Source organism: Octopus sinensis, linkage group LG2 (assembly GCF_006345805.1).
Source record: "Octopus sinensis linkage group LG2, ASM634580v1, whole genome shotgun sequence".
NCBI lineage: Eukaryota > Metazoa > Mollusca > Cephalopoda > Octopoda > Octopodidae > Octopus > Octopus sinensis.
This window is the reverse complement of record NC_042998.1, coordinates 123,623,803-123,695,891: the sequence shown is the minus strand read 5'-3', so window position 1 is coordinate 123,695,891 and position 72,089 is coordinate 123,623,803.

Sequence of the window (72,089 nt, the reverse complement as noted above, 5' to 3'; positions counted from 1 at the left end):
TATTTCTTGATTTATATTTTGTTTCTCTGTTTCAGTTATTTTACTTATTACTCGCTTTTACGTACGTCCACATTGTATTGTATATTCCTGTACCGCCCTTGCTCCTCTTGTAAACCTTTAGTCGTTAATAAAAAATCATTGCTAGTTGTAGTATTAGCATTATTATTCAAAATACTTGCAATTTTCGATGGGAAAGGTTTAGCTGATATCATCGACACCAGTACTATACTGGTACATTATTTTATCGACCTCGAAAAGTTGAAATGCAAGGTTGAGCTTAAGATATAAAGAACCAGACATATTTTTTATTCTATTTGATATTACCATTGTTATCGTAATTCTCATTATTATTACAACGAAATATGTAAATATTAAATGGAATCTTCTTGCAAAATATTTTTTTAAAATCAATGCACTAGGCAAAAAAATAAAATTCTTGTAATTTCGGTTATGCATTCATGTTTAATAAATACAGTGTAAGAATGATGCATTATTGTGTGCTAAAACTATTATTGTGATTTCATGGAAAGTACATGTGTGTAACCTTATCCTCACAGTAGTGGTCTATTATCCTTCAGCTAATTAAAAATGGGATGATTGACGCATAACTTAACGGCTATAAGGTGTTAAATTCTACAATTAGATCGACGTAATTCATTTAATTTTCACCTCGCTTCCGCAAACTATTCGGTATTGTTATATCGATAAGTTACACGCTGTTATCATCATTCTTTCTGGGAATATTTTCAAGTTAATCGTGTGCTAATAATCATCTGATCGCCATGATACTATATAATATTTTCGTATTTTCTTTTTTTATTTATGTTCTAAGTCATGCGAAGTTTTAATACAAAAGAGTGTTTGTTCGAAATATTAACCAAGTAAATGCGTCTTCAGGTTTTAATTGGTTCGAAAACATAACTCTTTTCTTAGATGAATCTTATTGCTGAGAGTATAATGACTTAGCTATGTTTTTCTGACCACCATGAAATTTATATAAAAGGTGTTCTTGGGACCTAAAAAAGTAGTTGGTGGCATGACAGTTTCCTTGTAATGTTTCCTGAAACTCAGGAATCACCTCTCTTTGATGTATAGGTTTGTGGCAAACTTATTGTGTAATATGTAATGCTTCTATATACGTATCAGGTATTAGTTGATTGTATTTACTTTTTAACGCGCCATTAAACTAGCAAAGAGCTATGCTTTGAAACTGACGCAAATAAATTTCTTTTGCCATTGCGATGAGTTCTTAAAATTGTCTTGAATTTGACAAAATAGTCATCATTTTGTTCTGATACCTTTCGCATTTGTGATCAAGTATATATTGAATTATTTGAGTGTATTCTCTCTTCATAGAGTACAAACTCATATTTTCTTTTTAACGTCTTATGTTTAACTATTTACATTTCTTTATTGCAAACAACATTTTAATATTTTGCTAAATTGTTTGACAATGCTAAAGATATATTCTTAAACTTTGATGGTTTACAGCATATAGTTTTAAACCATCCCTGAAAAGGATTTGGCAGCTGATCATAGTCTCGCTCTCGTCTTAGTATTCCATATCGACATTTTTAACCAGCAGAAAGGTAATAAATAAGCATAGAAATAAATAAAGAGAAAAGGTTTTGATATGTTAAACTATATAGTTTTGTGTGACTGGAGATTACAGTTGTAACGGTGTTACTGACGTTTTTTCACTTTTGTTTTAAAGATTTTCATCGCGGTTTCTTTCAATTGACATACTTCGTACGTATTGACGAGATTATTAACAGGATCCGCCAGTAACTTATTACACATCTAATAGCTCATCGTGTGTTCTTGCAAAATATTTTAAACAAACAATTTCTGATGCCTTTTGTAACTTCTGAGCTACATCATGATTGTTCAAATGCTGTGTTTGTTGTTATGAAAAATAATACGCCCCGCCCCAAATACTTGAACTTGTTTATCTATTGACTATAATTTCCCACGTGAGGATATGCTTATTCTCAAGAACAATACATTATAAACCTAAATAATGAACATAGTGTTGCATAATATAAGATAATTATTAACATTAAAGACAAAAAAGTGCATTACTGACTAAGGAACCGAGATTTTGTCTCTGATATTATCAAATACCTTAATAGAAAAAAAGCAATTTGGTTATACATTGTAGTTAAGGGCTGGATCATATGCTTCTGAGTTAATGTAATTGGAAAATAGAAATGGGAAGATGTACCGAAATCACCGTTTGTATCGTTTTTGGATCTTTGATAAATATTGGAAAATTAAGAGAGTTAACTGTAAAGATACAAATTATTTGAACATGATTCTATATTTAGAAATTAAGGTATGAGAAATTCATATTTTCAAATCAGTACTATAAGTGGGAGTGCATATATAAAATTTAAAGTAAAGATATATAACCTTTTCAAAAAATGTTATAATTTTTTTTTTTTTCAAATTGATGCACTAGCGAGTATTTATTCATATATATTACTACTATAAATCATAGAACATTAATATATTATTATCGTCGATTAAAAAATAAAGAATACCAATATGCTAGGGAAACTAACTCTAACGAGCCGGTTTACATTTTCTAAGTTTAGAAAGGATGATTGCAACCCTTATATTTTTTGGGAAACAGGAAATTGAACGACGAGGTAATTTGCCAATAGTAGTATGTAGAGCGCAGAAAATTGGACTACAAAATGGGAATAATTATGTATATAATAATACTATGTTATTGATTTAGGAGGTCTATTATAGAGGTTCATTTACAATTATTTTGAGGTGCATGACGAACAGAAGACTATAACAATTTGACAGGTGTTATGCTATCAACGAGATTCTAGAAGTATTCATTATTGTCGTTTTCGTTATGGCTATTATTATCTTTAAATATATATACGCACATCCATACATACATACATACATATATATATATATATTATATATATATATATATATATATATATATATAGTGAGAGAGAGAGAGAGAGAGAGTGTGTGTGTGTGTGTGTGTGTATGTGTCTGTGCGTGTGTGTAATATTTACGCACACAGCTGTGTTGTGTGTGTGTGTATAAAGGAAGATAAATGGATAGGAGTATATTACTATCATCAGATAAGAATAATGATTCTTCACTACTGCCTATGTGTAAGAAATTCAGAACGAAAAGTGGAACTCAGCTAGTAGGAAATTTATTCTTTTTTTCTTTAAGTTAGATCTCAATTCTTAAAGTATTATATTTAAACACATACAGACACACACAAGCATACATACATATATACACACACACACACACAATAACACACATATACATATATTTATACACATACTAACATAGAGAACTCACAGGAATAGTCCCACGCGAAATTGTGATAAGGCTATGGTTCACGACAAAAACTGTGGAGCCTGTGGATAGGTGTGCCTCTCAGTTGGAGGATTAAAAAAGGCACATCAAAAGAGTTTATACTGCGGCACCTATTCCTTCTGCATGCCAGGACGGGTATGCATTAAGTAATAGAATGTGCAAATCTTTGGCCGGGTTCAGGAGGCATGTAAGTGCCTCACATTGCACCAACAATGACTCCTTTCAGTGATTCTTTCTAACAATGGCTTTGCTAAGATATATATATATATATATATATATATATATACACACATTCATACATATATTCATACTTAACATATACATATATGCATATACACACGCGCACTTAATACATATAGATGTGTATATATATATATATTATATATATATATATATATATATATATATATATATATTATATATATATATACAGGTATCTTGATGTCTGTGTCTGTCTGTATGTATGTATGTACGTGTATACGCATACACACACACTAGACAATCGTTGTGTTACTGGACAATACTGCCGAATTATCATAAAATCTAAATGCTCTAACGTCTCCAAAATCGTCGTGCCATAGCTCATGGCATTTTGTGAAGATACTTTGTTACAACTACAATCTGTATAAATATATTTACTAATTATGACAAGTTATACTTTTAACATATACGTAAATAATAATAATAACAACAACAACAATAATAATAATAATAATAATAATAATAATAATAATAATAATAATAATAATAATAATAATAATAATAATATAATAATATAATAATAATAATAATAATGAAAATATTCTATACGGTGCTCAGGTGCACCACAACTTGTCAAAAGTGCGTATAAAACATATGCAGTAATGTACAAATGTCTGGGAAGTGAACAGTGTATGAGTCACGTGTGTATGAAGGGGAGAAAATCAGGTGTAGTGTTGGCGAATCTCAGGAAGCATGGCAGTTTTGAAGGATATAGTGCTCCGACAACTAACAACTGAAGCCGGCTGCTTGTTTCATGCTTCAGCAACTCTTAGCGTGAAAAAATGTTTCCGAAAGTCATGGGAGCTGTGCTGTTTTCTGACTTTGTAAACATGTCCATGGGTTTTAGACATGTGGAGTTTGAAAATGTGCTCAAAGTTATTGCTAGTAAGATGGTTAATAATTTTATGGGTCTCTACCAAGTCAGCCGCCAGACGTCGGAGTTTCAATGTATCCATGCCTAGGGTAGTAAGGCGTTCAGAATATAGCAAATACTTGATGGAGGGTATTCTCTTAATTCTTGTTAGTGAGATGGTTAATAATTTTATAAGTTGTTACCTTGAATATAATGTTAAAATAAGTAAACTCCACACATCTATAACATATTTATTTATCTCTCCCTCTTCTCCAAACACACACACACACACACACATACACACACACACACACACACACACACCACACACACACACACACACATACACACACACACATATATATAATATATATATATATGCGCTATAAATTATTTCAACATAAAAAAAACTACTTTTGATTAATTGTTACTGAAATTGTAATTTTACAAAGCCATAGACAATGAGTTATAATTTTAAAAAAATATAATTTCAAGATAGAGATATTATTTCCAACTTCGACAAAAATTTCAGATTTCCTTGTATATACCTTACTGTTTATTACTACATTTAATTTTAATTCATACTTGCAAATATTCACGTAGACCTACTTCACATGTTTTCTCTCTCTGTCTCACACACATACTTGCGCACATATATTATACTTTTGTATGAAATCTATCAATCTATCTACCTATCTATCTATTTATCTATCTATCTATTTATCTATCTATCTATCTATCTATCTATCTATCTATCTATCTATCTATACATATATATATATATATATATATATATATATATATATATATATGTATGTGTGTGTGTGTGTGTGTGTTTGTGCATATGTATGCATGAATGTATGCACGTATTCGTATTTATGTGTATATTTCTATCTCTATTTTTCTATCTATCTCAATATATTATATATTCATCTGAATCTAATTTTATATATACAAAACATAAATCCACACACGCAGACACTCATACACACATAGATATAGGCACATGAACATGCATATAAACGAGTGTCCATAGACACAGGTACATTCGTACATGCGGCAACACACATATCTACTTTTGCTTTCCTATAACATTTTCTTCGCAGGTGTGTACGTGTGTGTGTTCGTGTTTGTGTGTGTGTTGTATGTGTTGTGTGTGCATTACTTCGATTCTTTCTTTATTTCCTTTCTTTCACAGGCACTTATTTTCTTCCCTCGCAAATCTTTAGTTTTCTTTTGTCTGTGAATCAATTTATGGGCTTCTGTTTGATTTTCTCTACTTTTCATTTTCTGCTCTTTCTTAATCTTCAAGCCTCTTTCACACCTTTTCTACTTTTTCTCTGCTTCTAACTTTATACGTCTTTTTCCATCTCTTCGGTTACTCACTTTTCTCTGCGTATTTCTGTATTTCATTCTGCTTACGGATAGCTGTATTTATTATATTGCGCAAAAGACATCATACGCATACAGTTTTATCGTTTTTGTTTCTTTCCTATATTCAACATAATAATTTTATTTCTATTAAATGATGTGGTAAGATACCCAACAGCATAAAATAGAACCATATTCGCACCAGCCTTTATTATATCTCCTCTTCCTACCCACATTTTCTTGCTTCTTCATTCTTTACATAAGCCATTAACGAAGGAAAACGTATAAAGAACTGTACTCATACGTGTAATATTGCAACTTTCACTTTAATGATCCGAGGTAATTAAGAACTGTGAATTCCGATGATTATAAGTTTATACATAAGAATATGCCGATATATACATGCATACATTATATATATATTTATATATATATATATATATGACATATCTCTATGTATGTATATATATACATACATATATATATGTGTGTGTCTGTGTGTGTACATATGTATTCCTTAAATTTTTCTTTCATCTTTAATAACGTGAAAAGCAGATAGAAACATACATGAAAAACTGAAATATTTTCAATATTAATATCTATGTTTCTTATTCTTTTCTTAAACAACTAATATTATTTATACATTAAATTGATCAGAGAGTCGTCGATGTTTTTTTTTCTTAACAAATGTTTTGCACAATGTTGGAACTAGTTTCCTAAATACATTAAATCACGCTGGAAAAAAATATTTGGAAATTATAGGCTGGCCTTTTTCTTTTGCTATTTCGTATATTTATATATCATTTACTTCCAACGGTATTAATAGCAATTATTTCAATCAATATGTGAATTTCCTGCCAAGAACCGTTCTTAAATCTTTGCCAAAGTAACAAATACTATTCTATAATGATAATTATTAACGGTGAATATGTTTCGTTCGTGTACCAAATCGCATATGTCTGTTTAGATTACAACATTTTAAATGATAATAAATATATTGCCTGCCATATATTCTATCATACCACAAAAGAAGTAAGGTATTTCATTATTGTTATGATTTTTTTGCTTTATTTACTCTTGAAATAGCCAAGAGTTAGAAATTGTTGATTTGAACAACTTAATAATTTTGCCAACATTTTTTGCGTTGCTATATCTGAATGTTCAACCATTTATTAACTTCGGTACTTTACAATTTGAGCTACCGAATAAACGCTATTAATTCAAGTTCTCTGTGGAACATAAAGCCAATTCAATAAAACAAAGAAATATTTCTTACCTACACTTTGAGAAAGTGTCTATGCAAATATAAACCAATAATGACAGGAAGCTCTGAAACGGTAAGTCAACCCTATACGTTCGAGTGTGGTTGAATTTCCATAGTACGGTCCGAAATGAGTGTAAGTCATTAAATTCCTCGAAAACAGTGTGTCATCTCATTTGACATTAATATCTCAAGAGATCATGCATATATTAGACAGATATCTGACAATAATTGGTGCAGCCTAATTTTGTGTCGATTTGTCTACTGGGTAATAAATTATAAAATATTACAGCAATGTCTGATGATATTGGAAAACGAATAATATAATTTTGTAATATTGTTTACATTCCAATTTCACAGTTTCTGTCATTTACTAATACATAAAGTTTGAAATATTCAAAGCTATTATGTAGTTGATGATATCAACCTGATATAGAGTGACTTGTTTTTCATAAACTTATCCCCTAAAAATAATGCTGGGGGTTCAGTTGACGAAATATAAATTGCTAATGAGATACCGTTTAGAAAATATCACGAGGGAACTTTAAATAAAATTATGAAAATCAGGTTTGACAAGAATTCTTAGATAATCTAATAGTAAATACCCATGCTTTTGCCTCCAAATATAACAATATCATTAAGATTGCGAGTAAAGTTAATAGTCGATGAAACCATTTTTCCTTGCAAGGGATACGATATTACGTGTCATCAAAAAGGAAATTTTATATCTTGAAACGGCTGCAACTAAATTTTCTCCCTTTCACTAAAACATGCCAAACATGACTATAAGGAACTTTAGTGTTAACAATTTTTCTTTTATCTTCTAAATTACACTTATATTTAGAAAAGACGTACATATTTCTAATAATTTACTTTCGGTTCATACCTTATACAGAAATTAACTTACAATAGCAGGTTCGCTGCTCTGGTTTCATTCGCATTGTTTTAATGCTCATAATTAAAATATAACAAAACAATGTTAAGCAACACCCTCAAAATTTCAAATGGGAGTTTTAGCCATATCCCCTTCATCTACAAGTATGTTCATATATTCCAAGTAGTTGCTTTCGATTATATAAACTGAGCTTTGTCGGTGATACAACGTTATCTCTAATGCTAGATGTAAATCTGTATTAAAATACTTATAATAGTTTTCACAAGAATGGGCATTGTTGCTACATCACAGACACTTCAATTTGTTATTCCTTTATTTGTATTTTCATAACATCTTTTGTTTCGTTTCATCTGGTAAGATTCAATTCTCTCAAAATGTTCAACTAATATATTTCATTTCTTCTCACTATTCCGTTATATGTTCATACATACACACTTACAAACGTGTAAAGGCATCTAGTCGAAAATATCTAAGAACTCCCTCAATATATATATATATATATATATGCACATTTACTTACATACACATATGTGTATATATACATATATGCACATATACTTACACACACACGTATATATATATATATATATATATATATATATATATATATATATATATATAGCATGTGTTTTGTTGCAAATCAACAATTGCTACATTCTAATAATTTCGCCATTGATTGTTAAATGGAGAAAATAATAAAACAAATGTCTAAATTGGTTTCCTCTTCAAAACAATACTCATACGTGGTTGACGTGGTTACATTTAATATAGTGTTTCTAATGTGCTTACAATAGCTTATGGCCTCAGGTACAAATATTTACTGATTTGCTTTATGCTACAATGTCTTGCGATAATTGTTGCTGTTCCCAGTCGTTAGAGCCACGTTCTTTCACTTTGTTGTGTTTTATGTTGATATTTGTTGCCTTTAACGCACTTTCCGATAAATAATTGTAGTGAAAATTTCATTGACTTAAACTTTAGATTATCTGCGTTTGATTTCGTTTGTTTGTTTAAATTTATGACATAAATTTTAAACTATATTCAAACACAGATCCTGCACTAGTCTCAGACTTCAAACGTTGAAAATTACGTTATATAGTATAATAGACCTACGTTTCACACAACTATAAAATAAGATTAGCAAACTGTATTGTACACAGTGGTTGTGTATCGGAGCAGATGACGATGTTGCAAATACATCATTAAACACATACAATATGAAGTTCAGAAGAAAGTGCAGACAGGTGTGCATTAGTTATAGCGAAATATTCAATTTATCACTATATATATGTTGCCTTCCTGACTTTGATGTTTTAAGTATAATGAGTAATTTTTTTTAATATTCAGTGATTCTATCCAATACTAACCATTCTGTTTCCGATTTTGAAGGTATACTTCCCATCTTCCGCAAATTTAACCAAGTAACTGCAGATTTAAGCCCTACTCTTGAACATGCTTTGATGTTATATTGGCGGTCGATAACCTGTATCGTTTTTGTTCAAATCTAAACATAAAACAAAAAGAAAGTGCTGCCTATATTTATTTCTATGTCATTATGACTGTTGCCAGGCTTTAGGAAATATGTCTAGTATTAAATATTTAATGAATAGACTATTAGTTCTTGAAAGTTCTTATAGGCAGATATAATTTACTTAGATTCAATCCAGTTATAATGAGGAATCTCTACACAATATATAACCTGTGATAATAGTAATGCAGTATATATATGGAAGTTACTTTCTGTGGATTATATCAGCACATTTCAAAAGGGAGGTTGCATATTTTCCTTTTATGTACATCATTATATACATTACATTAAGGAATACATATGCTCTAGTATGATAATTTGAGATCAACCCACGCTTGTAATTACCTATTACGCGCGTGTGTGAATATGTGTGTATGTGTACTTGAATGTCCGTGTATAAATACAGACATAGATACATACATACATACACACATACATACATAGATACAAACAAACATACAAACATACATACAAACATACGTACATACATACATACATACATACATACATACATACATACATACTTACGTACATACTAGATGGCCCCGTCCACATCAGACGTGAAGGCCTAGAGGACCGTTTACATTTTTTTAACGCTTTCTTCTACATTTATGCCAACTCCTCCAGCCTAAATCAACAACTGCTTTATTTCTTCCATTATAAATAAACACCTTTTACTTACCAACGTAGCGTTATTCAGACTGGAATTTCGCTCATACGATCATGGTTGAAATTCAAAACAACACCATCAACGAAAACAGCACTACAAACCCAGTAAGATAGCTGAGGAAACGTAAGTACAACTCCCATTTAACTTGGACTCTTAGCTAAGATCTTGTTCAATACTATGCAAAAGTCCGTGAAGACCCACTTTTTGGATATATGAAGCGGTTAAAAAAATACTGGGACGAATCTCACCCCAACTCAAGCACTTTTGTTCCGAAACACCTTCGGTAACAAGTATCTTTTTAAAAAAGAACATAGCTTGCTCTTGTGATGTAAATCGATCTTCTCAAAATGCTGAGAAATACCCCAAACCTAGCAGAAGACAGATCAGAAATAATGTAAATAAGCCACTGCCGCCATCACTAAATTCTCGTGTCTCTCCAAATGTAGTTGAGACAAGAGAGACAACTATGGAATATATTCAACTTAGAAACATCTCGAAACCACAGTTCGTAGAAAACGTTTCTAGTTTTTCGAAATTGCCGTTAAGTAACAGACCATTCTTAAAAAGATGAAGAAAAAATTCTAACAGCTCTATGGTGACTTCACACCAAACTCTTGGGGGAAGGTTAATTATTCTAAAGCACGAACCCAGGGTGCTGAGCTAAAATCTTCGCTACCGCAGGCGAATTTTGGAACGAGCCTGTGTAAATCATAAGTTTGCTTATAATCCACAGACATTATGCAGAGAGATGAGAAATGATAATATTACCATTAAGAAACCCACTCCTCTCAAGATCTTGAGTCATTCTGCTTGAAAGATGGGAGCAAAAAAGAGGGATCTCAACTGCAATGCATCGTGGTTAAAAGCATTAAGGAGAGAATATTCTATCAATAGCAACAGTAAAATATATGTAACTGACCTGGAAACTTTCACCATACCTGTAGGTAAACTGTATAATGGGAAGGTTCCAGGAAAGGACCTAATATTTGGGCACAGATATAAGAGGCTGACACTTTAATGGAAATATAAATATGTATATTCTGAAACAATATGGTAAGTCAGATTGACCTACCAAATTGGTTTGCTATAACACAGACAATTATTGTGGCCAAGACTGAAATAACCGAGTTGGCTGAAAACTCTAGGTCCATTGCTTGCTAAATATTATGTACAAACTGCACTCAGGCTGCCTCAACCAATTCCTCCAGGATCATTGAGAGATCAACAACATATTGACTGATGAGCAGGACTACAGAAAGAAGGGAAGATGTACCGAACACTCTTGGTTACTGAATATCTCCATTTGGCAAAAGTGCCTGCTTTCTTAATTACAGCCATTGAGAGAGAGAGAGAGGCTCAGAATAACCAGGACAACAATTCTTACACTTAGAACTGAGAGCAGAATGATCGTCTCCAGTTTAAACGAGTATATAATTCTATTCATTTTGATATTAAATTCTTTTACATTCCTGCTACAAAAATCAAATGTCTAATGCTAGATTCTGCAACTGCTACAAATATTAATGTAGCCCATAATATCTTTGTGGATGACTCCAAAATTGAAGCGGAAAATGTTAACAATGCCAAAAAACAAAACGAAGGAAAAACGTAACAGCTGGAATTAATAACATCTTTAGCTGATACAGGAGCAGAATTTGGTCAAAGGAAATATTCATATTTAATTGTTGAATAGAGGAAATCAGCGCCCCTGATACAAAACCCGTGCACCAATAGTCTCGATTTCTCCCCTGTCCCACACAGACAATGCTAAAATTACTTGAGCATTTATGTAAACGTTTCATACGAAGATACTGTGAAAAAAGATAGAGTCAACCGAGAATATTATGGCCGACTTAGAAAAATATGGCAGTCGGATCCCACAATGCATTTGTAGTATCAGTGCTGATTCCGACATTTGGGATACTCGACTGGACCGTAGAAGAATTTCATTCCATAGACGTTAAGACCCGCAAGATAGTGACTTCAGCTGCAAATCTCCACATGAATAGTGATATCGACAGCCTCTACCTAAGAAGTGATAAAGGAGGCAGAGGTTTGTGATCAGTGTAGACAAACTTTGAACGTCGTGTTGTCTCTCTCAGGCAGCACTTTCCTAATAACAGCCTCAAAAATAAATACATTAACTTAATGCTGAAACGCGAAGACCACAATGTCCTGCGTGTTGGCATTGAGCTCCTACGGAAACACAGCCACGCAGTACGCATACATAGCTGCGTCTGTGTATGTGAGAGGGCTTGAATGTGGTGTTATAGGCAGGTATGTAAAGGGTAGGAGTAGAACAATATCAAATTGCATCAAATACTATACAGATTAATACATGTAATAAAAGTAGTGAAGTTTCTTCCCGAGTCATAGGCACATAAGGCCGGTTTCAATGGCATATGAATTCCCCCACCTGGACAGGATATCTATTCATCGTTAGATTACTAATTTTTAGTAGCTTAGTGGACTGGAGCAATGTGAAATTAAGTTATTTTTTTCTCAAGAATACAATTAGATCTAAGAACACATCCGATCCAGGAATCGAAACCAAAACCTTGCGATCGAATCCAACACCCTGAATACTAAGCCAGGCGACGTCACCTCAAGTAAATATATTCTATCCCAATACACATCCATGCAAAGCTACTCACGCGTGCACGTGCACGCACATAGGTATACACAGGTACAGATATGGTAGAAGTGGAATGACGACAGGTTTTCAAGGAAGTCCATGCAAATAAATACATAGAGCTATAAACAATTCCAATACACTCGCATTCACACACACATACGCACACGTAAACAAGCACGCACGGAAAGCAAGAACACACAACCAAACATACATATCTACACACATACACACAATGCATACACAGGTACACACTCACACAGACATGTACAGGTAAACGCCCACACAAGCGCTCGCGCACGTACTTACGAACACATACACACACAACAACGCCCCATACGCAAGAACACACGTAGACGCTTACCTATTAAAAAAACCGCCACATTGCACGCACGCGCAGATACGTACGCACATACGCATGCTCACATGAGTAAACACACGTTCACCACAGAACCATTTCAACCATACGAACACGTACACGAGACCATACATTCGCGTACACCCACCTACGCACACATACACATCACCCATGCGGATGCCCGCAAACACACGCATCGCCCATGCGGATGCCCGCAAACACACATACTATATTATCCCCCCTCTCTCCCCTCCCAACGTACAGAACTCCACACGGAACCCATAAATCTTTCCAGGATGACGAGTAAATTCCAACACATCTGAGACCGAACTGACCTTGAACAAAAGAGCTAAGCCTTGAAGAGATGACGGGTGGCTAGTGCACACTCACCTACAAGCTCACAAACACACATACATGCTGCCAGGCGGATGTACACATACAAACACACAGACGTGCTTCCGCACGCACACATACATACACTCACGCATACAAATTATTCGTTTTGCTCTCACCCTTACCTCTAGTTCCAAGCAAACACACATCTACATACCCAAATACATAAGCATACGTGTACACAAGCATAAGGACAATTCGTTGACAGATCTGAAGAGAGAGAGAGAGAGTAAGAGAGATAGAAAGAGAGAGAGAGAGAGAGAGAGAGAGAGAGAGAGAGATAACAATCACTAACAACGTCGCGAACAGCAATGAAAGAAATTTGACTAACAAATAATTTATTAATTATTTAACCAGCACATTAAACAAACGACCGGTTATTTAGTTGGTTAGATTTGTTACCAACCGATTAACAAAAGAGAAATGATATTGATCTGGTGCGTAAGTTATTATTATTGATGTAATGACACCTCTTATGATGCAACAAGGTATCTTTCAATACATGAATTCACTTCAAGAATCTTGCAAATCAAATACAAAAACGATTTTTATACGTACATACATACATACATACATAAATACATACATACACACATACATACATACATACATACATACATACATACATACATACATACATATAAACATACATACATACATGCATGCATACATACATAAATACATACATACATACATATAAACATACATACATACATGCATGCATACATACATACATACATGCATGCATACATACATAAATACATACATACATACATATAAACATACATACATGCATACATGCACACATACATGCATACATGCATACATGCATACATGCATACATACATACATACATGCATACATACATACATACATACATACATACATACATACATACATATACATACATACATAGATGGTGGCTGCCCCTCGCTATCAAGTATGGCCATTGCCTGAAGCTTAATCAATGTTGTTATCGTGCAATGCCTGTGCAAAAAGAAATTTTTTTAAAGTGAGGAAAGGCTGTGCACCGAGTCAATCCCACTCACTAAGCAACAGCAGCCATAATCCTAAAAGAAGAACAAGTCAACATCATCGGTAACCACTGAGCTGCTGGTTTTATATTGGAGTTATCCCAGTTACCTGAGTTACCTTCTCCTAGAAGGATGCCCGAACAAAGGCTAGGAGTCCTTCACTCCCAATGGTTTAACCGCGCGATCGGGTATTAAGTCCGATTATTTCTATGTCCTTGCGCATGATACAGCCTTAAGACATTTATTGGATGGCCGTTGACACTCAAGAGTTCCTCCGCCCTTTGACGAGTTTTGTTTTTCATCCCGCAGGGTGTCCAATAAACACCCTCCTCACCAAGCAAGCTTGGTGGGGTTGACGGTTTAGTCGCCGACGACCCGACCATGCAACAGGTTGTACTGGGTTACATGTCACCAATAGCACTCGAAAGTGACCTGACATACATACATACATACATACATACATACATACATACATACATACATACATACATACATACATACATACATACATACATACATACATACATACATACAATAAACATTCGAAGTGACAAGTCGCGTATTTGGCATGTGGATACTATTTATCAGATGATGCAGCACGGAATTTTGTCAGTGAATAGGTCGCGGTCTCAAAGCGACGAAAATATTTTGACAAATTAAATTTAAATGTTGAAGTGAATCTAACGGTATTTGTATGTTTCTTGAATGGCTTATAAACACCTTCCACACTGCAATTGTGTTCGTTCCAGCACACGATCCCAGATCAGGTCACTTGCTATGCAAGTACTACTCCGTAATATATATATATATATCAAAACAACCCTCTTCGGACATGAATGACCATGGGTCTTCGCCTAGAAAGTTCCCTTCCGAGGCACGATGCCGGACATGGTTGTTTATGGAAGACCAGCAGTCGCCCATGCACACCAATATCCCCTCTCCATGCCACCAATGTTGTCCTACTCATTTCTACAGATGAGTGAATAGGAGCAACGTGAAATAAAGAGTCTTGCTCAAAAACACAATATACAGTCCGATCCGAGAATCGAACTCCCTACCTCATGATTGTGAACCCGACGCTCTAATCAATCATCCATGCGCGTTCTCTATGAATTTGTGTGTATATATATATGCAGTTATATATAGCATAGTTTTATACATGAGTGTGTGTGTGTGCGCGCTTGTGTGTGTGTCTGTGCACGTGTGTATGTTTGTAAGTATATGACCTGATCGATATTCAGGCGTTATTCATACAAATTTATCGATTATGTACGCATACATACATAATTGGTGAAATCTTTTATATGCACAGATACTTACCTAATCGTTAAGTTTCCAACTGAAAGTTATTAAATTTTGATCTTTTGCAGGACTATTTATGGTAAATTCTTCCCAAACGAAATCTAAACATTGCATACATAAATTCTATATCAATATGCATACCGCTATAACATGTCACTTCGCATATATCAAATTTATGTATTTGCTGACTCGTTGACTCGTTTATTGAAATTTAGATAACGTATTATTTGACTACATGCAGTTGAAGTTGTACAGTTAAGAATATTCCGTGATTTCCATCAAGTTAAATTTCCTATTGTTGCGGTACACAAAGACTTCTTCAAAATTGTCTTTCATGTACATCTTTGATGTACTGAAAATTTTCATGCATGTTTTGCAAATTTGTATTTATACATCACAATCTATCCATGCTTATATCATGCTTGTCATGAACGTTGATACAAGTCGGAAGCAGCCAGAATACTAAGCATTGATCTCGATGGCAGCAAATCTAGTACCTTCCCCACCCCAAACTTATGTTGATGAGCCATTTCTAGCTTGTCTTCTCAAAATCATGGATGTTCTTTTTCCTGTACGTTCTGTATTTTTTTTTTACTGCTTTAAGTATGTTTTCCAGGGAGATTAGTTTGGAGGGTTTGGCGATCACACGAGCCTTAGTAATGATATGAATACGGCTAATTCGCCGTTTTACATCGACTTAAAAAATATACTTAACATAAGAGTAACAAACTACTGATATTTTTCTATGTATCAAGCAAACAAACAGGTGTGGCCTGATATATATGTGTGTGAAAGCACTTGAATGAATGTAATGTGTGTATGTATGCGCATGGGAGCGCACGCTCGATTTGTGTACGTGTGTATGGGCGTGTATAGGCGAGCGAGGCTATCTGATGTATGTGTGTGCATATGAGGTTATCAGATGTTTATATGTGGGTGTATAAAATGCTATCATGTGCGTATATACTGTGTGCGTTTAGCATATGTGTAAGTGTGTGTTTCTATTTCCAATTTATGAGTGTTTGTGTAAGAGGCCATCAAGCATATGTGTATGTGCGCTTTCGGTTGGTGCGTTTGTGTGTGTGTCTGTGTCTGTGTGTTTGTGTGTGTGTGTACGTGTATTTGGCTATTGGACAATATACCGTGTTGGTGCGTGTATATGGACGCACATACAACGATCCGGAAAATTTTCATGTGGAACCATTCAAAATGTATATTGATCAATCTAGGCATTGCATCAAAGCCCTTCCAGGTGATCGAATTTGGAACAATTTGGTTGTCATACACACTTTTTAATCACAAAATCAAGACCATACGATTATATCCCGTGATAAATTCCTTTCCTTATACCTGTTTTATCTCTTATCCCATTATAGTTGTCCAGTTAGCTGTTATATTATATTCATTATTCAATATAAAATTTCCTAACTAGAAGCACTCAGTGGAAAAATGTATTACTTATTTACATCGCCTATTGGCATTTCATCGCAATAGTGCTTATATTATTATAATAGTATTATCCCATTCCTATCATTTGAGAAAAAAGGGCAATGTGATATACTGAGTTTTGGATACAGATATATTGTTCTGTTCCTTAATCTTATTACTACATTCGTATGAACTTATATGACTACCAAGGAGGTGAGCTGGCAGAAACGTTAGCACGCTGGGCGAAATGCTTAGTGGTATTTCGTCTGTATTTACGTTCTGCGTTCAAATTCCGCCGAGGTCGACTTAGCCTTTCATCATTTCAGGGTCGATAAATTAAGTACAATTTGCGAACTGGGGTCTATCTAATCGATTGCCCCAAACCCACCCACTCACCCACCCACACACTCTCTCAAAATGTCGGGCCTTGTACCTAGAGCAGAAAAGATTTTATGACTACCATACATTTTCAGTACAGAAACTTATTTCATTGTTCACATGATTATATATGCACTTAAAGGAGATTGTTGTTATACATTAGTGTAGAATCCACAGAATTATTGCTTCAATTTGCAACACTCCTCAGTTACAAATTTAATCAGTTTCTAAAAAGAAAAAGAAAGAAGGGTTTTGTAATTTGTTGCGCCAGTTTATATCGTGCAAATGACAAATGGCACACGTCAAACCAGGTGAATTAGTAACAACGTTATGGTCAGATTACACGCTATAGAAAATACAGCTCATTTACTAGTGCCTTTATAGAAGTTATAAAATTTACGAAATCAGAATATTCCGTCCTGTAATTTGGCATCGTGTTGCGAAAAAACCATAACTAGGACAGAAGGCAAAAACTGGTAAAAGGAAGAAGTATAAATGAAATAGAATCGTAGTTTTCTAAAACTTGAAACAGGAAATGTCGAGCGAGGTTTGTGCAGCAATGAATGCAATGAAAAAAAATAGTATGGAGAAATGTTGGTAGGGTTTCGCACACGCACTGTAAAATTGCAGAAAAATGAGGAATACGTAAAATTATACACCTCACTCTATAGCTTCTTCTTCTTCTTCTTCTTCTCTTCTTCTTCTTCTTCTTCTTCTTCTTCTTCTTCTTCTTCTTCTCCCTCTTCTTCTCCTTCTTCTTCTTTTTCTTCTTCTTCTTCTCCTTCTCCCTCTTCTTCTTCTTCTTCTTCTCCTTCTTCTTTTTCTTTCTCTTCTTCTTCTTCTTCTCCTCCTCCTCCACCTTCTTCTTCTCCTCCTTCTTCTTCTCCTCCTCTTCTTCTCCTCCTCCTCCTCCACCTTCTTCTTCTCCTCCTTCTTCTTCTCCTCCTCCTCTTCTCCTCTTCTTCTTCTTCTCTTCTTCTTCTCCTCCTTCTTCTTCTCCTCCTCCTCCTTCTTATTCTTATTCGTCTCACCTCCTCTCTCTCTCTCGCTCTCCGCTCTCTCTCTCTCTCTCTCTGTATATATATATCAACTGCGAATTTTCCGTGTATTGTGTATTTGTCGAATTTCTTTTTGTTACGTTTTCGTCTAGTTTTCTGTCTGTTGTGATTTTACTGTTTTTTCTGTTTGCTGTGTTTTCGTTTAAATTTTCCACACAGTTGCGTTCTTTCTGTTCAACCCTATATATATATAAGAAGTGTAGCTTGTTCGCAATTTTAAAAACGAAAGGCAGAGATACTTTCGTTACTAAAGTGACTGAAGGCACTAGTCAACACCAGTATTGCAAGACAACAAACACCTTATCTTAATGACTGACAAGGGAGGGAAGCTCACTTAACGCCTAGACATACCCAGATCACAGCGATTTCGCATTTATATTAATTATCGTTCGTGACTCTCATCTAGCGCCTTGGGTTAAATGCACCTCACTTTGTCAGTTTATAAGATTATCATAGAAAACACACGTTGATTTCATAAACGGGCAAAATTAAAATTATAAATAACTAGCAGTATCGCCCGGCGTTGCTCGGGTTTGTAAGGGAAATAACTATATAAGCATTTTTAGAGAGTTACTTCCCTTATAGATGCCAATTCGGGCTTTCTTAGCCATTTCTGTTTTGGTGTCTTCAAGCCATGAAGTCGTTGTTCTAAAAAAAACGCTGGTCTCCTTGACAACGCTTTACGACGTTGATTTCCTTACACTCCCTTCCCCACAGCTTCACGAGGGAGGGAAGAAGGGAGAGAAGCAAACAGGTGCAGATGTGAGCGTGGACGCCAACTCCGCCGCCATCGACACACGAAAAATTATGCATTAAAATGGAATAAAAAATGATGTTAAATTATTTTTAAAATCGTAAACTCATCGTAGATGCGCGCTAATACCCAAACGGGCTCGATATGAATCACGACTATAAGATACCCGAATTTGATTAAACTGCACCGCAAAATGTGGGAGTAGTTAGGAATCAGTTTTATATATATAGATAAGTGTTGCTTGTTCACAATTTTACGACCGAAATGATGAAATATACACGTCACTAAAGTGACTGGCGGCGCTAGTCAGCACCAGTATTGCTATAAATAAGAGTTAAAGCAATGCATAGCCACAAGAAGCACCTTCTATTACTTACATATATACATACATACAGTGAAAACCTGAATAAAATGTAAGCATAATAGACCTGACCTAATAAATTGAAATAGAGAAGAGTAACTGTGTGCAGCTGTCGGAAGCATCTGCCCAGGGGACGTTAACATAAAGCTAAAGAGCACCATGAAAGAAAATACCTATGCTGAAATATTGAAGAATCTACTGCTATTTAGCAAATTATCACATATATATGTATATATTGTAACGTATCCATTATATCTAAAATCACAAAACAAAACAAAAGACCCTAATATATCAAATATATGATTTTACGATTTAGTATACGAATACAGGTGACACATTTTGTTACATAAAGGATGAACAAATATCATGTCAGCAAATGTGTTGCTACAAAAATTGCTTTCTTTTCAGTCAGAATACAATTTCGTTAATATTTCTTGACATCGTTTCGAAACATCGACGTTCTCGATGAAACATTCCATATCATCACCGTTCGAAATACATGTAAAAATGGAATATTCTAAGTGTAGAATGATATATATCAACAAGTCAGTTTACTCTTACTCTTTCCCACGAAATGCGCGTTTGGCACTTTACCGGTAACTATGCAGCTCACTCACTGGTGCTGATACAACAGCTTTCACCAGCTATGCAGCTCACTTACCAGCCCTGTTTCCTTTACTAGCCGACTCGTTGTGCAAATCAGACTCACAGTACCCGTTACAATCAGATACAATTATGCAATTTCCTTATCGGCCATGACACAACGGTAGGCTTCTAGCTATAAGGTTTCTACATTTACGACATGCTACATTAACCAATGCACTATAAATTCATGCACAACTTACAGCTACCAGCATTATTACAGCTTTCATAGAAATTGCAAGTACGAGCCATTTTCCACATTACCTATTGATAGACCCAAATCTTTCTTTGCACAGAGCATCAATAGAATCATTATTTTTTTTTTTAATGTCGATCATCTAGTCTTTATACAAGACTAACTGAAGGGAGTACGTTTGGGATATTCTAAGATGTAATTCCTTTTTGCCAGGACTCGTAAAAAGAATGTTTATTTTGCCTCATGAAATGTGTAACTGTAATTTACATACATCCTACATAACATTTTTTATGCATGTGTTATAAAAATGATACTTGTAAAGAAAAAAATTCTTATATACTCATTTTCGATGGGCGTATTTTTGTATCTGGATTATGTTCCCAATCACAAAATATTTTACCAAAAGTTTCTTATTTTTATACCCACATTTTATATATATCCACATTCTTTAGTGTAGCGTAATTATCATAGATAGTATTGCTAAAAAAGAAAAAAAAACAAGATATTTCAGTGATTACTTTAACATAATACATAAGCATCAACAGTTGTTAGACACTAGAACGGAAGTACAAGATATATAAAACATTCGCTGGTAGGTCATAAACCATACAGCAAATATGTAATCTAATACACTGCATAATTGGTGATCAGACTAAGTAACACACACACGCGCGCGCGCGCGCAGATATATACATTTAATATAAACATGTACATAAAAACACTCACACTTACGCTTTATACACACACACATAATTTAATATAGCACCTGTCCTATAAAACCAGACACTTCCTGTAAATAATAATAGATTATATTGTCTGAAGGTGAAGGATTATAAACGCCGTCACTAAAAGAATGTGGAGTTCAAAGATAATGAATTTTGACAGCATTACGCATATTCGGAATTTTCCATATTCCAAAAAGAAAGCCGTGAATAGTTTTTAAAATGTGAAAAAGCAAATTGTTAATGTTGGGTTATTCAGAAAATCTATGAGAAGTTTTTTTTTTTATATTTCCTATTATTGTTACTCTCCATCATAGGTCAATATTCTTCGTTCTTTGACTCTTTTGTGTTGTTTGTGTATGTTTGTGTACTTTTGTGTGTGTATGCGTGTGTGTGTATCTGTGTGTGTGTGTGTGTGTGTGCGTGCGTAATTCTGATTATTTTATATGTCATAACTAGTAGTATTCACTTCGATGATATGTAGAGAAAGTAGTCGCTCCATTATTCATATTGGGTGTGCTTATTTCTAACCTAAGATCAAGTAACCGATATTGCATACACACATGCATATGCATGTTTATATACATACGTATGTTGATATTTGAAAATCATATGCACTAAACAAAGACTTACCGGCATATGTACAATGGTAGGGGTTGTAATTCCAGTTAGACACAGACAATTTAGCATCCTATCACTCATGCCCAGTAAATCAGACCCGGCAGAGGCCTATTTTAGAACCGGATACAAAGCTTCTTCCCACTAATTTTCAGAATCCAAGTTTCCAAAAGCAATAGAAAATAAAACCTGAGCCTTTCGGTCATTGAAATCAGCAGTTGCAGGCAGGTTGCTAGTTTAGGGTCTGTAGAAAGGTACGCTTTTTGTTATCACATTTCATGTGGGAGATAACGTCATCTGCCAAAGAAGCGCTAAGATTGGAAGATTGGATTTGTGGTATTTGTTTGTAGCTTGAAAGTGGGCCTTTACGGAAGATAGAAAATTTCGAAAAATATTTCTTAGCACGAATATATATATATATATTATATATATATATATATATATATATATATATATATATATATATATATATATATATATGTATGTATATATACATACATATATGAAAAGGAAGGTTTCAGTATAGTAGCAGCCTCGTCTCGAAAATTTCTTTTTTGAATGATAATTTGAAAATTCCCCAGCTTACGTTTATTGCTATATACACTTGCGGTTAATTGGAGTTGTTGTGGGTATATACAATTTCCTCCTAATTTCCTACCCTGTTTGAGATTTGTAATATGTAAGTTTAGGATGATAGAGATATTTAAACTTACTATATATATTTCAGGACCTTGCACAATTTATCCATGGTGTGGCTAGTCATGGTGTGTGAGGCTGTGAAGTCTTCCTTTTTTCTATTTAACATGAAGATTTGCACGAGATTCGTCTCCTGCATGAGTGAAGTATAAACACTTGCACACGTTCAACCATCATTGGGATGACCTCATGTGACTGATATCCTTATATCATTATACAAAACATCGAACATTAGATCACCATCTTTTTTTTTACCAAATATCTGAAGTGACTTAGCAAGTTTCTTGAAGTTGAAACCTTTTACAACGAAGTATTTCTGTATCGAATTAGTTGAATTTACACACGTCTCTGCTTTACAAGGTATGGAACAACATGATTACAATAGCTATATGTTCTATTAATCAAACCACTTATTAATTTTAATTGTAAAATGAAAATCATCAGGACAAATCTTACTTCCCCCACCCATGTCTATTCCTGAGGAGTTTAATTTCCTGTATTTGAAGTTGGAGCGGTAAGTAGATAATGAAACGTAAGGATGTTTGGCGATTGCTACGGATGGTGCATTCATCCACAAGAGCTTTTATTCACAACACAGCGATAGTTCTTTCACTTCTATATTTATAGTATTGTCACTTACGATAACATTTGCTAAATACCTAAAATGTGATATGATATCGAGTTCCTATATTTTCTATGCAGTAATTTGTACTTGTGAGGAATGGTTAAAAGGTGTTACCTAATCGTTGAATGTTTAACAGAAAAAGTTGGAATGCAATCAAACTTTTATATTAAGTTAATGAGATCGGTAAAAAATTCGGAGAGAAATTTACCGCAATAAATCTATTTCGTTTATTGAATCATCATGTATCAGTATGCGTTTCGGTAGTCTTAGCCACGATGCATTTCCAAATTATCAGCATAATTACACATTCTAGCTTCTATTTGTTTGTTCTTCAGCGAATACTTCTTCATCAACGGTGGATTCGCGATCTGACAATTGGATTCAACAGATTTAGAGCGGATATATTTAGGTTTGTGTAGCTGCTCTTAACACTCCAAATATCCTTTAATGAACTTTTCAGGTTATAATATATATGATATTACACACAAACACACACACACATACACACACACACATACATAATTATATATATATATATATATATTATATATATATATATATACACATATATATATATATATTCATATATACACATATATATATATATACATATAGTGTATTGTTCCTTGATGGGATGGTAAGATCATCATAAAAGGTTCTCCATCTGATGAGAGATAAATATTATTTAATAAACGCAACGTCTGTTTTTATGAGCTACTATTAGATTCATGTGCCGAGAGCAGGCCAAACTATGTTTTATAACACGCCTGATGTCCCAGCGCAATTAACAGATGCTGCTTACATGGCATTACGAACTAATAATGGAATGAGGGAAAAGGCGAGAAAAGACGAGAATGTAGCATATATAAAAAGTGGAAGGCTGAAAAACCGAAAAACCGAAAAACCGAAAACCGAAAACGAAAAGTTAATCAGAGAAGCAGAAGGGGAATAAGAGTTACTTCCCTTAGACTGCAAATTATAAGGCTGAAAAGGTAATGTCTTTAAATCTAAAGATAATTTAATCCGCTGGGTAAAGTATTTCGCAAATTTTCAACAGGAACTTAGGCACATGCCTATAACTGCGGAAAATTTCGGATCTAGAGTTGAACGGTGAGTTAGTGATCTCAAATATGAAAAGGATCCGAGTTATTTGAGGTACCTATAGCTTACATTGTGTTGATCCGTGAAGATATGGTGTGGAATTTTCGACTATTTTCCACTTTAACGTATTCATTGTGGGGTTCGATTTCAAACACTATTTGTTGCTAGCCAACTCAGTAATTTTGCTTTTGTGCCTATGTCGGAAGGAAAATATTCTTTTATTCCCTTACTCGCTTCATTCATTTGACTGCGGCCATGTGCGAGCACCTCCTTGGATTTATTTCTATTTTAAGTGGAGTAATTAATCTGTCGGCACGTTTTGCCGAACTGCTAATTTATGGGGACGTAAACACACCAACACCGGTTGTCAGGCGTTGATGGGGGGATAAAAAAAGATACACATAGATATATACATATATACACACACACGCATACACACACAGACATATATTAATATGCAAGTATATATATATGTATGTATATATGTATCTCTCTCACTCTCTCTCCCTCTCTCTCTCTATATATATATATATGTGTGTGTGTATGTGTGTGTGTATGTGTGTATATATAAACGACGGGCGCCTTTCAGTTTCCCCTCTACCAAATCCACTCACAAGGATTTGGTCAGGCCGAGGCTATAATAGTAGACACTTGCCCAATGTGCCAGGCAGTAAGACTGAACCCAAACTTGCGCCTATGTGTATGTGTGTGTGTATATATATATACATATAAATGTGTATATATTTGTTTATATTTGTATATAATTTTGCAGCCTAGGTCTCATCAGGTACACTTATGCATAAAATTGTATCTCACTAAATATCCTGTATATATAGGCATTATACATACATATATACGCATGTATGCATATATATATATATATATATATATATATATATATATATACATATACATATGTGTGTATGTATGTGTGTATGTATGTATGTATACCTGTGTCTGTAAAAATATTGATTTTTCTGGAAGTATGCTGATACATACACACAAAGAAGAGTGTGCATACTTTAAATTTCAATATAGTTTTCTTCAGCCGATTATTATAAATTTCCTGTCTGTACACACACATACACACACACACCACACACACACACACACACACACACACACACACACACACACACACATTCACATTATGTGTAATAAATAAATGCCAAACGTATTAATTAGTTTGCTACGTAACTGTTTTTTTTTCACAAAATCTCAAGGCAGCAAAGTTAACTGAAATAACGCCTGTGACACCGGGTGGGAGAGAGAGAGAGAGAGAGAGAGAGAGAGTGAGAGAGGAGCATAGAATGAATGTGAAATGACAATACATAAATAATCATCTCACTACTTTAGCAATATGGATATTTCACTCTAACATTATTAAGTACAGATTTCTTCATGTCATTCTTCAATTATACATTATGAATTTCTAATGCATGGCTACAAAAAAAAAAAAAACAGAATGATGTTCATGCATTTGGTGAAGATTTTGTTGAGTAGTCCTTAATGAGCCTAATGGTAGTGATCGGTATTCCAGTCATGACAGGTTGCTAAGATTAGTTTTTCCAATTTGCGGTGTGGGATTTGACCGCGATATCATATTTTTACGTATAGACCGGAGCAGGAAACAACGCTTGAGTAGCAAATTTATTCAAGATATATTAAACAAATCTACGTTTATATTGAATAAAAACGTGGTTGCACAATCTCATCGTATATATGATCGTTTCTTTATGGCAGTGACCATGATAAGTCATAATTATGAAATCTCTTTTCATGTCCATAAGTTCAAGATTGCTCCAAAATAGAATGGAAGCCTTATTTTTGGAACTTTCCAACAGAAATCATAAGCAAAACATCGTAAAAGACAAAGAGTTTAAGCATAAAAATGGGAAAAAGTGGTGTATTTTATTGTCAGTATGTTGACATTTTATGCGTAAATGTTGCATATAAACTGATAAGCATTAAACTTACGTAACTTGGCAACACACATACGCACACACACACACACACACACACACACACACACAAGCACACACACGCACACACAAGTACACACACATTCACACAGAATTAACGGCTGCAAAGGGTGAAAAATATACATTGTACATAGATGCAGACACATATATAAAGGATAAATACAGACAGGTCTATACACACACACACACACACACACATATATATATATATACATATATATATATATATATATATATATATATATTATATATAATATATATATATATATATATGTATATATATTTATGGATGTATATGGATCTTGTATCTTTCCTGAAAGTGAGAACGTAAAATGATGTATGAACCATAGTAATGTATAGGATATGTCATAAAATATCATACAGTAGAGAAAGATAAGGGTGGGTAAACCTAGTTACCAGTTACCAACACGTGAATTCGCCATGTTAGAATTTCAGTTTATTGTTGCTACTTAAACTATCATTGTCGCTACAAACTACTGGTCATGGGACAATGAATGGTTTTCAGAAAGCGAGTTAAGTCATAATGTTCATTATTAAAGCTATGCGCATCTTTAGATGCTGGAATTCTAACATATACAAAATAAGAACTAAAGAAGAGTGAAAACTAGAAAGAATAACAAAAGGCATTGTGAATGGATACGTAAGCAATAAGGAATAAGGAATAAAAGCACGGAGAAAAGAGAAAAATGTGTTAGAGAAGTAAATTGAAGTGGTGAAAATAAAATATTTCAACATAAAAGAAAGGAAATAACTATAAAAAGAAAGTTAAAAAATCGAGGTTGCTAGCAACTTGAAACAGCATCATGGTTTCGATAAACTCTTGTAAGATACGTTATATTTCTTAGGTAAGGGAATTTTGGCTATTTCTTTAAAAACATAATAGCTTCTCTCCGTGTCCCTAGACGTAATCCACAAATCCCTAAATGGCACTACCAAAGGAACTCCCTCTTTATACCCACGCTCTCTCTTTCTCTCTCTCTTTCTCTCTCTCTCTCTCTCTCTCTCTCTCTGTAGATGTAATAAATAATATATCGGAGCAGGTGGGGGTTGTGTGGTAGAAAGCTTGCTTCCCACCACATGTTTCCGGTTTCAGTTCCACTACACAGCACAATCGGCAAGTGCCTTCTACCATAGTCTCGAGTCGACTAAAGTTTTCTGAGTGAATATGGCAGACGGAAACTGAAAGAAGTCCATCGTATAAGACAAGACAATACCTACTGCGAAAAAATCGACAACTATAGTCAATCCAAAAAATGCAAAGCCCTTATCTATCAGTTCCAATAAGATTTACCTGAGGAGAGGTTTAACTTAACTAGATTTGACTACAAAACCAGTAACCTTATGGGCTCCCCGAATTCCAAAGAACGGAAGCCATAAAGGGAGTCTGAAGCACATTGATTTGTTTAGTCATAAATATTCCACATCCGAGAAATTTCAAAATGAGGCCAATTGTGGACGGTCCATCCTGTGAGACACAGACTCAGTAACTTTATTGACGTCCTCCTAAAACCTGCTTTCCTGCATATACCAATTTCGCAAGCGATGGCCTGGACATTTTTACACCATCTCTGGAGCAAAACCAGCAAGAAATCCCTTCTGGTCTCACTCGATGTAATAAACCTCTACACCTCGATGCCTCACGAATACGGAACAGAAGCTGTACAATACTGACGGAAGAAATTCCCAAATGACATTCCTGACCGATTTGGAAGAGGATTCACCATTGAGGGATCACAATTCATCCTACAGAACAACTTCTTCAAATTCAACGAGAACACCAACAGACAAATATCGGGGACTGCGATAGGAACGAGGTTAGCCCCTACTTTCGCTAACCTTGCCATAGCATACTTGGAAGTCCAAATATATGAACACGCTAGACTAAAATTTGGCGACAACTTCCAAAAATACTTATTTGCCAACTTGAAATGCTACCTGAACGATTGTTTCATTCTGTGGTCACATAAGCTTGAGCAACTCTTAGAATTTAAAACCTTAATCAACAACATTAACCACCGAATCCATTTCACAATGGAATACAGTGACAAACAGCTACCCTTTCTGGACACGTTAATCTTAAAAAGAGACATTAGCATTGAAGCCGTCATCTGTTTGGAACCAACAGACTCGAAACAATATCGAGTATTATTTTCCTGCTACCCAAAGCATACTAACATCAATAAACCTTTCAATTTGGCAAGAAGAATTTGCACGATTGCATCAAATCCCGAAACTCGATATAGACGACACCAAGAACTTAAAAATATATTTCTAAAAAGAAAGTACCTTGTTAATTTAATCAAAGATGGAATAAAACATACAAAAACGCTGAAAACACCATGACACACTTAAAAACCTTGTCTCACGTATCAACACACAATCCAAAGAACATGGAAGCAAACAACATTATTCATCAGAATATACTGCTGAACGACCTGCGAGGGAAAAAAGCACTTGAAGAACATGGAATTGTTAAAAGTAAAAGACAACACAAATCCCTAAAAAGTTTACTTACCAGCGCCAAATTACCCACCAAAAATACAAACCCACTAGTCAAAAAGTGCGACCGCTCCAAAAGCGGTATTTGCATCAATCTTTTGGAAGTTTCAAGTCAAGTCAAATATTGATCATAAAAAGTCACTTCACCCGTGCATCGTAAAATGGTGGGTGTGGTGGGGGCTGTATCGGTCTAGCTAGCTTGACCTTGAGAGACAGACCCACGGTATATAGGCAGCAGATCTGGGAACCCACCACCAGGAAAATTCCCGCAAACAAACACTTAGCTCATAAATCCGAAATACCAAATTTGCCGTCTCTATCAAAGTACCGGAAACACTTCAACCTAATTCCAACTGAATAGTGAAAAGGATGCACATTAAAAAATAGAAACCTCAACTAAATATCCTATAATAACACGCTAGAAAGAGAAAACCCAATTTTTCCGCGAAAAACGACCAGATACAACAAATATAATTCGAAAGCTTTAAATAACAGCCTCCCCCAGGGATTCGAAAACCCAACTCCAAATTATTATACAATAACAGCATGCACTTCAAAGACTAGTTGCTGACGTCACATATGACAAAAACAATGAATTTTTCCTCTTGTCAGACCAGACCCAAAGAAAAAAGCAAACAGTGACTTCTTAAAGGAACCAACCAGCCAGAACGTTAGACGACCATCAAGCAAAAACAATTTACCGAATCCCTACAAGGAAGTCAACCAAGAAGAACGCTGAATGTTACCGAAACAAAAATATTTTGTCGAAAACGGGAAATATTTTTGATCAAAATAAAGTGAGATCACAAAATCTACAACCAATCAGAACTTGTTCCTTGACCGTGGTCATCACCAGAAAGCCAACCGACCAAAACATTAAACTTTTCCAAAACAAAAATATTTTAACCAAAGTATCCACGAGAAAAGAATAAGACGTCAACAAAATCATAACCAATCAAATATTAAATTCTTTTTCGCAAAAACATATATATACTAAAAGGTTGAACACAATGTATTTCAACAAGCCCTGAAAGGTGAAGAAACCAGTGCACTGAGACTGAAATTGAAAAGAACTACACGCACCACGAAAGAAAGTGTAAAATAACCATTTTTTCTTTCTCGCCACCTTTTTCTTTTTCTTCTCTACTTATTTTATAAGAACACAATATGACTGAACTTTTAATAATGTACATTTGTTCTGATGTTCACTGAACATCAACATTGATATTGATATCGATCCTTGCGAAACGCATTGAAAATTCTGTGAATATTCGAACCTTTGATGGTTTAAACATGTAATTTTTAACTCTCCTGAACCCTTGATATATATATATCGCCACCTATATCCATAACAACTGGAAAAGATACCTCGATGACTGTTTCATCATCTGGGACAAAGGCATAGAGAAACTTGAGGAATTTAAAATTCTATTAAATGGAATAAATGACAATATACAATTCACGATGGACCACAACGAAAAAGAATTACCATTTTTAGACATCCTCATTAAGAAAACCGGCAACAAAATAGAGACAGATATCTACTATAAACCGACAGACTCTAAACAGTACCTACCCTTTGATTCATGCCACCCACGACACACTAGAATGAATGTCCCTTTTTGTTTAGCTAGAAGGATTTGCACCATAATATCAGACACAAACACCCGACACACACGTCTCCAGGAACTTAGAACCACACTCACAAATAGAAACTATCCACAGCCCCTAATAGACAGTGCAATCCAACGGGTACTTAAATTAAGTATAGAAGACCTGAGACAAACAAAACCAAAAAAGAAAGAACAATTAAAAACCCTTCCCTACATCTCTACACACAACCCACTCAACAATGAGGCCTTCAACACCATACTACAAAGCACAGCCCTACTAAGGGAGACCCAAAGATGAACCGGATCCTCGAAACACACACCATCATTAAAAGTAAACGGCAACCAAAATCCTTGAAAAGGATTTTAACCCAAGCTACACTGCACTCAACATCAACCACAAAACCAGCAGTTAGAAAATGTGGAAGGCCCAACTGCGGAATCTGTGTCATCTTGAAAGAAGGATCAGAATTTATACTGGAACAAGGCCACCAGTTCACCATTAGAACAAACTTCACCTGCGCATCAGAAAACTTAATTTACGTCATAACATGCGCAGGCTGCAATAGGCAGTATATAGGCCATACAAAAAATAGCTTACGTAACAGGATGGCGGTGCATAAATCACAAATTAGAAACCCTGATTACCGCAAAATACCGGTCAGCGGACACATAGATAGATGTGCTGGAAATGTAAATCCGAAATTTACAACTAACCCGCTCTATAAATTCAGTGACAACGCCAAAACAAAGAACTATATTTCATAAAAAAATTTAGACCAAGTTTAAACACCCTGGGCCAGGAATACTAAAACAAAAGATAAGTCCTCCGAAAGAGAGAAGCGGGGTTCCACCACGGCCGCTGCTTCAAACAGACACTCACTCTGACGGAAATATGCCTTAGTAAAAAAGGGAAAAAAATTCTTTCGTGCAAATCTGACCCTGATACATACGATACGTACGAATCAGACCCGATTCTGATTGGTCAACAAGTTGATGACGTCTAGCTCTGCTAGAATGGGCAGGATACAAACAGGGGACAGTCATTAGTCAGAATATTGATGACGTCCTTTTCTGCTTGAATAGTCACCTAACAAGTACAGACAGGGGGCAGATCTAATGTAGCTATAAGTCGTGATTGGGCAGAATCTGGATGACGTCCCGCTCTGCTTGACTAACGAAGCGACTGGTCAAAACAGGAGACAAACAAGAGGCAGATATAATGCAGCGATTGGTCAAAATAATGATGACGTCCTGTTCTACTTGACTAACGAAGCGACTGGTCAAAACAGGAAACAAACAAGAGGGAGTTATAATGCAGCGATTGGTCAAAATAATGATGACGTCCCGTTCTACTTGATTAAAGCCACCTAACGAAACGATTGGTCAAAACATTGATGACGTCACGCTACGCTAGATTGACCACCTAACAGGCATTTTAAAACCGAGCATTTCACAAAAACTCACTAGAACCACCCAGCGAACTTCCACCATGGGTCATCACAATTGCTTAAGGTAAAAATGAATTCCTCGCTCTTTCGGAAACATCAATCTTCTGTATTGACCGCTTTCCACCACTTTGATCTGTTTTTTGTATTGACTACGTATCGCCACCGTGGGCTACTGCATCGAACACTTTGAACATATACTTCAAACTATATATCAAGTATACATGAACTATATATCAACTATACATGAACTCTAAGATGTCTGACTCAGTTGTGTATTATAAATGAATTTCTTGTGTTTGACGGCATGAGCTGTCTTTTTTTATATATAACTTTTTTTGATAAGGTTCATTTCAGGAACTGAAACATGTTATAATGTATATATAAAAATTAAAAATTGTATAATACAGCAGCATTTTCGAACTTCATTTTTTACAAATATATATATATATATATATATATACATTTGTACCATTGATAGCTAAAAAATTGTCGAAACTAGTTTGATATGTGAATAAATCTATTTAAAAGCGACTACATGTTTTTCAGTTCAGGCGTATTTTCAAATCCCAAAATAGTCTTAAGTGTGTGTGTATGTGTGCGTGCGTGTGTATTTGTGTGTGTGTGTGTGGTGTGTGTGTGCGTGCGTGCGTGCTCGTGTGTGCTTTCTTTGTGTTTGTCCCTGACCATCGGTTGACAGCTGGTGCTAATATGTTTACGTCCCGGTAACGTAGCGGTTCGGAAAAAGAGACCGATAGGGCAAGAAGCAGGCTTTAAAAATAGTCTTGGGCTTGATTTGTTCGACTAAAACTCTTCAAAGTGGTGCTCCCCCATGGCTGCAGTCAAATGTCTGAAATAAATAAAAGATAAAATATATATATTTACCGAATGTGATTCTTGTGTTTTTTCCTTTGCTGTTCTTTTATTTCAACCACACTTAGCAGGTGAACTTCCTCAGAGACTAATAGGTTTGCCCCATTGGGGGCGACCTACAAGCAATAGATCTGATGGCCAGATCAACTTGCTTCAATGAACAACCCGCTGACGTTAGTACGGAATTCAATGGAAAACGACACCGACTTACCAGAAGTGTACGATAAAGCTTTCCCGCCTCTCAATCATGGAGAAAGAGAGGGGGCAAGAAAACCCCAGTTGATACAAAAAAAAAAAACTACGCGTAGTTAGAATTCTACCATCATCCAAACCAATGATTTACAACCGAAAACTACAAGAAATGAAAGACGTGGCTTTGCTTTTGCAACCGAAATCAACCAAGAGACTATAAACCTGGACATGGAGAACTTGTTACAGAGATGTGGCACGAGCATAAACCTAACGCCTCCCACCGAGATAATGCAACAGACAATATGGAAAACTATAATTTTTAAAACTCTGTCACTCAAAACAAAAAATAATAGAACATATGCCAAAAGAAAGTATTGAAAAAGGGCTACAGTACATATGGGGTAAAACAACTTATGTAGTAGGGGTGGATACGGTGCTGTGGAAGTAACGTTCGCTTCTGAAGAAGAAGCAAAGGAACACTCCACAGTGCCTTTGAAGACAAACGAGTTGGTGCTGCTATCCACGTACATGAAAATATCTTCTAATTGTCCGGATCTTTTGTTGCCGCCTGTTACATTCTTGTTCCATTTTTTGTTTTCTTTTCTATATATACTTATAGTGGCGTACGTACACTTTTGGTGTCCTGTATGTAATATATATATATATATATATATATCTAAATTCTGTACGTCTCTCCTACTCTTTCTTTTAGTCCCCTTCACACTTTCTTCATTCTTTCCACTTCTTTTTCTCACTTCACTCTGTCTCTTTCCTTTCTTTTCCTCTTTTTCTCGTCCCCCAATTCTTCAATCCCACTGCCCCTACATCTCTCCTCTCCTTCAGTGTTTCACCAAGCCTGACCTTTCTTTCTTGGCTCAACTACCATCCATGCAACATCTATATTACTTCCCATGCCTGTCATCTCTTATGTCACTGCTGTAAGGCTTCACTTCCACACACGCCAGCTGAATTTAATTTGTCCTTAGTCGAAAGATAACTGTTGTTAATGTGATGTATTTTGTATTGGGAATTGATTACCATTTCTCCGTTTTTTTCCGTTGTTGTCGTATATATTCGCTTGCTTTCACCCGAGGAATCTAGTGCCCTTAGCTTAGATTTTCTTGGGGCCGGCCAGATTGGAGCAGTCTCGAGTGTAACCGGCCGAATCTGCTACGATGATCTTCAACGTGACTGAGGATAGGAATATCCGAATGACCCGTCCTTGTTTTTTCTTGTCCTTTTTTGTATCATCTAACTGTCCGGATGTTTCGTTGTCGTCTGTCAAGTCCTTGTTCCACTTTTAGGTTTCTTATATATATACACACACACACACACACACACACACACACATATATATATATATATATATATATATATATATATATATATGCATATATGAAAGAGGAATGAATGTAAAAGTACATTTAGCAAGATATATCGTAAACAATTTAAAATTATTTACGAAGATACCAGTAGCTTTATAGCAGTTTCACAGCTATTTCTAGGCATGCAATGGTTATTATAACCCGCTTTTTTTTTCTGCATACCTGTGGTTTAATAGTTTAAAACTAATACATATGTTTTAGTTTACACACCCCTCTTCATCTATTGTTTTTTTTTGTAAATTCTCACTATATATATATATATATATATAGATGAATTTTCTTGTTACAGATTATTCAAACGTTTAACCGATACCTGGGTAGCAAAAATCACAGCAGAAAAAAACACGGTTGGAGATAAGACCATTTGGTGTTGCAACCGTGCGTTGGTGCGGATAATTGAAGTTTAATATAATTAGTGAATGGAAGGAATGGAGTTGAACGAAGATTGTACAGAATTCCTTTTATTACATTCTACACATGTTTCAAAGGCCACAATTTTCCAAATTCTGATTAAATAAGGATACCATATTGCAGCTTTCTCTTCAGGAAAAAGCAGGAATTACGTTGACAGAACAAAACAAAACAGAGGCGCAGCAAAGCAATTCGAACGAGGACGCTCCTTAAGAGCCCATGGTTAAACTGTTTATCAATGTACGTTGAAATCGGGGGGTTGGTGGGGACCGACAAAAGGTCCGTTGGAATAATTACAGGTCAGGCCGCGGTCAAATCTAGTAGGTGAGGAATTAATGAGAACAAGGGGTGTGGAGAATTTGGAAAATTGTGGCCTTTGAAACATGTGTAGAATGTAATAAAAGGAATTCTGTACAATCTTCGTTCAACTCCATTCCTTCCATTCACTAATTATATATATATATATATATATATATATATATATATATATATATATATATATATATATATATACAATATATACACAGACATACTCTCATGTTGCTACGTCACAATAGTTGTAGCACCTGCTGCTACAACTAGATCTACTCAAATATTTTATTACCCAAATTTGATTGAGAGAATCTCATGAAACACTTTATTGCTTATTGTGTTCTTTTGCATATGTCTCTGTTCTTCGACTAATTATAATATGCCCCAGAGCAATATGTGTAATATCTGTAGCTATGGTATGCGATATAAGTGCTTGTTTTTGTGTGTGAAAATAATTGTTCTGATTGTAGTTTAGTGGAATTTTGCTGCAAATTGTATTTATTAACACAAACCTTTGTCCCAATCAAATAGACATTCTATAGAGGTAATTAGATTTGGAGTCCTGTATTTGTAAGCATAAATTGCGACACATTGTTAATCCTTTCTTACTTTGCTTAAGAATATAGAATGCTATATGAAACAGAGATAGCTGTTGTTTCTAGCAGGATGACCAACTAATGAAACCCTAAATTCATTATCAGCTTCATATCAATAGTGTTTCGTTTAGTTTCTAATCAAGAATCATAAAAGTTTCACTTTAAACAATTATCTTAGATTTTAGAACTTGCAAATTTAAATGAAATATACTTTATTACGCTTCAAATCCGCTCCCATTTTAGGCACGTACAATTACTCTACCAACACCGCATTTAATTTTACATTCAAATGCACACACTAGACTTGTTCTTTCATCACTCTCTTATGTCTAAATACTCTGAAATTATCTAATTGAGTGAAACTGTAGACGATAAACATTAAACAAAAGAGTGTAGATGATCACATGTCTCAGCATTAAAATATAGCCACAGTGATCCAGTATATTTGAAGTTGCGTGAATAATCAATGTTTTATACATATTTTTGTAATGTAACAAAATCTTATGGGGCTGGGCAAAAGTTAGCTAGAATTTAAGAAATAGGGAGGGGCAGAAGTAAAGCACCAGGAAATAAAATACTGGTATAATAAAGACGAATGGAGAAGAAATCGAGATGAGGTTAAACTTAATAAAACGGAAATTTTAAGATCAGCAAGACAGGTTGAAGTGTTATAGAACTGAAAAATTTGACAAAAGAAGTAGTAAATGTGGAAATAATTATTTATTAAGAGATTAAGGAGAATACGGTAAGTAAGATAGAGAAATGATGAAATAATATAAAAGAAATAATAGCGCAAGTTAAGAAAATAAAGAAATAGGAAAATACCAAACTGTAACATTAAAATCATGTAGAAATTTGTTTCATCACATTTCGTTGAGGATATCACACTCGTTATTTAAACGTCTTGTAAAGTTTCAATTTCATATTTGAGTAATAATAGTTTATCCCAAAGCCACAACTCCACTATTTCCCGAAGCCACACAATTTCCACTGTCTGAAGCTTCTCAAATAACTACCATAATATATAAAACTGACCTAACTTAAAGCAAAATGTTTTACATGAAACTTTTTAAGACCATAAATATAGTGCAGATGCCAGTAATATCAAATTTTGCTTTTATAGACGTAGCCAACGAAAGCACCTCTACGCGGTGGCTCGTCCAGTTAGAAGTAGCAGTTACTCCACCCTTAAATCAAACTGTACCATCTTCTAATCTACATGAGAAGGTCACAGCTACATAGTCTTTGAACATATGTTTGTACAATCCGAGCTAACTTATTTAAAATAAGAGAAATATTCAATATAAAATTCTTTTTAAACCTTCCCACCATCTCTGCGCTATAAATTTTGATGTTGACAAAATGCGGAATACGTGTATAAAGATTTAAAAGGGAACTACATAGAGACTGAAACAATGAGAAAGAGTGAGCTATATCTTACTCTTTCATAGAAATTGAGGTTCTGAAAGAAGTGCTGCGAAAGTTGTATGAGAAAATATGTACAAAGTAAATATAAGCAAAATATCGTGCCTACATTTTTCGTCAAGATAAGTAGAAGGGAATTTGCCTATCACATAGTTTATTGCATCAGCAACAGGTAAATATGGTTCGACTCGCTAGGGAATGATTGCTCCTTGCACACATAAATATATTAATGTGTGCAAGTTGCCAGTTTCAATTTATTCATTTCTTCACGAAAGCTAACTATATCCATTTTGAAGATATGCGTGTACGTTTTATTTGTTAATGCAGTTATTGTCTTTGAATATTATCTCATATATTCAACTTTATCAGATGATGACACACTATTGAGTGTTACAATTCAGCAATAAATAAACACTTCAGATTACAGTAGATCAGAAGATCTCAAACCAACACGTAATACAATACAAATTTGAATAATATTCCCCTCGTTTTATTCGAGTATTACACTCACTTAAAATCAAATACACCGAATAAACAATAATAGGAAACCCTTCCTTATAGATAGTCCTTTGATAAAGAATGACTTGGTAGAAATAACTTGGAAATTATCTCTGCTTATAAAGGTTTGCTAAGGTCTAGCCAATTTGTTAGAGTTTCACAGTTTGGCTATTTACACCTAACTTACCCCAATTTGACAATGGACTTCATCCTGACCTTACACTGCAGCATGCAAAACTGATAGTTTACCTGTTAAAATTTATAATGCAGTGTAGGTAACACTGCCCAATAATAATATTATTTCATAATATATTCATAATATAGGCACAATTTTTAAGAAAACCTTAATTTCTTAACATGGAACATATTTATCAACAGCAAGATAAACATGTAACTAGTTTGATACGTGCCAACGTACCTAATTCTCGGACCTTGAGTCACTCTGTTAATTCTGCTAAATATTAATAAAAATATACACTCATATCTTGAGTTCTATTTCTCCCGTTTGCACCAACATACCTATTCTTCGCTCCAAGGCCTTAATGAGTTTTATCAACACACTCAAATGTCAGCATGGAGAATTATCATCTGCCTTACTCAAGGAAAAATACCTCCAAAGAAAATATATCTGAAAAAGCTGATTGAGAAAACGGAACATGTTTGTTTATCATCAGCTATATAAACATGCAGACCTTCAACCTATAACAAAATTGATTAGTGCCAACGCACCAAACTCTCGGAACTTGTGTCATTCTGTTGTTTCCGCTAAATGTATATAAAATATATATAGATACACATATAGTCCGTAATTCATTTATCTGATAACGGAGCACACTCTGAGACATGAGAACAGTAATATATTTATGGAAGTTTGATTGCTATGGTAGTTCAGAGTGTCACTATTAGTTACACACCTATAAAATGCTTAGCTATATGGGTCTCAGTCTGACCAGTCTCCAACATAGTTAAGCCTTTTATATGTGCGAAACCAATGGTTACTCTCTGACGTGCTGTAACAATCAACCATCTATCAATGTATATATATGTATATATATATATATATCATATGCAAATAAGTATGCATTCATACATACACATGCGCACGCATACACACGCGCACATACGTGCGTGCACACACACACATATCAATGAATTATCTGCTATTTCAATATATTTTGAAGTATTATAGGAATTTTATGACCAAGTTTATGCTGAAGAAAAATAATCTCGTGAGCTTCACATAATTTCAGTTTTAATGTATTAACGAAAAGTCTAAATTTCTCATTGAAGTTTGTAATTTTATCATTTCTCGATGAATCAACGGAAATTTACACACATACACACACAGGCACACAAACACATACACATACACACACAGACACACACACATGTACAGACACATGTATTAATCTCAGGTTACTCTTCTTTGCAGATTGCATCTCAAGAGAGATGAAAGGCACAAAAGTAAAGTGACTACATTTTGCATTGTTCTTAAATTTACAAGACAATCTCTACATCATAAGTCTGGAAATGTTGCAAAGTAGAATTCAGTTGGACAATTGTTCATGAAACTTGTAGTTGCATGAAACAGTGATTTTGAAAGCCATCAGGGTGAACGAAAACTGACCGTATTACTATAATGGAATTATATTCATACAATATCCTGTTGTCTTATTCATTTCATTCAATTTGGATGTTGAATTTTTCTCCTGTATTGAAAAGATTTATACACGCCAATAATCGTGTCTCTTCGATATGGTTTATTTCAGTTGCGTGCGCATTTATTGTTCCTCATTTCGGTAAGCGTGTCAATCGCTATTTATCTACATTTTCATGCTGAAAGCATGAAGAATTTCGCATGTCACTGCTTTAAATTGTCTAAGCAGAGAATTCTTCTGTTCCATCATAAACTCAAATCATTCTAAGATCTATGTTCGAGAAGAAACATACTCCACTTAGTATTTATAGAAGAATTGCAGGTGTATTAATTTTCTCCTGTTTTCCGTGCATTTAACAAAGATTTCACTCTTTCTGCTGCATTATGTTATGATAACAGAGTTTCTTTTTTTAATGAAAAACAAATAGTCTTCGGGGCTGTTTGTTTAGTTCCCCTCACTCATAATTTATTCATATCCAGTACACCTGTTGGATGCATTAGCATGTATTTATTAGGTAAAGAAATCAGTAAAATATATTTCATAGTCGTTTTCAACACACTTCCAGTTCCATCTCTCATAATGCTTTTTCTTCATCTACCTCCAATTTGTTTTAGCAACGACCTAGTTGAAAAAATGTATGTAAAGCTTGTACATTACGTTGGAAAAAGTGGTGTTTTCTGGCTAGTGGCGATTTGATTTTTGGCTACAAGATCACTCCATCATATTCATTTAACACTTACTAATTATTAAATATCTATCTGGTATTGTTTCACTAAGAATGTTCCCCAAATTCTTACTGAACACCGCAAAGGTTTTGATGTGGTTTATTTTTGATATCGATACAGAATTCCTTTCTAACTGTTCATCTCTCGTTTTTATTAACTCTTTCGATTTTATTTCGATTGGATGGTTTGAAATATTTACGAGACTTGGGTTCATCTTACGGAAATGCACTTTTCGTTTCATTATCCGCGATACAGATTCGAAGGCCGAAATAAACTCATGGTTAATAATGATTCCAAGGCAATGTTTCTTTTTTTGTATATGAATTACTGGCGTAACATTTACTGTTTTAAAGTTGCTAATTTTCTTTCAAGAGATAGGAGCGTAGATTCACTTTAGATTTCCAGTAAGTATTTCATTAAGTGTGAGTTCTTTTCAAAAATCCTTTATTTTCGTATTTTAATACTTAATTCTCCGCCTAGGATTTGACATTCTATTTTAGTTTTCTTAACCAGGCACGTTACTGAGTTGGATAATTACACTGGTACATGCTCTGGAATAATCACAAAGGCACTGATTGAGGAAGACATTCATTGATTTTCCAATTATTATATGTTTGTTACAATCACTCGCCGGGACACACCCACTGTCCTAGGACGAGTGGTGGGCTAGAGATTTTGCAGTATGACTGAAAGCTTGTGGGGGGAACGGCAGGAGCAGTAGCGAAATATCTTCATGTAAAAGAACATATATGTTTAAACTAGTACGGTTTTTCTAAGGATGTGGGCAGTACTTGTTAGCACAACCTTTTGGATTTTCTGACACATGGTTCTAGATATTATCTAGATGTTTCTGACGTCCCTTTCTTATCATACCTAGAGTACCAACAATACCAGGTACAGTTCTCACATTAAGATGCCACATGTTTTGTATTTAAATTTTCAGGACCTTATATTTACTTGAATTCCTTTAAAGATATATTCTTATCAGTGGGAACACATCTGTTAGTCTACAAGTATTTTCTTGCCTCTCTTTAATAACTGTCTTATTTTTCGAGCACCTTCAGGAGTATTCGAGCGGTTCCAAGCATTTTTCTGCAAGTGCTCTACATTTATTGCAGCACCTATTTGTTCCACGTACTTCTCGAGATTTTTGCTCACTGTTGCTAAGTTTCCGACAATTATTGGTACTACTTCTACCTGTTTCATCGGCCAAAACTGCTTAAATTCCCAAGCTAACCTGTCATATCCCTCAACCTTTCTTTCTTCCTTATAGTTGTCAGCTGGGCATGTTATATCTATGATCCAGCAGAGATTGTTTTCTTTCTCAAATAAGACTATGTCCGGCTTCCTATTCTCTGTCTGATGGTCGCACTGGATCATAAAATCCCATAGGATCTTTGCATTTCTATTTTCGACGATGCCTTCAGGTTTATGGTCGTAGCAATTTTTTGCTCTGTCAAGTCCATACTTGTTGCAGAGTGTTCAATGGACAAGCCTGGCTATATTGTCGTAGTGTCTCTTATATTCATTCTGGGCTAGTGGCGTACATTGGCTGGTAATATGCCATACGGTTTCACAGTTTTGTCCACAGATTCTGCACTTATCACTCTCTGCTGTGTTGTATATTCTATATATTCTATATATATATATATATATATATATATATATATATATATATATATATATATATATATAATATATATATATATATATGTATATATGTATGTATGTATGTATGTATGTATGTATGCATGCATGCATGTATGCATGTATGTATGACTGTATGTATGTATTCTACCAGTAATTAGAAATAGAACAAGTTGAGTTTTTTCGTTTCAAGTGCAAGTGCAGCCCTCTCATTGCCACTGGTAGTAGTAAACAAATTTGACCTCTGCTGACCCAAAGGGTGTGACGATACTTTTATCTCTATAGCTGACTTCCCCACCATCTGCCGAATTTATTTATAGACCTGTAGATTTGATCTTTCAACAAGCTCCTACTTTTCCCCAACTATTTCCCCCAACAACCACATATTTATGGTTAAGCCAAAAGTTGAAAATAAAGAACATGTAATAAGATCATTTAATAATAAATGGAAATAGTAATAATGATAATAACAACATTAGTGTTGGTGATGGTGATAATGATAAAAATTAAAATAATGTGGTGCAGTCGCTAATACTACAACTACTTCTACTCTGATAGCACTGGAAATTGAGGCTCACCTACCAATACTACTACCACTACTCCCACTCCTACAATTGTTGCCGTTCCTGCCACCACTGCTCCTACAACACATAGATACAACAATTACAACAATAAAGGCAGTAATTGATAACATCAATAAAAGACTGAAGAAGAGCCTGTTCACCGAAGAAGATTACAAGTGAGCAATGGACTCTCTAGAAGAAGGCCAGACCAAATAGTATAATTTTCTATGCGGCTATCCATGTGAACATCGCTGGAAATTGGTGCCACCCCTGCCCTGCATAGGCCTCTGGAACCTCTGAGTCTGTTAATATAACAATGAAAAATAGTGATAATTAAAAGCAATAATACCAGTGATATCAGTGATGATAATAATAATAATGCAAGGAAACGGGGGGAGTCCCTCCACGTCCTGATTAATGATGCATCTATTGATGGTGTTACAATAAAAACACTGGTAATTTCGCAACCTGATAATCGATACCTCATATGAGTGACAATGAAAAAATATATTATTATTATTATTATTATTATTATTATTATTATTATTATTATTATTATTAAAATTATTATTATTTTCATTAGCATCTTCTTTCAATTCTCTTTCCATTTCTTGCTGAATGTCTTCGTGACACCTAGGGCAGAGAAACGTACTGTATATATTGTTAGGCCGTTATAATAAACACATCAGATTGTTCATTTACAAAATCATGTGACAGAGAAAATGGGGAGAAACAGAGAGAAAAAGGAATAAATAAAAATTAAAATGTAATCAAATAAAATAAAAAAGAAAAAAGAAATACAATTCACAGCTCTTCTGAATACATGTGGCGTATTGAATACTATGATTATTGTTTTTGTTGTTATTGTATAATTCCAACTTAATTGATAAAAGTTATGTTTGGAGTGATTGGAATTATTTGAACAGGTATCAAAACCAAAACAAGATATGCTACTCGATTGAAACGGAGAATATTTAGAAACATGCAAGTAGAAGAGTGGGTTCAGATAGATTTTATATTTTGTATAAACTAGTGGTTGCTATCCGGGCATAACTTTGCTGAGAGATGATGTATGCGAAAACTCATCATCTCGGTTACGTTTTTGTCAATTTCTTCATTATATTTGTTGGTATAATATTTCCACTGTTGGGCAACCAGCTCCGAAAACGAAATCACCTTGCTGTCAAGATTGCTTATCTGGAATCTAGTTTGCATTTGAATGGGTTTCATCATCATAAGTCATGAGAAAATTCATACACCCTACCGATGGACTTATTGAATATATCAATAGCATCGAAATAGATCTTTCTTGAAATAGTTAAATAACGTCATTGTCGAAGCTAGCTCGTATATTCCCCAACTTTATTGATGGTGATGTTTCTATCAAAAATTATCTTCAAATTACAATTTCACACAAGTTTTCCATAAAATCAAAGAACTCATATAAATTTTTTTGAGTATTGAATAAATGCAGTAATGACAGTTCGTCTCTGTATTCTGAGTTGAAACATGTCGGATTTGATTTTTTCTTTCATACACACAAATTCGATAAAATAAATATGAAACATGAAATTGGTTGGTTTCATCAACTATAATTACGTGTGAAAATGTCTGACATTGAGCTGTCGTATAAGATCTTTAAGATATTCAAAGTTTTGCATTAATCCTGCAATACCTTGTATCATGTTTTCGTGATTGTTGTCAATTGAGCTGAAAAGTCGTCAGATTACCAAGCGAAAATTCACTGGCCCAAATCACCTACACGCTTTTGCTGTGAATATACACTCAAATATCTCAACCTTTATAGCAAGATATATTGTACCGATGATCAATAATAATTATTTAAAAAATAATCAATAATTACACAATATCGAGTACGCTTATTGGAAATTGCTCTATGCCGAAAACACGTTGTAATGAACGTGTTTTGTGTGATCGTGAGGTGTAAATCTGTTGTATCTGAACGGTTCGCATATATTTGTGGACGAGTAAATATGTGTATTTATGTGTGAAAATTTATGTAAGTATTTTTGTGTGTATAAACGAAATCAATTTGCAGAAATATTCGCAGCCTTAGGGCAAGTCAATCCTTTAATGATTGTTTACAAATTAAAATGATTTCTTTTGAAATAGATCACTAAATATATTTAACACATGAATGCTTAGTATTTATAGAAGAATTGCAGGTGTATTAATTTCTCTTTATGGTGTTTTATTCTATTAATTAATTCAATTATTCTAGGTGTGTTATTTAGATCGAATCGTTTAGAATAGTATTAATGGAAATGTATTCATGTTACAAAAATATAAATCAACACAACGAAAAGATTATAGAGAATTTAATTAATGTATGAATAATGATAATTATGTAACAGTGCAAATATATTTGGTGGATCTAATGGTAATTATCGATAGTACGATAATAAAATAATGCAGCAATGACTGTAGAAATTGCAACGTTACAGGTAAAATAATCTTTACTGAAAATAAAAATCCATAATTAGGAATCCAAATATAGGAATCTGATAAATGTAGGGCCTCACTCGCAAAACTTGCATACTATTCTATATTGATTCGATCAGGTAAGTATAGGGATTAAAATAAGCAAAATCACTGCACACTCAATATATAATGGTTTCTCCCTTCATACTTATATCTGCAGTTGCAAAAAGTTTCCTGATTACATGGGTTAATGCATTCTCCATCTATTGCTTTAGCCTCTCATATATATATATATATATATATATATATATATATATATATATAGATATATATATATATATATATATATATATATATATATTATATATATATATATATATGTATGTATAATACTCAATAAACATTGAATTTACATTTATGCGACATGAGCATAATATCGTCAGGGGAAAAAAGATGTAACTTTGAATGGTATATGTGTGTTTGTGAATTCATTTTTGCAGAGTCTGCTAGAATCTAATGTTTATTGAGTATTGATAAAAACGGCTGTAAATGAAGATGACGTATTTGCTGTTAATAATAAACAATTATTAATTTACCAGTCTCCATTTTCTTCCTCTTTAGATGAATATTACATATATATATATATATATATATATATATATATGTTGTGTCAGTGTATGTATGTATATAAATATATGTCTATATATATATATATATATATATATATATATATATATATTATATATATATATTATATATATATATATGTTGTGTGAGTGTATGTATGTATATATAATATATATATATATATATATATATATATATATATATATATATATGGAGAGAGAGAGTGATAGATACATTTGTTTTTGTTTAAAAGGATGTATTGTCTTAGCTTTCTCAGTTTAGCGTCAGTTTAGTATTGCCAACCTCTCTGTCGTTGCTGGTTTCTTATCGTTCCGCTATCAACGGAATTCTCTACAATACTACTGCACCTATAGCAAAGAATTCCGACGAAACTACACACATGACTTGAAAGGGACTTAGCCTGAAGCCTGCTGATAGTCCAATATAAATGGGAAATTATTCAGTGCTGTAAATCTGAACCAGGGCTGCACTGCATCACCGCCGTGCTTCAGAGCAGCTACCCAACAACACTCAGCGGCACTTGTATAAGTACCACACCTTCAAGATTGAATCATACGCAGCTTCCTAACGGCGATCTCAAAATCGTCGGCATCAATTTATTTTACAACGTAGATCAAAAATATTTATCGATATTTTCCATAATGGTTTAACCTATATTTCAAATTAAAATATCATTAAGCGTCTTTGTATAAGTTCAATATACTACGTATAATAAAATAGTCATATATGTTTCCCAACTAAAGTACACTAAATGTTACTTCATACCAAAATACGATATCATTGAATGTTTTCCCCACCATATATTTGAATACCTTACTATATAAAACGAAATATACCTACGTTATGACAATGTAAGCACATTAATGAGAAATAATGAAATAAGGCCTTGTCAACGAATGTAATATATTCATATCAAGATACATAAACGCCAGAAAACTAAAACGTAATAATTATAATATTGGTATATATTTATGTATAAACAACTTTTCCTTGTTTATCCAGTGCTATTTCCTTGGTGACACGCAAAATCTTTAAAACAAGAAAATACATTTGTCCCAGGTATCCGTAAGTTGACAAACGAGAGTTTTAATATTCTAATTTGTTTTCAGTGTAATGGCATTTTTCTACAGAATAGAGTTGTTTAGCAGCTATGTTTCATGCAATCCATACTTGTTACCATAAGTTACCGTTAACTTTGAAACAAAACAAATCCTTCCTTGAAATGAAAGGTGACTCGTTTTTAAAATAAATAGCATATTCTGTCTGTTGGTTGACAACATTTACTGACTCTTAGATCCATGGATTTTGCCTGTAAATTTTGCTTTGATCACTTTCGTACTTTTTAAAGTCTTTGCCTCTTACTTTTAATACCTAGATTGTATTGTCATATTTATTTTCATATTTTGTTCATCTAGTTAAGTTTTGATGAATTCGTCTCGAAATCCCAGCGTCCATTGGGTTATAAGCCGTCAAAACATATGACATAAGAGCTCTCATTTTTGCTAGTTTGCTTATTTCTTTGTAGATTTGCCTTACTCTATGAATTTCACTATCAAATGGTATATTTATTGTAGTCTATAACTTGTTGTGGGAAGATTCGAATCTATAGTACAAAGTTTTTTGTCTCATATATATCAAATGTAAAATCATATTTTTGAGAAGTAAATGTGCACGTGAGCAGCTAACTTTTTTATATAGATTATGTACAAGGTTCTAAATTTTAAATTATTCTAGTCACTATATACCGAAGAAAGCGAGGTTGTTGTTCATGTAATCCTTAGTAAATTAGATGAGAAGCTTTATATTGTTCATCGTATTTTAAAAGTCGTTTAGTTGATCAAGAATTTTCCTCCATGAAGTGATTCAATCCTTCAGAAAACTTATCCAGTTCCTTTTCAAGTAAATACTGCAATTATTCGCAAATACTTGTGAGGTTTGTTCATAGATTTTAACTTCATCATATCCCCAAAGTAGATTAGCGTAAATCAATACAACTTTGTTTTCTGCAACTGTGCCTGCTATCTGCCGACAAGTTGTTTGATTGAATATGAAATATGTATTTTCTGAAGTAAAGCGAAACCCATCAGTAATAAAGTCCTTATTGATGCAGTTTGGTAGATCATGAATAAATGATTCGAAACAGTAGTTGATAATTTCAATTGCGTAATTTTGTTTAATACATCAAATGAAACAACGGAGGTATTTTTGTCTATTTTAGTAAAAGGTTAAGCATATTGGAATTGTCTCTTATAAAGCTTTGATATATATATTTTTTCACGAAAGGTTTCAGCAAGGAATATAGATAAATTACCGAAGCGATGTGTCTTGTACATTATCAGACCAGTTACAATGTATATTTTACTGAAATTTGTAGATATTTCTTGTTTTGTATTTAAAACGATGTGGTAATCTACTTCTTTATTGGTTACATCAAATCAATATGAGTACGAGGTGTGGTCCTGAAAAGTTCCTCAGCGGAAAGTACTGTTAGGGTATCGCGAAAGGTCGGATTGGAAACCCAAACTTGCGAGATCTCTTACAGGGCTTAGAAAACCTGAAGGATCACTGCTATAAATGTGTGAATCTGAGAGGGGAAATGTTGTATAAAATCCTGTATATTATTATTTTACCCAAAGCCAGAAATTTTCAGCATTATCTCGTATAGTAAAGCACCCAATCAGTTCTTTCCAAACATTCGTATGTTTGTAGCTTCTGGATTCTTCATATTATTTGTGCAGTTTTATGTCTTAGTATTTTATGTCCGTAAAATCATCAGCACCTACCCTATAGGCTACTTTTGTAAATATGTTACTGCATAATTTTGAATCCTGTAAATGAGCCCAAGTTTGTCTGACTGAATTGGATTTTGTTTGTTTTATCTCTGTTGATTAAAATGTGAAGTCTGAAGTATAGTCAAGAAAATTCAAAATCACTAAGTTTCTGTCGCTTTCATGCATTTCTAACATTGTTTAAGCCTTCTCTTTGCTTTATTCTTCAAAAGTAATAAATCTAGTTGCTTTTCTACATATCAACAGAATATAAACGAGCATTTACATATACTTATATATATTGCGTACATATATATATGTATGTATGTATGTATGTATGTAGTATGTATGTATGTATGCATATATATATATATATATATATATATATATATATATTATATATATATATATATATATATATATATACCGGATTAAACACATAAATGTGAAACAAGGTGGAAAAAAGAGTACTCAAATACCAGTGGTAGAGTAATATGCTTTATTTTAAGCAGCAGAAAATTCAACAAAATCTGTTACTCTGAGTTTCTCGTTGCCGTTCATCAGACAGTTTTTGCTAGAATGGAACTTATATATTAATTCAATCTATACTCTTACAAACGCTACACCTTTAAAAAGAAATGGACTTGTTTGATTGGCCCTTTAGAAAAAAAAACGGTCAATCTTCGAGCGATAAACAAAAAGGTCAAAAATATATGTATATATATATAAAAACTTATAAAAATTATAAAATCCGAGGAAAAAAAAAAACCGAGGAAAAAACCTATTGCCGTTAATGAAGACAGTACAAATTAATGCATAGAAATTAAACCTGTTATAAATACTGCAATACATATTTATATTAAAATCTACATATATATATCAACATACACAAAAGGATGCGCGTAAACGCCATACATATACAGACGTATGAATATGAATCTAAATATACACATAAAAGCATGTGTACATATATTCACGCAAACCGTCTCGCACGCAAGCTAAAATTCATCTATGTAGCAATTCTCATATACTAAGCAAGGAGGGGGAACGAAAGAAAGGGAAAGAGAGAAAAAGGAACGAAGGAGGGGTGGGGAAAAAACTTGTAACGATGTTATTGGCATCTATAGAGACCAGTATACATACACAAGTTTGAATTGATACATATACATACCGTCGTGTATATGTGTGCTTAAGCACAAGCATACTTTCACTTACACATACACAGATACGCATGCTTACAAATACATATGCCTTGCTATACACATACTTATATAAACATTCTAATTTTGACAACATTGCTTTTTTTAAAAAAAAAACATTGCTTTTAAAAAATGGGTGCATTAATAAAAATATATACGAAAGACATATAAAATAAAATATAACATCTTATTTTGGGTCATTTATAAATAATCTAGGTAATATAAATAATCAAGGTAATCCTATGCAATACAATAACATGAAAACAAAGTTTGTAGGTTTTTCCTAATATATATGTAGAAACATAAGACTTTGCTATAAATCCGTCGTAGCGCTCAAGAGTCAAAATCAAAACCAAAAATCAAAAATACAAACTATATACTCTATCCATATGGTATATTTATATTCGACATTTTAAATTTAGCCGCGTGCCTACATAAGTTCATTAACTCACTTCTTTGATTCAAAGAATTATTGTCTTTGAATAAGATGTGCATTTTTTCTAATAGGCAAAGTTCGCACTTGAAATTATATTTGTAAGCTCCATGCCTGTATGGTGCCGCCCTGTCCAGAATGCTCCATGTCACGTTGAAAGGTGGGGCTTTCTTTTCTTTTAGTTCCCAGATATATTTTGCTAGGCTGGTTTTCTTCCTATTCTCTGGGTATTTAAAATAATTCTTATGAGAATAAAATCTTGTTTTAAATGAATTTTCTGAAGCCCCTGTGTATGTCTTGTATTCCGATGAGCCTTCCACTTGCACCTTGGCTCTATAAACTACTCCTTTCACTAGACATTTCCCTTCTAACGGACAGGAGCTTTCGTTTTTGAAATTACATTTCTTAATGGGCTCGGCACCATGTCTAATCTCAATTAGCTTCCTATTATGTTGGCTAATGTAAGAGGCGAAATTTCTGCAACAAGAATAGCTAACCTTCAGGGTTCTTCTATTAAATATTCTGTAGAATTTATGGCCCTGCTTAAAATGCTTAGAGACTAATCTCAAAAATTCCTTACCTATATTAGTCTTTACGGCCAAATTGAAAGCCGGGTTGAACCATAAAACTTTCCTGGTCCTAGTTCTTCGTGCAGCATTATTATAATTAGCATTAAGCTGGTTGAACTGGATTTTCTCCGAGAATCCACTATTCTTTAATGCGCTATCGTAATAAGGTGCAGCATTATGGAATTCTGCCTCGTCCGAAGAAATTATCCTTACCAGTTATCCTTAGCAACTTAGTCAGCAATGAAGGTAGAAGAATATCTTCAATTTCTTTCGTATAAATTTTTATTAATGCACCCATTTTTCAAAAGCAATGTTTTTTTTTAAAAAAAGCAATGTTGTCAAAATTAGAATGTTTATATAAGTATGTGTATAGCAAGGCATATGTATTTGTAAGCATGCGTATCCGTGTATGTGTAAGTGAAAGTATGCTTGTGCTTAAGCACACATATACACGACGGTATGTATATGTATCAATTCAAACTTGTGTATGTATACTGGTCTCTATAGATGCCAATAACATCGTTACAAGTTTTTTCCCCACCCCTCCTTCGTTCCTTTTTCTCTCTTTCCCTTTCTTTCGTTCCCCCTCCTTGCTTAGTATATGAGAATTGCTACATAGATGAATTTTAGCTTGCGTGCGAGACGGTTTGCGTGAATATATGTACACATGCTTTTATGTGTATATTTAGATTCATATTCATACGTCTGTATATGTATGTATGGCGTTTACGCGCATCCTTTTGTGTATGTTGATATATATATGTAGATTTTAATATAAATATGTATTGCAGTATTTATAACAGGTTTAATTTCTATGCATTAATTTGTACTGTCTTCATTAACGGCAATAGGTTTTTTCCTCGTTTTTTTTTCTCCTCGGATTTTATAATTTTTATAAGTTTTTTATATATATATACATATATCTTTGACCTTTTTGTTTATCGCTCGAAGATTGACCGTTTTTTTTTTCTAAAGGGCCAATCAAACAAGTCCATTTCTTTTTAAAGGTGTAGCGTTTGTAAGAGTATAGATTGAATTAATATATAAGTTCCATTCTAGCAAAAACTGTCTGATGAACGGCAACGAGAAACTCAGAGTAACAGATTTTGTTGAATTTTCTGCTGCTTAAAATAAAGTATATATATATATATATATATATATATATATATACATATTGGCCCGCTCGCTTAGCCAGCGGGTTGGCGTCATTCGAAGGCTAAAACAATGCGAACGCATTGTGACCAGCGATGTGAAACAATATCTGATGGTCTGGTCGTTCACGTGATCACGTGATATATATTTATATAAGAAGAGAACGAAAATGCACACACTTAGTTTTAATATATTCTTTTGTATATTTTATATTATGTTTGTCGACCGGTTTTGCTTTCGCTAATCATGACATTGAAATAATTGTAATTTCGTATTTCCTTAAGATTTTAGTTTATGTTGTACGTGGAGAAGTTTATGAATGAATGATTCAACAAGTAGAAGAAGCTAAGGAGAGGTAAATGGTGATCGCTAATATTGGAGACAAGAGAGGCAGCTAATCATCTTTCGGATGGTATAAATATGCACAAAAAACTCGAAAGCTAAAGTAGTGAGAAGTAAAGTGTACAGTGATGAGTATGTGATCATGACTTAAAATATATGCTGAGATGAAAGTTGGTTATGCGTTCATTTTTAGACGTGTTGTGGGGTTTTTGAAGAACAAGTTTTCTTTATTTTAACGTTCTTGTCTAGACATTGTTTCTTTGCATTAGTAGATGGCGAAGACTGTGAAGTTTGGTTGGATATTACCTGCACATCTCTCTATGTGTTCACTCAAAGGAATCTGTTTTGCGGGAACCAGATCTGTTCCTTACGTAGTGTGGTTCTCCGTCTCAGTGTCATACGTGTCTGTCCTATGTAGTTATGTCCACAATCTGAGCAAGCTTTAACAAAAATTATATTCTCGGAAGCAAAAGTGAAGTTTGTTTTAATTATGAACCTCCATCCTTTTTTGAATAGAAATTCCGAGCCTTCCACAGTTTGGCCGCCTACATTTTTAACTGCTGGTTTCGTAGTTGTGTAAAGCTTTGCATTTGTTAGAAATCTTTTCTTGCGATTTGTGTTGCATATTGCATTTGATAAAATTATGTTTTTCAGAATGTAGTTTAGTTTTGGATTTCTAGTGAGCGTTGGTAAATTTTGTACAATATGTTGTAAGCTTCATTGTTTCTAGAATTATAAGTTGATGTATACAGTAGTATTTTGAGATGAGGCGTGGTGTTACGTTTTGTTGCCCTTAGTGTTTTAATCTCTAATGAAATGTTTTATGTAATTTCGTCAAGGGTTTCAGTGGGATGTCTAGAAAATTGCTTAGGCGGTGGGTTCCAAAGGCTGGGCCAGCGATAATGGGTCTTAACGTGAAGTCGCCTTTTTTTCTATCAGGCCTTTTCCATGTAGTAGTATTAAGGATGGAAGATTTTCCATTGATTTTCTTGTTTATAGTTTACAATTTTTTCGTAGAAGATATCATTTTCTTGCATGGATAAAACTAGAATTCTGTAGTAACCTGTATCCATCAGGACTGCAGCACTTCCTTTGTCTGCTTCTTTAATTGTCAATTGTTTGTCGCTTTGTAGTTCAATTAAATTTTTTCGATTCTAGATTGTTGAGGTTTCTATTAAGTTTTCACTCATGGAAAGTATTTGGGAAATTTTGTATATGGTCGCAGAAGTCATCTAATGTTTTATTCTTAGCTTTTGGTGAAATATAATTACTACTGTTTTTAACTAGTGGTTCATACTCGTTGTTGTACTCTGTGAGTCGTAGTTCTCTGCAGAATTCCGAAATATTGTCTTTAATTTCATTCTGGTTAGATCTTCATGGGATTGTGGCAAATCTTAATCCTTTAGCTAGTATAGGAATTTTGGTTGCATAGAGAGTTTTCTTTGATAAATATGTTACTTTGTATTTCTCCTGTATGTATTGTGCTAACGCGCGTCTTTGTTTCTCTCCACTTGGTCTAAAATATTGTTTACTGTAATTTAGTTGGTAGGATTTATTAGAGTTATAATTCTTATTAATTATATTAGGATTGCTAGGAGACTGGTATTGCTGTCTGGGTAAATTGGTTGGAAGTAGATGGTGCGGGTTTTTTTTTGTTGGAATAAATTGTTGGGGTACTTAATTATGTTTCAGATGCTGTGGAGTTGCTTTTGCTGTCTCGGTGTGTGTTTATTTATTCATTTGATAGATATATTTACTATATAGGCATAGGCATATATGCATATATATATATATTTCATTTCGAAAAATGTCGTCCTACGCAATGAAAAAGTATTGATAAGAGCAACATAAAATTTCACTGATCAAAATGTCTTTAATTACGGAATTTTTCGAGTTCCTTAATTTTATCTCTTACGGTGAAATTAATCAATGGCAATATTTATTGGGATATATTTCCTTGATATCAAAGTCAATATATCCGAAATAAATTCGGATGATATCTGGAATTTTATTACACGTCAATAAATCTTTAACCTATATCCATTTATATATACACACCAAAGACAATATATATATATATATATATATATATATATATATATATATATATATATATACATATATATATATATATATATATATATATATATATACATATATTTATGAAACGAATGCACGGCGACTGATTTCTGTTTATCTGTTCCCTCCCTACATATTCTTTGGTTTTCTAGAATAATACACTGTTATGCAAACTTTCAAAATCGGTGCATTTTTCCTATAGCACTTTTACTAATTAATTCCAAATCAGTGTCTATTTTCCCCTTCAACGAATTCGAGTTACCATACGTGATATAATAGCAATAGCCTGTCGACAGAAGACAGCCAGCTCTCGGGCTTCTTTGGAAGACTGGTGAGGTTTAATCACGTTCTATTTACAAAGCACATATTCACAATCACTTTCTCTCTGTTTTCGTATGTGTATGTGCGCGTGTGTGTGTGTATGTGTGTGTATGTGTGTTTGTGTGTGTGTGTCTGTTTAATTAGTTTAAACGTCCGTGTAAATCTGGCAAGACACGAGACAAGAGTATAATAACTATTATACAAAAAGAAAATAAATAAATTCAGAGCATAAACCCACGTCTAGATAGAAGAGATGGGAGAACTTATATCGAACAGTTTCAATTTCCTGTTTTTTTTTTGTTGCCACCATGAATTAGAAAATGGGGTTTATATTTGGTGAAGGGCGAAAAATAGCTGCACCTCCAAAATCAGTGGGTATTTTAAAGCCTTATTTGCAAACGTGTTCTCTCTTTGAGATAAGTTTTATGAATAGTCTCCAGAATAGAATGAAGATTATTCTGTTCAACCTGTATACGTACATACACGCAAACGCACGTACACACACATACACACACACGCACACACACAATATATATTCAACTAGTTTGCCCGATTTTTGTATATATATATATATAATAACTTCTACATTGCCATCTTCGACGGTCATTTTGCCTGGAATCACTGACACCCTCAACTGGAAGCATATTACTATTTAACTAATGTATGAAGAAGACAATATTTACATAATGACACTGGGCACAAGTCCTTTAAAGCAGGAAAAACTAAAAGTTATAAGCCAATGACGATGATTGTCGTTAATTTATATTTAATATGTAAATGCAAGTATGAACACACATATATATGTATTTGTGTGTGGGTGTGTGTGTGTTTAAAATGTAAGAATTGTATCAAAGTATGGAATGATGATATTCCAGATGACCACCAATACGAAATGTTAAATGACATATATGATTCACGAGCCTATGGAAAGTAAATGTTGTTGTACCATTCAATGGCGTTCTTATTACTACATGTTTCATCTGTTTTGATTGCACATGATCTGAGGGAAATAGAAAAGCATCTGTAAATAGTTATATGTAGTCTCAGTTGAAGAGGAGAGAATATCAATATGGTTAGCACAGGATGAAAAATGTTCCATCAAGAAACTATAGGACAAAAACTAGAATGTCTGACATGGATATCTAGAAATTAAGGCTACAACTATAATTTTAATGAAATATTTTGAAGACAATGGTACTTATTGCATTTAATTACAACGTGGGCCTTTTGTGAGAAATGCATGATATAGAATATATTGCTGGAATTTGTTTATTGCACTTAAATTAAATGCACAACGTGTGTAAAATCATAAACTTGCCGGAAATCAATTAGAAAACGAATAGGTCTCATCCATTTATAAAACTGATGCAGCCGAGAAATAGGTTAAGATCTTACAGGGATAATAATTAATAAAGTGAAGATTTATTTCGTTGCAGCTAATCTCGTTCAGTTAGATAAAACCTCATATCTGACAAACTGTTTGCTGCTCCAACACTGTTTAAAGAAAAACTTGGAAATGTGATTGTAATTAATATTTTAAATATTTCGCTTTTTAAATACATTCGTTGATTTTTGCTGCTGAAGTATATCGTGCACTATGATCGCTACTGCATAAAAATATGTGATCGTTTTTATATCGCAAACAATAGGTCGCAGAGAATGCAAAGTGATAGCCATTTATTTCACTCTATTATTTTTCAAAGAATCTACCAATGTTTAACTGATTTTGGATCTTTCCGTCCTTCATCACTTTTGTTAAAAGCTACATAAGAAACATCATTATTGAAGCGTAAGCCAAGAAACCTACCGTAAACTAAAACTATGCGAATAATACCCTACATTTTGGGTTAGTTTTGGCAAACATATTTTCTTCTGATTATGATTTTCTATACCGTTACAGTGCAAGCGACCAGGTAAATAGTACAAATACTTTACATCTTTGAATAGTTATGATTAAATCTACATATATTACATTCTTATTCAACTGTACCAAATCCAAACTATTATAACTGCAACGCTAAACAATTCTTATCCATATATTTTCGCTTTCCACACTGCCTAACGGGACAAAATATGAAACACAAACATCGTAAGATTTGACTAATAATAAACAAACATATTCTACTTTACAAATAAGTATAAGACTGCTGTAAGGCCCTTTAAATTCTCACGTACATAAATACATGCACACAGAAGCACACACACATATATAAACGGTTACTTTCGTTTTATTTTTATGTAGGTGTAGGTGTGTTCTCACTTGCTCCAGTTGATTTTGGTTGTCATAAATTTATCCATAAACATATTAACTTCGAGAATGGATCACTTTGCAAGTATACTATCATTCAAACTGTAAATAACTCTGCTTATAAGCCTGGTACACAATGTAAGCAAATGAGGCAAGGTTATCGGTTTCTTGGGCGTGAAATATCTTTGGTTGAGCATAATTTCTATAAAGAGATTTTCTTACTATAAAGTGAATTTCCTATATTCAATATCAAAATATCATTACTTACTGCAAGAATATATAAAAGAAATATATATATATATATGTATATATATATATATATATATATATATATATATATATATATATATATATATATATATATATATATGTATATATATTATATATATATATATATATATATATATATATATATTATATATATATACATATATATATATATATATATATATATATATATATACATATATACACATACGCATATAAATATGTGTGCGTGTGTGTATGTTCATGGATATGAATGTATGCATATATATATACATAAACATATATATAGTCACGTAACATGTACATGTTTGCATGTATGTAAGAAGTTATGTATGTATAGCTCATACGTAGAGTATATTCAATCTTATTCTCATTTCAGATAATCTAATATAGGACTGGTAAAAACATCAATATTTTACAAATGAAAAGAAGAAAACACAAATAATAAATGAACATATATCAGCTTTTTTTTTATATACTTTTCCCAGAATCTTCTTTAATGGAAATTTAACGCAAAGAGATTACTCGAAGCAGTAATTTCATCAGATGGCAAAATATGTGATATATTCGCTGTGTCTATGTAATCCAACATAAATAAACTACTTTGTGACTAGATGTAACTCTGTTGCTATTTCCGTGAAAAATTTTCAAACACTTTGCTGGCAATTTTATAGCACTTCGACAGTTTTAAAACATTTGCGAAAAAAGTGTTTATATGTACACAAACACAAACACACAAACACACACACACACACACACACACACACACACATATATATATATATATACATATATATGTGTGTATATATATATATATATGTATATGTATATATATATATATATATATGTATGTATATCATATATATGATATATGCATACACCCGTATGTTTGTACATACAGAGAGAAATACACTATTATAGGTATATATGTGTTTGTGTATGTGCATGTTTGTGTGTGTCTGTGTGTGTATGTGTGTGTGGGCGTGCGTACGTGTGTGTGAAGCTTCAAAATAATATTTTCATGACGATTTGCAATAAAACACCAACATAATATGATTAAATAATTATATATGGTAGAACATACACGAGTCATTCCGAAGTGGCCACCAAATACATACATACCATACATATATATATGTTTATATGTACACATATATTTATATATATACAAACACACACACACACACAAACATATATATATGTATATATATATATATTATATATATATATATATATATATGTGTGTGTGTGTGGTGTGTGTGTGTGTGTGTAGACACATATATATATATTCGCATATTGATGTAGGGCATTACTTTACTGTTGTAGTTGTTTTTAAAATGGCTGTTTTCTTCGGAGAACTAAGCGATAATATTTATTTTCCTTGGAGATTTGATTTTAATATCTAATATTATATCTCCACGTACTCTCAATTTATTTTAAACATCAAATCAAATAAATTTTCAAATCATATATGATAATATGTAATAACAGTAGTGCAGAAGAATAATGAATAATATAATTGTTATGTTTATTTTTTTGTTTCCTGTGTGAAGATGCTTGTAAGGTTTTGCTGAAACTGTGATAGGACAGTAGAACATATTATTTATTCGTGATATATCGGTAATATGTCTTCAACTTTGCTGTTCAAGGTTATTTGGGGCAATAATAATTTTTTTCGTGTAGTAAGAAGTTAATTTTGTTTTATAGTGTTTACATCACGCACACTTTCGGCAGTAGAGAATAACAAATGGTGTGAACCTCATATTCCGATCATACAGAAATTTCAAAATATTAGAGAATAGTACTGATTTCAGTTTCTTTCGGCCGATGTCAATATACGACTGGATGAAAGCTTCACTTATCTATGCTGTTCGTAAACCTATATGTTCGTTCTGATGATTTATAGGCAGAACGGTCTGCTTCCGTGGTAAGTGTATTAGCCTTAGTCAACAGTATATTTTGTACGGAAATAAAATCTCAAAAGCTCAGAAGATATATCGTGTGGTATCTTGTCCGACGCTATATGAATCCCGTTTATTCAGAGCTCTTAACAGGCCCGACAGTTCTAAAATAAAATGTTACCTTAGCGAGAGTTAAAATCAGAGAATCCAAAATATGTGGTCTATTTATTCTATCAATCCGTTGTTTTATGCGGTTACTTGAAATTAGCCAACCTTTGCTAATTCGACTTTTGTTAAACTTGCGCTGTTCTGTTTATAATTAAAATCTTTAGATATCCTTGACCCACTTTATATAAAATTATTTCTGCACGTGTATCATAGAATAATAGTATTGTGACCTTGCCTTGTAATGTATAGCTAAAGTTTTTCAATAGACTGCATAGGAGAAAGATCTTAATATCATATTTGAGACATTGGGCAATTCAGAAAGCTTGGGCAACTGCATTGCAGTACTGCTCAAGTATCAAGAATATTGCTGCTGTTACACGTACAGGAACATCTAAAGCAACACAAACTACTTGACGCCCCTTGTCATGTCATTTATAAAACTCACTTTATAAGAGTGATCAGATCTGCCCCCAAATGGTACATATCATGCATATGTGGATAATGGACAGTTCAAAGTTTTCTGCTGGACAATAAACCAGCAATATTTGACAAACCGTTGGAATTACAGTTAGTTAAAGATACACGCAAATTGCAATATATTCTCGATGATGGGTCAGATGGCTTTTGCCTGAACTCTATAGTGTGATATCTTTAGGTTAAAACAAAATTGAAACATAGAAATCACCGGGAAAGTAGTAGTTTTCAGTAAAAATGACAATATTAAGTATTTACAGAAGGATTATAAAAACTAATTCTGAGTTGAGAAGTGTGAGTCTCTTTAGAGATGTTTGTTTTCATAGAACTAGCATCATCTCTGATTCGTAATCAGAACGACTTCAATATAGATCAACAAGCTATTAGTACCGAAATGTTACCCGGTTCACAAAAACAATTACATTAGTATGATGTGAGATCATAATATATTGTGGGCGACAAGGCGGCGAGCTGGCAGAAGCGTTAACACGCTTGGCGAAATGCTTAGCGGTATTTCGTCTCTTTTTATGTTCTGAATTCAAATTCCCCCAAGGTTGACTTTGCCTTTCATCTTTTCGGGTGGAAGAATGTATAGCAATTTTAGGAATGTAAATGTCTCAACATGTATACTCTGTGTGAGATAAAAGTCGAATTCGCCTTCTTTAGTAGGTGTAATGACTGTGCATTAGTGTTCTCGAAAGCGACTGTGTTGTCTTGTTCCCTCCGTTTCACATGACTTACCTTATTTAAGCGGTCCACAGGGTGTGGGTACTGGCAACATACAAAATCCTTTCTGCTATAAACACATGGACTGAAATATTTTGTAGGGAAGTGAGGCACGTCGGTAACATAGGCCCCAGTGCATGACTGGTACTTATAGACTTCGATAGAATGGAAAGCAAAGGCGGTTACGGCGGAATTTAAACGCAAAACACAAAGACGGACGAAATTCCGCTAAGCATTTTATCCGGCATGCTAACGATTCAACCAGCTCGCCGCCTTACTGGCTACATAGATACTGAAATATCAGCAGGTATCGGTTGATTATGACAGGTCTTTGGGAATTAGACTTTGAGACGTATCATAATGTAATTTCTGATAAATTAACATAATATTCCTCTGTAAAACACGAACACTCAGGTCCCCAATATGTGCAATTGTGGTGGTTAGCTGCACCATTTAATTTAAATGTAGCTTCTCCCTCTTCTATAGTATCGCTCAAAAACTCCACTTTTCTGCCCGGATCGTCTTCATTTTCCCCATTGCAGCGCTCGAAAATGCGATGGTCGCATGATTATGAAAATGATACATCACGACTCGCTTGCCACAGAGATATTCTTAAACACTGGAAATGCATTGTTAAAATTTTCTCTTGCTTTGGTGAGTTCTTCGGCATCCGCAGTCTTCTGCAATGTATCTTGTAGTCATTCTGAACAGCTCCAGTTTTAAGTAGCATTATAGAATAAAACTCCTGTGTTCAAAACTTTGACTGGCTCCCTTCGTTATTTCTAAGGTTTTAAATATAAAAGAAAGTGACTATTAAGTTATCAGCTGTTAAATTGTATATTCGTTTTTAGGTATACCCTTTATATATGCAAGTTAAAAAGGAGCACATGCTTAAGTACATGTGACATTACTAACCGGGTGTTGTCCGTTAACGCTGATAGATTTATCATGTATTTCTATTCAACATCATTCTTTTAACTCTTGAAACTCTGTTTATAAATCGGCTTGGTCAGCCTTCCTGCATTTAGTCGGTCTACTTATAAAATTGTTTTACCTACACCGATGAAAAACAGATTAAACGCTCCTGATGATAACCTTCTTTTTTACATCTGTGTTTTTATTTTGTATCATTGAAGTCTCTAGGCTCTGCCACAGTTTGGCCGATGATAAATTGAAAATGTCAAGAACGTGACAACAAACAAATTTGATTTAATAACATGAGCATGTTTGGTAAAAATATTTCACATCAGTTGAACTTCTTTTCCAAAGTAGATAAACTTTCTAGCGTATGTCACATGTTTTAATCAAAACTAAGGTTATATTCAGTGCACATTAGAAATATGACATTGCGATATTATCCACTGCCACGTAGAGACAACCATACTTTCATCAATACACAAAAATAACAATTTGTCTATGAATGTATATGAATATATGTCAATATAAATATAGAGACAATCATAAATACATTTATATGGATATCCTTATACAATAATCATTATTTTATTGGCATTCATGAGTACATCTGTTTATCTGTTCATCATATATATACTTGTTATCAGTTCAAATATGATTCAGATATATTCGAACCCGTAAGAAAGTCATTCACTATTTTATTTCGTCAAGGACAAAATTTTCGATACAGAGAGAAAGGTATAAACGCATCCAGTCCTTTTTCCTTAACTGAACTGCTACATCGCATGCTTTTCGGAATAATATCTCCGATTCAGTGACAGGTACAGAAAAGGTAAACGATACGAATTGACATGAAAGACCAGCTCCTGTTATGATGTTCCCGTCATCGCTGAATAATTAGTTGCACTATTAAGCGACTCGCCGTAATTAAAATAAGGGGTGATAAACAGTGATGCATATAAATACAAACTTGCGACCAATTGAAATACGCTTGAGATATATTTGAAGGTGTAAGAAAATCATTCATTGTATTTTGTTATGGAGAAATGCTCTAGCTGTTGACAGAAAGGTGAGTATCCTGCGCAGTCTATTCGTCGCAGAGTGAGATCTGCCGTGTGACTATGTAATGAAGCTGACTGATTTTTTTTTTAAAAGCCTGGTGCGTTAACTTGCCATGAAATATTTTGAAATGTAGTCTGTTATATTACAGCTCAGTTATATTTCTCTCTCTGCCTGTATCTCTCTCCGTCTTTCTCACTATCTGACACACACACACATACATACTCACAAACACACACATATATGTGTGTGTTTATAAACAACGCCAAAGCGAGGTAATAAAACGAATAAAATATATCAAGTTTAACTTCAGGGAAGCAGAAGCAAAATTCTTTTAGGCTTCCAGCATATGCTCTTCTACAAAATCGAGAGAGAAAGAACAAACGTGTCTCAAACAGCCAACGAATGCTGAAGTGACCAGAAGTACGAAGCGTTCGGTGGGGGTGGTCGTTGACAAGAGGCATAACTCGGAGAAGTGACTTGTGGCGAGGATGGCATGGCGCAAACTAGGAATCTGGCCTATATGTATGAAAGCGAGCACGTGCGCGTGTGTGAGGCTGATGTGTGTTTGTATATTTGTGTTTCTGCATGTTCATATACATGTGTGTGTCCATGTTTCGGTTTATGTGTGTTTGTGTGAGGCTATCTGACATACGTGTGTCTGTGAAAGTGCATGTCTGTGTATGAAGCTATAGTGTGCCTTTCTACTGCGTATGTTTGGGCGTGTGTGTATGATACTTGATAGAGATGTTATGTGGAATAAAGGTGAGAAAAGTTGTATGAATTGGGAAATGTAGGTGTGTTATTATATATTAATTGCAAAGGTAGGTATCACGAGGAAAATAATGGAATTTTTGGTGGCAGTGTGTGTGGAGTAGGAAGAAGTAATGTATAAATGCAACTTTATGCATATGCAGTTTCAATGTGTTGGTGTGCGTGTGGTGTTAGGCAGTGAGTTCAATATTGTAGTGTTAGTGTGTGGAACTTAGAAATTGAGACAGAGGAATCGTAAGTGGTGGGTGGTGTCTGTAAGTGTGTGTGAAGGAAAGGCTTAAATCAAAAGGGGTGATGATTTCGACTGCGAGGGATTGAAGTCGGGGAAGAAAAAATAATTCTAGCTTCAGACGAAGACGGTTTGTACAGATGTTGCAGGAAAGACTAGTTGAGCAGAAATGGCGTGGGACTGTGGTGTCGTTACTGAGTCAGCGGTCACGAAGGCACTCGGCAAAGGCTCCGCCTGATATCGACTAGTTTGTCCAAAATACACAGCGTGGCGAAGTGAGGAGGATATGTGGTTAATAGGATTACTTAAGGTGTAAGGAGTCGGTGACTTAGATGAAACAGTTGTGTGTACCAGTGAGGACGCTGACGTTAGAGGAAGTGATAAGAGCAGCAGTATAGGCGAGAGCAAGGGAATTTGCAAGGTTGAGTGCCGTGCGCGAGGAAAGAGCTACAGACTAGTCGGTCAGTTACGATGCAATCACGTTTGCAAGAAGGGAAAGGCGGGTTGGGGAAGATGCGGGCGTGATCCCAGAAGAGTTGAGATGACAGAAAGCGGGAAAAGTAATGTATTGGTGGGGTAGGTTGAGGGGATGGGGGTTAAGGCGAATTGGGAGCTGGGTAAGGTCATGACGAGTGCGAGTAGAGAGGACTGACGCTTGGATAACAGTGGTGGATTATAACCCTGATGTGATTTGTCCGCCATAGCGCTTACTAGAGAGCTTGCGGAGACGATGAGTAGGAGTTGAACAGCTTGATGTATGTAGGACGGGAGAATGTAGTCTGACACGGTGCACAAAGTGTTGGACCTTCTACTAAAGAGAAAAAGCCCAGCTGCAGATGGCGGAAGCTGAGACGGATTAGTCACAGCAGAGGGAAGAGGGGTGGAAATGGTGTAAAATGGTGGTGGGGACGGTGTGATGGTAGGTACAGTCAGCTGAGATGAATAGGGAAAGAAGAGGCAATAGGTGCGGGGTGTCAGGGGAGGGGGGAAAAGTAAGTGGTCAGTGGTGGGGTTTGGGTGCGATTGGTAGGCATTATCAGGAGTGGGGGAGGTGGTGGGTGTACTGACGTTGTGTGGGACAAGATGGAGGGATGATTGGAATTTGAAGTGCTTGGTGCGAGCAAGAAAGTCGTGGAGAAAGCGGTTGAGGTGGAGGATGAAACGGATGTGAAGTGGACAGCGAATCGGAGCAGTAGAAAAAGACGATAAAATAGGCAAGTAAGAGAAATCCGTCATGGGTTCATATTTTTAAATTAGAGAGGATGGTTGAAAACATGAGGCGGAGGAGAAGTGGTATCGAGGATGGGCTCGATGGAAGTGGCAGACTGAGAAGTAGGGTAGAAATGGAAAATAAAACATATAGAGAAAGAACCAGTGACTGAGGACGGAGATATATTGTGGATGGCGGATTTGTTCTTTGTTGTGAGTGGTTCTTCGACGGAGTAATATTCGTGTTTGGCCAATGTGCTGATTACCGCATCCGAAGCAGGTAATGGCATAGATAAGGTTTCTCGAGGCACAGGTGAAATTTGATTCAATCTTAAATATTTTACCTTGTTTAAAGTGGAACTCCGAACCCCACAAAAGCTGGGAGCATGTGCCGCAGCTAGGTCGACCACATTTTTTTCACTTTTAGTTCCGTCGTTAATGGATATAGTCTTGCGCTGGTTAATATTTTTGTCAATGATTTCGGTTGCATTTTGCTTTTGATAATTTTGTGTGAGCCTAAAAGTTTGTTCATTGTTTTATCTCCTGTGAGGATGGTTAGATTTTGGATAATGATGCTGAAGGCCTCATTCTTTCTAGGGTTGTGTGTGGAGATGTATGGGAGCATTTTTAAGTCTGGTGTAGTATTTCGGTTGACTTCCCTTAATATTCGTATGTCTATTTCCTTTGCTCGTTTAATGCCATCATTTATTAATGATATTGGGTAATGTCTTTTCATTAGTATTGATCTGAATTCAAGTAGTCTTCGTTCACGAGTATAGGTGTCCGAAACTATAGTACAGATTCTTTTCGCTAGATTATAAGGTTATATTAATTATTATGTGTTTGGAGTTGAATAATAAGTATTGTTTTGAATCTGTGGGCTTACAGAAGATGTCTATTTCGATGTGGTTATTGACTATTTTATTTAGGATGTCAAGAATGAGATTGAGTCCGAAATTTATTCAATATAGAAATAACGAACTTTAAAAAAATTCTGTTGACTAGCTTCCCGATTTCAGCACGACGTGTATTTATAGAGAGTGTATAATATGTGGAAATTGACGATTTAAAGTCTGTTAACAGCATATTGGCATGGAAATAATTTTTCTTTTACCCTTGTTTATAAGTTGTATATGTATATATATATATATATATATATATATATATATATATGGCCAAAACATTCGTTACGTTTTTATCGACACTTAAACTCCAAACATTCTAATAACTTACTTTAGTCTATCTCTTGGGTGTTCTTCAACGTAGTTCGACGGAAATTTGTAGTGAAACTGGAAATATAGAACTAAAACAAACATATCGATACATCGTGCTTTGTTATATTAAATAAAATGGGCAAGAAAGCGGTGGATACCTGCAGGAAAATATGAGCTATGTGCAGAGAAGATGGTGTTATGGAGAAGATGTTTGTGAAAAAATCCTTTTAACAATTTTGATTGGACAATTTCTCTGTTCAAGTTGCACCTTGTTCTATCCAGTCGATTGAGATTGGCAGCAGCACCAATCCTTGTAATTCGACGAGGATGATCGTAGATATTTCTCCGAAATACAATTGGAGTTTTGAAAATTGCTGCCTCAACGTAGATATGTTAGCAGGCTCGATGTTTGGGTGCCAGATAAACTGAATGAGGTCAATCTTGCCCAACGAATTTCTACCTGTATTTCACTTCAGAAACGAGAAGAAAACTTTCCTTTTTTCAAGACAATGTTCACAGTCGGTACGAAATTGTATCATCAATAACAACGTGGAGTGCAAACGGTAATAAGGCAGAAATAACCTCAAAGAAGAACTTCACTCTAAGAAGGTTATGCTATATATATATATATATATATATATTATATATATAATATATATATATATATAATATATAATATATATATATATAATATATATATATATATATATATATTATTATATATATATATATATATATATATATATATATATATTATATATATATATATATATACATCTATCGGGTGGCCAAGAAATTGGTTACGTTGTTATCGACACTTAAACTCCAAACATACTAATAACTTACTTCAGTCTATCTCTTGGGTGTTCTACAACGTAATTCGACGGGAATTTGTAGCGAAACTGGAAATATAGAACTAAAACAAACATATCGACACCACGTGCTTTGTTACAGTAAATAAAATGAGCAAGAAAGCAGTGGAGACCTGCAGGAAAATATGAACTATGTGCGGAGAGATGGTGTTATGGAGAAGATATTTGGAGAAGATGTTTGTTTGTAAAAAACCTCTTTTAAAGATTTTGATCGGACAATTTTTCGGTTCAAGCTGCACCTCGTTCTGGCCAGTCAATTGAGATTAACAGCAACACCAATCCTCGTATTCCGACCAATATGATCGTAGATATTTCTCCGAAATACAATTGGAGTTTTGAAAATTGCTGCCTCAACGTAGATATGTTAGCAGGCTCGATGTTTGGGTGCCAGATAAACTGAATGAGGTTAATCTTGCCCAACAAATTTTCCTTTTTTCAAGACAATATTCACTGTCGGTACAAAAATGTATCGTACAAACGGTAATAAGGCAGAAATAACCTCCAAAGCAGAACTTCATTCGAAGAAGGTTATGCTTTTAACTTAGTTAGATTGGAAGGGTCTTCTAATTTATGAGTTTCTTCGGACAGTTTATCACTTCGGATGTGTACTGTGATCCGCAGGACAAAGTAAACGCATTGATCCCCCAGAAGCGTCCAGCTCTTAATAATCTTAAGATACCGGGGCTTGGTTTGGAGGTTTTTCCACAGAATCCTTATTAGCCTGATATTACGCCTTCAGATTCTCACATTTTCCAGTCTTTTCCGAATTCATTGAATGGACGGATATTCAACTCTGAAGAGAATAGAAAAATTCACTTAAAAGAGTTTTCAGCAAGCAATAACAGGAAATTCTTTGAGCAGGAACTAATTGATCTACCCACAAGAACAAATTGGTAATTATATCATTGATTGAATAAAATACTTTGTTTCGCTTACAAAACTGAACAATCCTTCTAACCAATCCTACATGTGATGTGTGTGTGCGTGCGTGCGTGTGTATGTGCGTGTGCGCGCGCGTGCGTGCGTGTTCTCACACGTGCACAAACTTACATTCCTACACGCAATTACAATAAGTTGTTACCAAAACAGAAAGTCTTATATAAAGTCTAAATCTATTACCTTTTCTTACAAAAATGACATAATTTTTGCATTACGGCTTTCCCAAGATAGTTTTCAAATAATTCCCGGACGACATAAATCTCACTCTTATATTTTCATAAATGATAATTTTGACGTTACCTAATATCAATCATTACTATGGATGAGTGAATATTCTATGAGTTGAACAGTTCTATATTTTCGAATATTATTCTATCGACATGAAAATATATTAATAAAAGTTATCCTGTTTTATATACTCTGCTGTCTCATCATAACTAGTGTAATATGTGATGCCATTAGTTATAATAATGACGCGGTATTTTTTTCTATAAATCTTTGTAGCTCCATGTGCATATATTTGTTTTTAAATGCATGTATTTTTTTCATATTTTGTAGCGTTAACTCAATCTGTGTATGTGTTTATTCACATAATAATTGATCCTACCAAATATACTTTAACACATATATACCCACATTGAAAATATATATTTATATATAAATGCATGTTTTATGAATGCAGAAAACGCTACAATTTCCCATGTATTACATTCCAAAATAACATGTTTATATAACTACTTCTTCTGAATTAACATAGATTTCCAAACATAAAGCGCATTGATTTCGACAAGAAACCTATAATAATTTCTTTTTAGATATTACTCATTCATGCTGATGTTTTTCGTAGGTCTAATAATTAATTTAATGAATAAGAAAAAAAACACCCAGCAGAAACTGCTTAAATTATAGATATTTTATGATCAGATTAATGCAACATTGTATATAGTTTTGGATATGTAGATGGTAACGAGAGTAAATGTATATATATATATATATATATATATAATATATATATATATATATATATGTATATCTTACTGAATTCTAACTAATTTGTTTATCGTGCATTTGGTTGCCTTCTCACAATAGATTTACAGAGTTTAAACCTCATTGGAAATAAATGTTAACATATCGTTTTAGTTGCATACTTATAAGTTATTTCTATGTATTGTAATTGTATTATTAAAGCTGTATAGCAAGGTTGTTTGAATGTCGTGTTCTAGGAAGTTAGTGATCATTGTAATATTTTGGGCATAAATTTCGTTTATATTCATGTCGATTTATGACTAGATAGAAGACATGACGTTGCAAAAAACGTTTTATACTTACAAAAGGTTATGTATCTTATGCTGAATGGTTCGTTTAGACGAAAGTATAATAGAATGCAAGGTGCCAATTATTGTGAAGGTGTCAGAGATCCATGGAGATATAATACGGATTGGTGTGTGGTCAATAATGATAAGATACAAAAGAAAAATAGAAAAACTGAATTACAAATGGAAAGAATGTAAAATAGATATTTGAAGAGGTCTATCGATGAGGAGGTAAATTGCCTGGCGATGACCGTGGAAGTGGAAAATGTCAATGTTAAAGAGTTTGATAATCAGCACGATGGATTCTGTTGAAAATATGATTGTTTAACTGTGGGCATTATTGCATTTCCGTGAACAATGGCTTCCGGTTATATGACAATTAGGGATGAGGTAAACGTCAGCAGGAGAGCCATTAAGCATAACTAGTTTTACTGCCACGAAAATCGCAAATATGATTTCTTTCATAGGTTGATAATTTAATGAAAAGATTCCATTTCACCCAGAGTGCCAGGGCCAATTGATCAGGTCATAAAATTATTGATTTTTACCCGGTTGCATCAAATACTTGTAGTTTTGAAGTCAGTGATATTCCTTTATATAACATGTAAATATTTCTTGATACTGTTCAATTCTATCTTTAAAAAATCCTTCACAAAATATTATTTAAAAATACTGTATGTGTTTGGGCATAACAAGATATTATGTGTTTTTACCAGCAGTTTATAGTAGTTCTGTTTGCGATACCAGTTTTTACTTCAGAGGCTTTATAAAAAGAAAAAAAAAACAGTCTAATTGCAGCATTAACATTAGAACAAATATCACAATCTGGCGCCATCCTTGTCGTTAAGTGCCATACACGTCTCCAGTATTTGTCATCACCAAAATTTATTGCCACCGTCTGACTTTTGAAATATAAACAATCTTTTTTTTAACATCCTTCATTTAATTTGAACTGTGACCACCATAAGACCATTTCTGCGTGTGTGTTGCTATAAAATGAAAGACATTTGCCCTTTTTATGATAACAACGCGTTTCTTCTTTTAACACTTTCTAACTTACAAGTATTCAACAATAGATAAGATTCTGCACCAAAGGTCATACTGAAAACCAATTATTTACCTATTTACTCACCCATCTATTTATTTATTTATTCATTCATTGACTCACTTATTTCACTCACTTTCCCCCACGAATTATTTACTCGTCTATTCATCTAATCGTTCTTTCAGTTAGTAAATTCGTTTCTCCTTTTATTGTAGTATTTATGTTTTTGCGTTCTTTAAAGGGTTTCATCCATTTTCATACTAGCTTCGTGGAAGTAACACTTCATTACTCTCACCCTTGCTCTCTGCCTTTCTTACTTCTTCTCTCTCGCTCTCTCTATTTCTCTCTTTCTCTAACACTTTCTCTCACTCTCCATCTCTCTCTCTCTCTCGCTCTCTGTTTACACACATGCACACACAAATATACCATATTATACATTATACTGTAGTACATAATATATCTATAGATTTTCAATCTATGGTGTACATGTTATATAGATGTAAACGCTTTCCATTTAGATACAATATCTCCGAGAACAGAAGCGAAGCCACGGTAGAACACCTTTCCATCCTCGCGCAAGGATTTTATCCATTACCAAGAATCCCTTTAATCTGTTCAAACAGACAGACACTGTTAATATGCTACTATTGCTAAAGTCTCAAGGAAATACTAAATATATTGATTTACTTTTATAACATATAGTTGAGGCATTACAGTATTAATAAATTACGGGTGCATTGACATTATTGTGTTTCAATGCTATGCTACAATGTAGAATAAGCGAGTGCATAAACATTCAAGTGTCTGTCTATGTACGCGTGTATGCAAGCATATGTGCTTATAATGTTACGATAGCTACGAGTAGCCGTTAGTTGAAACTCGAAAAATCGGTCACTATTTGATATTATAAACATATTTTATCACTCTACTCCAGATATAGTGTTCTGTAACAGATAATGATTATTCCCTGTGAAAGTGTTATTTTACTAAATCCAACATTATCTTATATATATATATACACATATAAGTGTATATATATATATATATATATATATATATATAGATATATATATATATTATATATATATTATATCATATATATATGCATATATACATATAACATATATTTATAAAAATAAACAAATACACATACAAACGGCGGCGTACGTACATTTTGTTCTCTTACATGTAAGTACATATATAATATATTTTTGATTTTGATTTTCCAGTTTCAGCTAATGAGCTGTGGCCATGCTGGGGCACCGCCATTTTGCTGGGGCACCGCCATTTATAATATATATATATATATATATATACACACACACACACATACATACATATATATATATACATGTGAGTGTGTGTGTGCGTGTGTGTGCGTAGGAAAGAAATGGATATAATAATATTGGGAAACTCGTGGTTTTCGCTGGTATGATTTTAATTAACTAGATAACAAAAAGGAAGAAGCAGATATGAAGGTATATACATACACATATATGTATTCCTCTATCCTTTTACATGTTTCAGTCATTTGACTGCGACCATGCTGAAGCACCACCTTAAAGAGTTTCAGTCGAAGAAACTTAATCTGTGACTTATTCTTTGTAAGCCTAGTACTTGTTCTATCTGTCTCTTTTGCCGAACCGTAAGTTTTGGGGTGGAAAACACGCCAACGTCGGTTGTAATGCGATGGTGAGACACACGGACACAGACACACACACACACAGACACACAAACTCAATTCCCGTCCATTAATTCCACTCACAAGGCTTTGGTCAGCCTGAGGGTGTGTGTATGTGTGTGTGTGTGTGTGTGTGTGTATGGCACAGGCTTAGTTGTGTGGTAAGACGCTTGCTTCTGAACCATAAGATTCCGGGTTCAGTCCTCCTGCGTAGTACCTTTGGTAAGTGTCTTCTACTATACCCTCAGGCTGACCAAAGCCTTGTGAGTGGAATTAATGGACGGGAATTGAGTTTGTGTGTCTGTGTGTGTGTGTGTCTGTGTCCGTGTGTCTCACTATCGCATTACAACCGACGTTGGCGTGTTTTCCACCCCAAAACTTACGGTTCGGCAAAAGAGACAGATAGAACAAGTACTAGGCTTACAAAGAATAAGTCACAGATTAAGTTTCTTCGACTGAAACTCTTTAAGGTGGTGCTTCAGCATGGTCGCAGTCAAATGACTGAAACATGTAAAAGAATAGAGGAATATATGTATGTATGTATATACATCAATATATATATATATATATATATATGTATGTATGTATGTATGTATGTATGTATGTATATACCTTCATATCTGCTTCTTCCTTTTTGTTATCTAGTTAATTAAAATCATACCAGCGAAAACCACGAGTTTCCCAATATTATTATATCCATTTCTTTCCTACGCACACACACACACACAATCTATATATATATATGTATGTATGTGTG